Source organism: Vulpes vulpes, chromosome 7, assembly GCF_048418805.1.
Source record: "Vulpes vulpes isolate BD-2025 chromosome 7, VulVul3, whole genome shotgun sequence".
Lineage (NCBI taxonomy): Eukaryota > Metazoa > Chordata > Mammalia > Carnivora > Canidae > Vulpes > Vulpes vulpes.
This window is the reverse complement of record NC_132786.1, coordinates 122,604,445-122,676,533: the sequence shown is the minus strand read 5'-3', so window position 1 is coordinate 122,676,533 and position 72,089 is coordinate 122,604,445. Positions and strand designations below refer to the sequence as shown.

General features: G+C 34.6%; 1 non-coding gene across 1 annotated transcript; it reads left to right on the top strand.

Moving 5' to 3' along the window:
• The first annotated feature begins 29,526 nt into the window (after nt 1-29,526).
• LOC112929914 (U6 spliceosomal RNA) lies at nt 29,527-29,633 on the top strand. Its single transcript, XR_003237012.1, has one exon. It is a non-coding gene; the product is annotated as a U6 spliceosomal RNA (small nuclear RNA).
• Nucleotides 29,634-72,089: the final 42,456 nt, after the last annotated feature.

Genomic DNA, 72,089 nt, shown 5'->3' with positions numbered 1-72,089 from the left:
CATCCTGAGAAGGGACTGATTTTAAAGGCTAAGTGTGTCTGGAGATTTGTCAGGAATCAGCACCAAAGGAGATATATCTAATTGAGACCAAAGAAGAGTAAAACTTACCATTTCCAAGAATCGCACAAATACATTTTTAAATGTGTAAATTAATAAAATATGTTTAACAAGTTGTGACAAAGTTTTCTTTCAAAAGAATTCAGATAAAATTCAACAGCAAATCTCATAACAAAATCTACTGCCTTCATCAAATAATTGTTGTTTCTAATGCCCCTGGGTGATAGGTGGAAAAACATGTACGTTTGCTAGTGAGTTAGGACCCTGAGCTGCTTTCTAGGTTATTCACATTTTGTGATAAGCTGTACCTACCAGCTCTCCTGAATTGTTTGGGTTTTTTTGTTTGTTTGTTTGATTGTTTTCTAAGACCACCACCTAGCAAATATTCAGAGTCTCTACTTTTGTGAATGAGATCACAGTTACCTGTCTCAAACTGAGTCTTTCTTGCAGATCATCCATTTCTTTTCCTATGATTTTGTGCAAGTCATTCTTTTGAGTGTCAGTTTCCCACGATCTAAAGAAGGCCACCATTTCTTCTTCTGCAAAAGTCACAAATGTGTGAAGCACGAAAGGGCAACTGACTGTAAAAATATTATTTAAAAAGGTAAAAGTAGTATGAATATTAAACTATTATAATTATGAAAACACTAGTCCATGATTTTTATGTTATCTAGGCATTTTTAGCAATTATATCCTTCATTACCTTCACTAGCTTTTTACGCCACTAAGCTAAGAGAGCATAATCAGTACTTCATAGCTGCTATAGATGTGTGCCACCTAGACTTCTAGTGATATAAAACATCAGGAGGCAAAAGTGAGGGAGTTTGTAAGTTCTTCCAATCTGATTTCTTTTTATTTGTCATTGTGCATCGATTTAATTTTAGTGCCTATGCAAGCCAGCACTGGCTTCCCTGCTTCCTTTACTGGCAGTTCTAATACACTGCAAATTCTCATATATCCCCAGAAAGCTTATGCCATGCTATACTTGTTTATGTTTTTTGTTGTTGTTATTATTTTACTTTTCTCTTAAGGTTTAGTAATTTAAAAAAGAAGTCCGTGGGAGACCAAAAGCACAAAACACCCTTTCTTGGAGGATGTGAATAGGCAGCATGATGACTGATGCAGGGGTTTCCCTAGACCTCTCTGGCCCCATATGCATTATTGGGCCATGCAGAGAGGGCTGCGCCAGCATTTTCACCAAGTAAACAATCTTCTTGCTGAGCTGCTAACACTTACATAAACTACATCAGTGTCTGAACCAGGTACATAATCAATGGTGGGAGGATGGGGAAGACAAGCATTGTTTATTTTAGGCAAGTACAATGTACCAAGAAAATGCCACGTAGACGGTGCATAACTGTCCAGAAAAAGAATTGTCCAAATCCTGGTTGCATAGAGAATCTACAGAGATGATTGTTAAAAATAAAGGCCCAACCTCCCCTCTTCTCCCACTAAATCAAGAATTCAGAAAGACCAAGAGTTCTATACCACAACTGCATCTAATGCAGCTGCCCTATACCCAGGTAGCAGGAGATGACTGCCAAACCATATAGTCCAAACTCTTTACATTAGTGATGAGGATGTTGAAGTCCAGAAATTAACTGAGCTGCTCAGATCCTCCAAACAGACATCGCTAAAAGAAACCTAGTCTCCTAACCCAGATTTCTCCCTCTCTATGGACTATTTCCACATGATCAGGATGCTTATGGAAATACTATTTTTTACCAAGATACATACATTGATCTGTGCTTGGAAAAATCAAGACATCGACCTCAAGCTTCATTTCTGTGCTGATCCCAACACTTTATCCTTAATCAAGAAACATTTCCCTCTTAACTCTCTGGTCTTCACAAGTAAACAAACAAATCTTCCCTTCATAAAGGACCCAGGACATAGATGCTCCAAAAGACATGTGGCTGTAATTGTTTGAAGAGGCTGACTAATCTTCTCCCAAAATGACAAGTGTAAAACTGTTCAAAAATGTCATTAACAACAATTAACAGTCAATTTTCAACAATCAACCATTTTGGTCCTAGAAGTTACTCAAAGGAAAACAAGAAATTCAGGAGCATTTACTCATAGAATCTGATATAGTTTTGCATAGGAACAGTGAAAATATGTGGCATCCTCTTTTGCCAAGTTGCCATCCTCCCAACACAATTGGTGAGAAGGATTTTTACCAGTGAAGAGAAGAATGGGAAAACCAGCAAAATGTTGCCAGAAGGAGTGGGCTTGGTTTTAAGCAAGGAGTGTAAACCAGTGGAGACACTGTCAGTAAATTTAGCAAACTGCATGGAAACAAATTGGCAAAAGGTTCCGATCTGCTGGCCTGACCTTCCAATCCAAGATGGGGCATTCAGAGGTTCCCCCTCACCAAAAAAAAAATAATAATAGGAAGATTCTCAGAAGACAGAGCTAGAAAACAAATGACAAGCTCTCTATACTTTTCTAGCTAACTGAGAAGTGCATACCTGTGGAGGGGGACCACTTAGATAATACCACCTGAAAGTGAGAGCCAAAAAGCTTGCCAAATGGCTGAACTTACAATGTGTTTGCAAACATACACTGATTAGTTGGCAGACAGGGGGAGCCTTATAGGTTCTATGTGTTTGAGGAAGACACAGTGGTTGCAAACTGTGGAAAGGAAACAGTGAGAAGAGAGCAAATCCATAGTTTTAAGTCCATAAATATAATAAATTAAAAAAAGAAAGAGGACACGGAGAAAGCAAAAGAGAGGAGAATGACTTAAGAAAATTCAAAATTCAATTTAACTACAATACTGTATCTATAATTTCCACTTTCATAAAAAATTTAGGGCATGGAAAAAGAAGAGAAGGAGGAGGAAGGTGAGGTGGAGGATGGGCGGTGACCTATATTCAGAAACAGCAGTAAATATAAACTGTGATTGGGAGAAGATATTGGATTTAGTATATTTGTGTGTATGTATTTTTTATCTCTCTCTATATATACATATTATAAATATGTTCAGCTAATAATGGTGTGTGTCTGTATATATATATACAAATGATCCTCCTTTTTTACTGAAAAGAAGAAAACTCTAAAATCTTAAAGTGTCTATCTCAAGAGGTCAGAAAATAAGATCAAACCAAGCCTAAAGCAAAGGAAGGAAATAAGAAAAAAAAACTGAAACAGAAAACATAAATGGAGTAGAAAAATGAATGAAGCATAAAGCTGCTTCTTGAAAATATTAACAAAGTTGATACAACTTTGGTTGCACTGGCCAAATAAAAGAGAGAGAAGAGGTATATTACCAAAATCAGTATATAGCACTACAGATGTTATGGACATTAAAAGCTATAAACAAATATTATTAAAAGCTTTATACCAATAAATTACACAATTTTGTTGAAAGGGATATATTTCTAGAAAAATACATGATATCGTAACAAACTCAAAAAGAGATAAAAAATCTTAATAGACCTACAGCAAGTAAATAAATTATCAGCTAAAAACTCAATTCACAAATAAATTGAGATCTGGATGGCTCATTGACGAATTCTATCAAAATTCTAGGAGGAAATAATACCACTATTAGATGAATAATTTCAGAAAATCGAGGGGGAAAAAATACCATCCAAGTCATGTAACTGAGCCAATATTACTCTGATTCCAGTGCCAGATGCAAAGAACACACAAAACTCATCAAGCGGTATACATTAAAGGTGCATATTCACATATCAATTATACCTAAGGAATAAATAGATACATAAAAACATATATATGTACACACATGCATGTCATAGTTGCCTTTTGGCATGAAATGCCAAAAATAAATAAATGAAACAAAAGAAAAAAATTTAAAATATAGACCAATGATACGCATGAACTCATATGCAAAAATCAGTAAGATAGTATTAGGAAATCAATTATAAAAAATATATTAGGAAATCAAATTCAGCAAGTCATATTATAATTTACACACAATGACCAAATAATCTTTATCTCAAGAATGCAAAATTAGTTCAACATGTGAAATTCAATTAATGTAATGCACCATACTAACCATAACCATAAAAAGGATAACAACGACATGATTATCTCAGTAAACACACTAAAAGCATTCAACGTCCTCTAAAAACCTCATGATAAAAAATTCTCACCAAACTAGTAATAGAATAGTATCTTTTCAACCTGATAAAGGCCATCTCCAAAAATCCTTCAATAAATATCACATCTCAAAGGAAGGAATGAAAGATGAAAACAGGAGATGAAACAAATGGATTGAGAAGTAAACGGAACAACAGCCTTAAATCCGTTGCAACTCCAGCTACAAGTCTTCTTTTGCCTCTGTCTATCCCCTCTCTCATGAAATGAATGTTCTTACTCTGAAATAATTACCAAAAAAAAAAAAAATCACAATAATTCCATTTCTATTATCTATAAAAAGCAGAGATGAGGGGAGGATATTTAGGTGCTGACAGGGAAGTTCTTCTCAATTTATATTATATCTCAATACACCGTGTACATGTTATGCTTTAGAAAACGGACAAACGTGTATTTTTTGTTGTTTATCATTAATTCAATCATCTGTATGCCCTAAAGCCTTCACTGTATGACTACCATATTTTAGCTACTATGCTACTATGCTCAGTGCTGGTGACACAGAACTAAATGTAATAAGTCTCTGAGTTTCTTTGTTCACAAACACTTAGGAAAGTGAAGTAGAAGGAGAGAAACATACAGAATAATAATAATTTAAAAAATCACAGAGATTCATTGACAGCTCACCACTTTCCAGGAGTATACTCTGTACACTCAAATGCTTTAATTCATTTATTTTGAATTTTTCAACCCCGGTCATTTTCCTGTAAAATGTATTATTCATATCTTCCTAATTTCAGAATTGAAGAAACAAAGAGATTATGAGAAAAACATATTGTCACCCAGATGAATGGTGATAGACGCCAAAACACTTTTCAAGAGAAGAGGCTGATTTTCCAGACACAAATGGTACCCTGTAAGCATAATCCAAAGAGAGGGATTACAAGGTATTGCATTTACTAATACAAATTATATGGATCTCAATGTTGTGGGGATACCTAGGACCAAGCCACCATATACAAGGGGACACCGAGCGGGTGTATTCTCTAAGCACTTAGAGAAGGATGCCCTGGTCACCAGAAACAGAGTTCATATCAGTGTCTTTGTCTCATTCGTTATTCAGCAAACCTTATTCCATAGTTTCTGAATACAGGTGCTACTTAGGTACTGGGAATAGAGTGATGGAGAAGACATACACATTCCCTGATCTTACAGAGCTTGGAGTTTTCACCTATAACTATGATAACTGCTACAAAAGAAAGAAAAAGGTGTGTAAGCTAATACTGGAGTAACGGGCGATAGCCCAAGGGAATGGGATCAGGAAAATGTTTTCAGGATTTACTTAAAATCCTACTCGGTTTTAAGGATTAATAAGAATTACCTAAGGTAAGGAACTTCAGGGATTGATCAACAAGGAAATTCCAGGCCAACGGAGGGCAAAATACAATAAACATTTGAATAGAACCCAAATATAAATATTTGAATCTAATACTCTACAGTGGTAAAAGAAGCCATGTGGTGTGGCAGTTACTTTATAATCATTTGTTTGCAACACCATGCTTTGAAGAACGTACATTAGTATTTGTGATTCTAGAAATTTTAATTTCTTTAGTATTATCAGTAAAATAATTTGATGAAGCTTTCTCACATACAAAGAGGAAAAAAATAACTGGAAAAAGACAGAGATGCAGTCTTAATGGTGACAAATTAAAATTATAATTTGTTTTATCAAAATTAACCACCATTGGAGACTTAATTTTTATTAAGACTCACTTTTATTATTTACTGGAAAACAGCCAGCACCAGAGCCAGGACATACGGGTCCTCGGTCTCGGCTTTGTTATTTAACTCAACCTCTCCATACTTTGATTTTTTTGTTATTGTTGTTTTGATTTTAATCTATTTAATGAGCATCTGTTTCACTTGCCTCAAAAGGTTATTCTACGTGTAGTACAGTATTCTATTTTTTTTTAAGATTTTATTTATTCATGAGAGACACACAGAGTGAGGCAGAGATGTAGGCAGAGGGAGAAGCAGGCTCCCTGGGGGACTCGATCCCAGGACCCCAGGGTCACGCCCTGAGCCACCCAGATGTCGACAATCACCTCTCTCTGCATCCGTTTTCCTAGGTGGGATTTTCTTCATTCCAAGTCCAGATAACCCCAATGGCCTTTCATGTTTTTAAATCCTGTGTCCTTTTCATTCACACGAGGGCATTGCAACAGCCCTCTCAGTATCTCCTTTTATCAACTTTTTTCCTGTTTCTACACTCTCCAATGAACTCCCATTGCCTGTAGAGTCGGGCTGCCTATATGGACGTCCACCTCCCCACGTCCGACAACCACTGACAACCACTGTGCCTAATGACAGGAGGCCTCTGCGGGGCCAGGTTCCATCGCACCTCTGAGGACACTGGCAACTTGACGGCTCCTTGACGGCTCCCGCAAATTTCAAGTTCCCTTCTTTGTTCTCATCATCCGTATAAACCCTCCCCATTCTCCAGTTGGCATCCTGCCAACCTTCATGATATTTTTTGAAACTACTGCAATTCACATTAATCTGTACTTTCTCTAAAGGCCAAGAACAGTGATTACCTAATACACTTGATTAAGTTAATTTAAATAATGAGTTCTAGTCATTTCTTGTGCTGCACCCCCAGTAAATTTTAAGCTCCTTAAGGGCAGTAATGTCATGTTTTCTTCTAAATCATTTCCAACTGCAAGTCCTGACCATATATAAAATCAATAAATTTCGAGATAATTATTTTAGGCAAAAATGTTTTATGTTATAGTAAGCTACAATACATGACCTTCCTTCCAGAACAGGTCACACTATTTCTGTAAACCCACAGAAACAGAGGTGAATAATTAACAGAATCAAGGTCATTTCTTTCAATGGCTGAAAGTACTTCCCTAATCCACTATGCTAATGGTATTCAGAGAAAAATAAAATAATTTCCTGGGTTTGTGAATTAAAAAAAAAATACAATCTTTGATTAAGAGCAGCAAAATATGTAGTTTTTCTGCTCTTTTTTTTTTAAGGGTTTATTTATTTATTCATGAGACACAGGGAGAGAGAGACACAGGCAGAGGGAGAAGCAGGCTCCCCCAGGGAGCCTGATGCGGGACTCGATCCCAGGACCTTGGTGTCACACCCTGAGCTGAAGGCAGATGCTCAACCACTGAGCCACTCAGATGCCCCTACCTGTTCTCTTAGGTAGACCAGTCATAAACAAGAAAGGCAGAAAACTTTCCACATATTTGTCTTTTCATGACAAGCTCAAGTTTTTCAAGTCAGCAGCAGCAAAAATATATATATTTTTTCTTCTTCGTGGACAGCTGTATGCTACAACACTGTGACAGAAGGGTCCTAACTCAGAGCCTTCCATGGAAAATGAAATATTGCCGTTTTTGCTATGCTTCGATTTCAATTTAATGAAATACCCTATAAACTTACCTTTAGAATATTTTAATGTTGCTATCAAAAAGAATGTGAATCTGCAAGTCAATCACTAATTTATGTATTAGTAGTTACCAAATTTTGGTAAAATTAGAGTCTGGCAAATTAAAATTAATACAAACTTTAATATGCATATATTGAAATTCTAACTTAATAACATTTATTGTTAACATTCTATAACCCAAGCACTGTTAGTTGGCTATATCCTTATTATCTTATTTATGTTTCCAAAGAACATGGTAAGTAAGCATTATTACTCCTGTTTTAGATTACTAACTGAAGTTCAGATTTGATACTTGCCCCAAATCATGATATTAGACAGAAGCCAGATTCAAAGGTGGTCATCTGTCCCAAGAATATTACCCTCATTATGTTAGTTAACAACATAGAAATAATTATTTTTGTTAATGAAATATTATTTTAATATATCCTTTATAAAGTGATAACTTCCAATACCATATTAATCTTAACAACTTCATGCTTCTTATACATATTGAATCTGGAAATCAGTGAATCTTTGAAACTAGTGAAAGCTTAGAAAGCACCACTTCTCTGACACTCTTGACTTTCATTAAATTCTTGTCTCCAAAAATTACTAGTCACAAAACACTTAACCACATTCCACAGGTATATATTTTGGGTATTATTTCTTTTTATTTTATTCTATTTTAATAGAAATTTAACAGGTATTCCTATAGCTCACCAATATATAATTTGAAAATATCAGAAGTTTGCCCAAAGTATCTGAAGGATTTTTAGGATCACTGACATTTTTAAAAATCTGACTACAAAACATAAATGGGTTTCTTTATTTCATAAATTGAAAAACCCAGTGACTCATGTATAGACTAGCTAGGAGAGCAGATGTGATTTGTTTCAGGGAGGAACTAAAACCTCACTCTCCTATGATTAATGTTCAGTTGTCACTTTGGTGTTTTTGAGCTATTTTTTACGTTAAAATTGTTTTGATTTTAAAACTGAGTTCACAACCTTTGTGGAGCTGATTCCTCAAACTTTGTCAATTATAGATAAAGTCCAAATCACCAAATCCAATGCGTATTTGTACTTGCATGTTCCACAACAACACCTAGCACTCAATCACATCCTTGCTTCTTGAGAAAATCAGTAGCTCCACTGATGCTAAATGAGAAAACTTCAAATTCACCTATACCAAGGTTCACATCATGACTCACATAACAAAATTAAAACGCCTTGGATACAACTAGTTTATGATCCTGAATGCAAACATAAGTACGATGTGCAAAACTTAGATAAATCTCTTTTGAAGGAGTTAATGGTAGGAAGAAGTCAAACACTTGAATAAGTGTAGTAGGCTGAATGGTGCCACCCCTCAAAAAAGATAGGTCCTCTGGAACCTGTCACATGACCTTATTTGACAATAGGGATTTTGCAGATGTGACTAAATGAATGATCTCAAGATGAGATTATCCAGGATGACAGTGGGACCCTGTGGGAGTTCTAAGAGAGAAAGAGAGACAGACATAGAACAAGAGGACAGGCAAAGATGGAAGCAGAGATCAGTTATGCTACCATAAGCCGAAAAGATCTTGAAGTCAGCAGAAATGGAAGAGGCAAGGAAAGATTTTCTCCTGAGTCTTCAGAGGAAGCATGACCTTACCAGAAACCTTTCATTTTGGATTTGACGGCCTCTAAAAGTTTGAAAGAATAAATACCTGTTGTTTTATTCCCCCAAATTTGTGGCAAGTTGTTAGGGTAGACCTAAGAAATTAATACAGAAGTACCAGATTATCTGAATTATTATTTACAAATTTAAAGTATTTTATATCACTTTTGATATAATGCATTTATTTGGTAAACCAGGTAACTTCAAAGCATTCTTTATAAAAGAGTAAACCAGTTGTTTAATTCAATGATTAACAGCATAAAATGACCTTAACATTTGAAATTTCTGGGGTTTTTTTTCCTAATGTTTATTCATGAATATGAAGAGAATAAAATTTCATCTTTGGCAACTGGGATCTGGGTTATCTCAAGAGCTAGGATAATTAGGCCTGCAGGTGTAAAAGAAAATAGGTTTATACACATAATTACTGGTATATGTATGATTTATTTTATATATATGTCATTGTTGCTTTATGTTGGGGGGCAGCCTCACCTCAGATAAAATTCCACTGATGTGGGCGAGATGCTTACTCTTTATGTTTACTCTCCATGGGACATAATAATTCTTGCACTCAGTTAAATGCATATCAAATAAACTTAACTATTTAGTATCACTTAAAAAGGCAAAAAAAATATAAAATAAATAAATAGAGCAAAAAAGTAAATGTTATATGTAAATATGTATTCAGTGCCATCATACAGTATTTCTATGGAACAACTATTGCATTTAGAAAAGAGTTGCCTGCTCACAACTTAAAACCACCTAGACCTCGAAAACACATCTGCACTCTCATTATAGCATTACTCACAACAGCAAAAATATGGAAACAACCTATGTGTCCATTGATAAGTGAGAGTATAAAGAAATTGTGACTAGATAGATATGTCACCAACCTTAAAAGAAGAGGAGAACCTGGATGAACCTGGAGGACATTATGACAAGTGAAATTAACCAGACACAAAAAATGCATCATCTCACTTTTATGTAGAATCTGAAAAAGTCAAATAGTGAGACGCAGGAGGTAGAACAGTAGTTACCAGGGGGTGGGGAAAGGTGAGAGAAATAGGGAAGTACAAAGGGTACAAAGTTGCAGTTATGCAGAATGAGTAATTCTACAGATCTATTGTAGAGCATAATGACCACAGTTGATAATACTGACTGAGTACTAGGAATTTACTAAGACAGTGGGATTGCAGATGTACTCACCACACAAAAAATATAACTATGTGAGGAGATGATATGTTAATTAGCTTACTGTAGTAATCATTTCACTGTGTTTACGTGTATCAAATCATGTTTTGTGCCTTAAGTACATATAATTTTATTTAAAAATAAAATTAAAAAGAAACAAAAACACAAAAAGCAGAAATACAGCATCAGGCTCTCGTGTTTATTAGTACTAAAAAGGAAAGAGATTTTTTTTATTATTATTCTATTGATCTAATTTCATAGAAAAACTTCAAGTAAGATATATGCTCAAATAAATTATCCTTGGCCATCACCTGGATCTTTGCATTCTAATAACCCATAGACATTGTTCAAAGAAAGTCTCCAAAAGCAACTGAAATAAAATTCAATTGAAATATTTTATTCAAAAGAAAAAGCACTCGGGACGCCTGTGTGGCTCAGCTGTTGAGCGTCTGCCTTTGGCCCAGGGCATGATCCCCGGGTCCCGACATCCCCAGGCTCCCTGCATGGAGCCTGCTTCTCCCTCTGCCTGTGTCTCTGACTCTCTCCCCGTGTCTCTCATGAATAAATAAATAAACTCTTAAAAAAAAAAGAGTACTCTATTCACCTCAATCATGGAAGCTCTTATTAGAATATCTAAAAGTCTCACTCTTTTTCGTCTAATAGTAAGCAACACATGAAATGCTAACAAAGACAGAAATTTGTTTTATAACAAACTTTGAAGGCATTTTATTTCTCACGTGGTCCACATTATCCCACTGTAAACTGTAAGACAGTTCAGATACAAGATACAGGACAGCATACTAAAGCCACCTCGTAACAGACAAAATGAAGTAGTACTATTTTCAAAGTTTATTTCCTCATCTCTCATAGGATTCATTACCCCTCAATATTCATGCTTGTGTAAGAAACAAGTATTTTTAAGATAATAACCATAATAATACAAATTATATTCATAACAAGTGATAATTCTGCTTTACCTCCTCTGATCTCTTTAATCCTCATAACAACCACCAACAAGCCAATATTATCATTACTTCTTCAAAAATGAGGAAATTGAGGCACAAATTTAGTGACTTGCCTAATGACGCACAGTTGACAAAATTAAAAACCAGGATTTGAACCTTAATGTATATGACTCCAAGATTCGTATTTTTAATGATCTCATATTTCTGCTTGGGAAAGTAACATGCAATAAAAGAATAACTACCCATTCTAGTAAGTAATATATTTCACTTACTAATCTATTTCCCTATTGACTGACATGTGGAAATCCACAAACATCAAAAGCAATGAATATTTTTAAATAAAACTGTAAAAACCTAGTTTGGTCTCAATCAAGTGAAGGGAACTTAAGTGAAAATAGGTAAGGGACTTTTGGACTTGATGATCAATATATATATTAGACATCATTGTACAAATAATATGGATTATTAGTATTTTAAGGATTGTACGATACTATATTTGACAATTCTCAGAATAGGTTTTTGAAGGCTTTTAACTATGCAAACTAAATATCACATTATTTCTGTAATCACTCTTTTTTTGTGTACATATTGTTTTATTTACAGGTTTTTGGTTTTTGCAAAAATGGCATACAGATGGTTGATTTTGAAAGTTTTACCTCATGCAGTAAATGTATCTCTGTCCAGATGGACATTAGGCTTCAGTGCCAATATTGTACCTTTACCATATGGACAAGAAGATTTACAGCAGAAGACACTATGTTCAGTTTTGTATCTCAACACAAATAACATCTGACTAATTGTCAGCCAGCATTAATTCCATTGTCAGGGAATCAGGAAGCAATAGGCCATTTAAGTAAAATATCAAAACCACAATCTTTAAGATATCTAGCTATTACTTAGGAAACTATTTTCAAATATCTAATAAATTTCAAAACGACAAAGGTAATATATCAAATTTATGGAGGTATAATTTACTTAGAGAAAAGCCATCCTTTTTTTGACAAAGTTATATAGTCCTATAGCCACCACTATGATGATGTAGAATTTTTCCATGATCCAAAGCACTTTGCTCGTGCCGTCTATTAATATGACAAATTACACTGTTTGATTTTTAAATGCTATACTAACCTTGCTTTTATGGGATAAATTTCACCAGTCTTGAGTTATCACACTTTTTGTATAACACAATTTGTATTTTAATTTACTAAAATTTTGTTTATAATTTCTGCACATATGTTCACAAAAGATATTGTTACTATAGTTTTTCTTGCAGCGTTTTTCTCTGAGTTCAGGATCAGCCTAATCCTACCCTGATAGAATAAGCTGGGGAATGTCCTATACTTTTCAATTTAGGGGAATATTTGTGTAGAAACGAGATTTTTTTTTTAATTTACTAATGCTCATCAGTGAAGCCATATTTCCTGAACTTTTCTTTGTGGCAAAGTTTCTAACTATATACACAAGTTATTCAACAGAAAAAGGGCTATACAGGTTATCTATTTTTCTTGAGTTAACTTTAATAAATTGTTTCTTCCTAGAAATTTGGTTATTTCATCAAAGTTGTCAAATTTATTGGCATGAGAATTTTCATAACATTCCTTATTATATTTTAAATAATTGCGGAATTGATGCCACCTGTCTTATTCTTGATGTCACTATTTTGAGTTTTTGCTTTAAATTTTTCCCATTATCAGTCTGGCTAAAAATTAATCAATGATATTCATCTCAAAGAACCAAATTTTGGTTTTTAATTTTCTGTATTTTTTTCTGTTTCAACTTCATTGGTTTCTGCTCTTATTTTTTTTCTACAAATTTGTATTTAATATCATTTTCTTTCCCTACATCTTAAGGTATAAGTTGAGGCCTTTGATTTGGGGCCTTCCTAATTTTCTGAACAAGGAATTTTTCCCTAAGTACTGCCTAAGGAGTATCCTCAAATTTTGTTATGTTGTGATTTCATTTTAACTCAGTAATATTTTACAATTTTCCTTCTGACAATTTTTGACCTAAGGATTATTTAAAAGTATACTATTCATTTTAAATTCATTGAGAATTGTTTTATGATCTAGAATGTAGTCTATCCTTGTGTACTAGAGAATATGCATTTGGTTGCTGTTGGGTGTTATATTCTATAAACATCAATTGGGTAAAACTGCTTGATAGTGGTATTCAACTATTTTCTACTCATACGTTTTTATCTACTTATTTTATCAATGACTGAGAACAGATGTGAAAGTTCAAACAACTGAAGTTTATTCTGGGTTTCTCTATTTTTTTCTTGAACTTCTATCAGTTTTTCCATATTTCAAAGATTGCTTATTATGTGCAAAAATATTAATATCATTATGTATTCCTGATGAATTATCCACACTAGCATTGTGAAATTATCTCTATCCCTAGTAATATTCTTTGCTCTAAAATCTAATTTGTCCAATATTAATACAGTCATTAATAAAAATCTCTTTTGATTAGTGGCAGAATGGTGTATTTTTTTATTCCTTACTTTTAATACTTTTAGGTCTTCAAAATTTCTTCTTACAGGCAGCGCTTAGTTGGGTCTTTTTAATTTAATATTACAACCTCTGCCTTTTAATTAGAGTTTATAAACCATTCATATTTAACATGATTATTGATATGTGTATCCCATTTCAAATCAATACTGGATCTATATATTTAACTTAGAGCTAGTATACATTTGGTAAAAGCAAAAGGCAAGATTCCTGTCAAATAAATTTTTGTATTCATAACAAAAGAGGTTGTCAAATTTAGTGGAAAAAAAAGGAACACTTTAATTTATCTCAACATAGTAGGGAGTAGAAATTCCAGAAATATTGAGATTGCAGCCCTATGTATAAAGTCAAGACTACCATGAACAATTGCCTTTAAAATGAATGGAAGGGTTAAAAACAAAACAAAACCAAATCAAAAGAAAACCAAACTAAGAAATAAGAATTACCATTTATGTATATCATTTCACTGGAAAGAAAATGTCACTCTTATTTTAGATGGTTTTCTCTCCTTTTCTGTGACTTTCCTTCTGTTCATAATGCTCCCGCTGAAAATCTAGTTTTGAAGAAAGTCAAACTCTGTGGAAGCCAAGTTATCTGTTTTATACAACAACTCATCATACAGTCACTATTATCCAGCAACCCAGTGTCTTAAATTCACCAGAGTTCACATACAGTTTGAACAACCATATATTTCTAAAGTGTTCCCACACAAAATAACATCCATGCATACATATACAAGCAAGTATTTCCCCTAAAACTTGGGTAATCTTCATAATTCTTTTTCTTATCCTATATGATGCCAATTCTGGCCAACAAAGTAGTTTGCCAGTGTGCCAAACTAAGCTGATTTGCTCTTCTTTTTAAACATATCATCATGGCTTTAAACATTTACTACTTGCTCCTCTGCTGAGCCATCATTACTAACTGACAATCATCACAGTTTAGGAGTAAGTTAGTCACTCAACTACACGGGAATCTATAGAATGCATATCTCTGTCCATAGGCTTTAATGATTCATTTGTAAATAAAGTTTATGGACTTTTTTTCAGGTTAAAGTATATCGACTTTTGGGGTGCCTGGGTGGCTTAGTTGGTGAAGTGTCTGCCTTCAGCTCAGGTCATGATCCCAGGGTCCTGGAATGAAGGCAGGCATCAGGCTCCCTGCTCAGCAGGAGGAAGGAGGACCTGCTTCGCCCTTTCCCTCTGTCTGTCCTCCCTGCTTGTGTTCTCTCTCTCTCTCAAATAAATAAATAAATAGATCTTTAAAAAAATACAGTACGTGGACTTTTGATTCGAAGTTTGTTTTAGCTTCTTATAGAACACCTAAAATATCGCTACCTATTTCTAGACTCTTCTCTTCATTATGAGAAGTTGAGAGTAATTGAAAAACATTTGCAGAAGGAAGATGTGAAAGTATTTCTAAAACCACCAAATGGATTACACAAATACCTCCTGGAGACTTCATAAATAATTATGGGACAATCAAAATCTAGAGTATCAATAAATTGTTAATAGTTTAGAAATTCTGAGTCCAAATGCTTTCTAAATTGAATAGTTTACTCTATTTTAAAATGTCATAGTAAATCTACAACACAAACAGCAGCTAAATTAGAAATATATACAAACTAGCATTTAAAAATGAGAACCCCATGATTTATAAACATGTCAATTCTTCAATTCCCTTAAAACAGACGCTGAAAAAAAAAAAGATTTGTATATGATATTCCACTAGAGTTTGAGAAGCACCAACGTTTTATTTACCAAGAAATATCACAATTCCCTGGGCTTCAGATACAGGCTATCTAAAGGACTAAGACCTAATTAGAGGATTAAAGATTGTTTCACCTCCCCTCAAACCTTTCTACTCAATTGTTTTATAACCTGAAACTTTAAAAAATAAAGTGGGTATATTAAAAAAAAATTCCTATTGTTTAATCCAAAAATGACTGGAAAAGCAGAAGGAGAAATCTACAAGAAAAGCACAGTTGTGAACATACTTAATATATCTAAGATTACATTTAGAGATAGTGCTATAGGAAGCACACATAATAAATACTTAATATTAATTAACACTCTCCCTGGAATATAAGTGCAATGATAAATTTTTGAGTTATGGAGGAATTTAAATACTTTATTGGGAAATTTAAGTAACAACCAGGTTCACCCAGATAGTATGTGGCAAGTTGAGAATTAATTCAGTTTGCACAGCTTGAAATTCCAGTTTAGGGAAATATTTTGCCAGATTTCAAAAAGACTCTTGGTATCTAAAGCTTCACAAAACATTTTCAGATCTGTCCAGTTAAAATTAGCATAAAGGTTATTCCCAAGCTAACACATACCCATGTATATGCAAACACATGCTCATCTTTTCTGGCTCCTATATGTGGAGCCCAAGTGTTATCAAAGAACTTGTGTAATTTTAATATATTTCATTGCCCACTAGCTGTAAAAAAGAAGAAAGAAAAAGAAAGAAGAAAGAAGAAAGAAGAAAGAAAGAAAAGAAAGAAAGAAGAAAGAAAGAAAAAAGAAAGAAAGAAGAAAGAAAAAGAAAGAGAGAAAAAAGAAAAGAAAGAAAGAAAGAAAGAAAGAAAGAAAGAAAGAAAGAAAGAAAGAAAGAAAGAAAAGGAAGTATACCAAACCATTTTCTTCTATTTGAAGGGAGGAAGTTTGGAACTTTAAGCTAAAATTAGGTTTGGTAATCATTTGGAGATTTTGTTTGCTTTTTTCTGTCTCCCATGAATTATATATATATTTTTAAAGTTCATAAATAATGAAAATATTGAAAGTATTTTGTTGTCTGTCCTTTGCTGTTTTGCATGAGAAATGCTTTCATCTAAAAGCCAGGTAAAGCACAATTATAGGACTTCAATGTGAATATTTAAGTCAAATGATTCAGGCACTAGCTTCTTTCATCAGCCTGTTTATTTTTATGCAGAATAACTTTACCGAGAGCACCAGATGAATAAATACTATCAACTATCAAAACACTTATGCTTTGTGCTAAAAAATAATTGCAATACAACACACTTCTTTAAGAGTCACTGCTATCAAAAAAAAAAAAAAGTCACTGCTATCTCTAGATTTTAAAATTGCTATATTTCCTGAGAGGAGAAAAAAAGGGAATACAGGACAGAATACAAACCAAAGATGAATCCCCTGATCCTCAGTTTGTCACAGACAAAGAACTCTTACAGTTGTGTAGGCATATTATATCCATTCATTACCGCAAAATAAAATTGGTTCTTTAGAAAAAATGAATTGTATTCAAAGGCTTGACAATCCTATTTAACCCAATGAAAAACTATTTATTAAACCAGTCTGAGTCTTCCCAAAACTGAGATGAATAGTATGAAGTCTTGAATATTTCTTTGTGGTATGAAGAGAAAGAAAGCTGCTGGTCACAGTCAGAATGGAGCCCATTTCTTAGGCCAGCTATAAATGAGCTAAACTGATTACAGAGTAGTAAATATTCCACAAAAAAAACCGACTAGAGTTTAAGATGTAAAAGTGTGGAGAGATGTAGGACATCTGCCAATGGAGACAGAAGGCTTAAATCAGCAGAGCATTTGGTCCGATCAAATATTAATCTAGAGTATTAATCCATAATGCTTATAAAACAAAAGTTAATTCTAGAATTTTACAGTCCAGAAAGAAAGAAAATGTCATTCATATTCTGGGTAATATGGGTTTTCAGGGAACTAATTTAGCTTCTGAAAGGATACTCAAAAATATCTCCACTTATTTCTAGATTATTCTTAGTGTTCTGATTAGTTGAGGGTACAAGATAAACTTTGGATAAACAAAGGCACTAAGCATTTTGAAAGGTTCCCAATGTATTATCTCTTAGGTATTTCAGGAATGACCAGTATATAATTAAAATTTAGACTCAGCTCCTCCAAAACAAAGGGAATTAGTAAAATTTAAAATATAAAATAGAATCTAGAAAAAATAAGACAAACTGTTTAGAATCTATTGGGGCTTTACTTTACATTTGACTAAAATAGTATTCAGGAGAGTGGGAGGTCAATAGAGGGTTTATATGTTTAAATATTTGAGTCCTACAACGTGAAGTGTTTCAGGGTGCTGCCCAAGAAGAATTTGGTCCACTACAACGACCTCAAATGTCCTTTTATTCCTTATTCATACACACATGCAGGCACATATGACATATATCTTTCTCTCTGTCTCTCTGTCTCTCTCTCTCTCACACACACACACACACACACACACACACACACACACACTCTCTCTCTCACTCTGATGCTTCAGAATCTCTTTCCTTGGAATCCAGTTCTGAGCCTAAGGACCTTTTTCTATTACATTTACTACAAACATTTACCATGGTTCTTGAATGAGTTTGGCAAAAAGACTGTATAATTAGATACATTATTTCCTAACATCACGGATTAAGAATTTATCTTTATCTTATCCAAACAATCCCTTTTTTTCCCCTGGTCATTGCGTTCTGATATAAATTGAAGTTGCCTAGACTTACCCCAATCAACTTGACAGTTGTTGTTCAAGTCAAATTTCCCAAGATCATTAGTCTCTCTAACAAAAATGGAATGTATGTTTGGCAAATGAATGTCATATTAACTTTCTTAGAAGCCTTCATTTTTCAGTTTTTTCCATTGGTCTGTAGATTTTGGGCGCTAATTTTCAGATGGACACTCCAGTTCTTTTCTGGAAGCTCAGCCTCTGCTAATGGCCCTGGGAGTAGTAACTTTAAAAACACTGTTATTTTATTTTGCTTTAAGTCTTTTTACTGTTTTTGGGCAAAGGGTAATCTAAATAAGAATTTACCCAAGAAAGATTTGTGGTTCACAGTCATCATTTTAAATAATTAATTAACAATATATCAGAAGCAAAGGTGGATATAGCCAACTATGAGTTTTTACAACTTTGATGCAGTGACCTTCAATCCTGTCCAAAAGTTAACATGTAACTCAAATATTACTAAAATAAATACTAGGGGATCCCTGGGTGGCTCAGCGGTTTGGCGCCTGCCTTTGGCCCAGGACGCGATCCTGGAGTCCCAGGATCGAGTCCCGCGTCAGGCTCCCAGCATGGAGCCTGTTTGTCCCTCCTCCTGTATCTCTGCCTCTCTTTCTCTCTATGTCTATCATAAATAAATAAATAAATCTTTAATAAAATAAAATAAAATAAAATAAAATAAAATAATAAAATAAATTCTATTTTCCATAACATTCAAGAATAATTAGCATGAGATGAAGGACCATTTATCAGCATTTCTTCAGTTAATTTGTTTCTTTTACCCTTTTAAAACAATTAATATTAACATTTTCACTATTAAAAATTAAAGGTAGCAAATATTTTTCCTTCAAATATCATTTCTATCTTATCTGTATAGGGCATTGATAGACATCTCATATACATAGTCACTTATTATTGTTCATAATAAGTCATTCCAGGGTCACTGTCGTCTGCAGGGCTTTTAATTTCTTCCTTTAACTTGGAAGCACTGCCTGACTTACTCTTAATAAACACGCACTGTTTGATAAAAAAGAAAGACCATTTTTCTTTAAAAGTATAAAAGGAAATACTCCATCAACACTAAAAGATAATGTAACAGTTCAAGATAATACACTGCCTAACACAGGGCAGCGGCCTGTGTATAAATGGAAATGAATGTTAGAACACTGTAGTGTACTGTAGTATACTAATATTCATTTAGTACATAGCCCTAATATTCAGAGCCCAGTGTAAGTGATTTCAGACTTCTGACCTCCAGAACTCTGGAAAATAAATTTCTACTGCTTTAGGCCACTATATTGGTGGTAATTGTCAGAATGAACAGGAATTTAATATAAACAGTGAATTTCTATTTTTTATTTTTATTCATTCTTGAGTAAGCAGTTTGACTAGTAATCACTGTGGGGTTTTTTCTTACAGGTTTAAGTACATTTATCCTGCTGCATTATTGGCTTTCATATACTTGTTTACTGTGAGCAATTGGATGAAATATATATTATTCATTTCTATAACCTTAAAATTTAGCATGATCTCTGTCCAAAAACACTCTCATTAAATGTCAATTTGGAGAAAAAACGGGGAATATCTAAACTATGCATTAAAAACAAAGAAATAGAAAAGAGGAGTGAAGAGACAGGAATAAAAATGATTAAATTTTAAATAGATGAGCTGCTATTTTTAAAATACTAGGGAAAGGTGGTGGCACCTTCAGCTCAGAACAAAGCCTTGAATATATCTAGGACATTATTTGTTCAACTCTATTCAATTAAACACCATCTGTTCAATAAATACTTATTGTGAACACAACCTGTTTCTTACAATGTGGTAGATGAATAGTTTTCCACAAAAAAAACAAAAACAAAAACAAAAAAAAACCTCATGGAAGGTTGTTTGTTTAAGAACAATATTATGTATAATATACTCTCCTTGCACATCTGAACACACAGGGAAATAAAACACTGGCAGGAATTTTCATGAAGAAAAACTGAAAGCATCAAGGTTCTCATTCCCAGATCCAGTGATTACTTTGGTATTAGTTATTTCACCTTTTTCAGATGGTTAAAAAAGAAAAGAAGAGAAAGAAACAAAAGAGAATCTTACTTATTAAATATTTATGTGATGGCGAAGTAAGGGTGGAAGGAAGTACAAAGGAAAGGAAAAAAGGGAGGAAAAGAAAATAGAATTCACCCACATAAAGAGAAATTCTGGAATCAGACATTCTGAATAGATACTCTTTTCTGATATGAACTATAAAAATAGACCATATCCACCGAAGAAAGATTTAAATGTTTAAGTACAAAGTTTTAACTCAGTTACAGTAATCTCTTCCCCAGACCGACAAATGTCAAGGAGAGAGGCTGATGATGACACATTCCTTTCTCATTCCTTCTTCCAATAGCCTGCTCAGAAAGGTCACTGCATTTCTTTCCCAGGGTTCACCTTGGGAGGGAGCAACGTCTTCCCCGCAAGCTCACGCTAAGCACAGCTCACCCCTCAGAGCTTGGTGGTTTGTGGAGGTTTATACATTCAGAGACGAGGGCACCCACATGCTCTAGGAAAGCATCGTCAGCCCTCTGGCAGGTGAAGGACTTCTGTGGGTCAGCTGCGGCACCAACATGGAAGTTGTCTATGGGATGAAGTTGTTTTCTAAATAAAGAAAAGGTAAAAAAAAAAATAAATAAATAAATAAATAAATAAATAAATAAATAAAAGGTAATTTTCCAGATTCAGAATAGTGATCTTGATCTCTAAGAGGCCTTAAGGTGAGGAGAAGAAAAAAGGAGCAGAAAAAAGGAAAAGAATAGGGAATAGATAACCAGGGCAAGAAAACTACCCAACAAAGAGCGTGATGTGATCAAGAGAAAGGAAGTCATAGCTAACACAACAGCAAATTAAAAGAATGAAAAGGAATAGAATGAACAGCACAGAAAGAGAAACATACGCAACAAGCTAGGATTTTTAATTTTTTTAAAATTCCCTAACGATAGCCATCAGTGTTTTTAAATAGAGATAGGCAATGTTCTTTTTCCAGCTCTGCAGGCCTGTAGTTTTCAGAGCTTCACACAAAATTGATTCTAAACATTCAATTTAAAAGACAAACAAGAAAGCTTGCAGTCCCAATTCAAAGATAAACCAAAAAGGGCATCTCATCATTTTAAAAAATATAAAGTCCTCCAATTTGAGGGCAATAGGTAAATCTACTTAGGTCACTTTACCTCTCTTACGGCAAGGCTATTTGCTAAAATGCTAGATTTTCTGATCCTCTACCCAGGAAAATAGAGTACAGCGAGAAAGCATTGTAATGTTCAAAAAAAAAAAAAAAAAAAGGAAGAAAGAAAAGGCACAATGTTGCTTTTAATCCCTTGGATGCTTATAAGGAACTACACAAATTCATTTTGCAGACATGCTTTAATGTGTTTGCAATTGAAATTGAAAACTGCAGCAAGCTATTCCATTGAATGGAATTTGTTACACAATGGAGTTACTTTCAAACGTGCCATTGGGCAGCTTACAGCTACCGCCAGCCTTCAGCTTTGTAGATGGTGTTCATGGAATCCGAGACCAGTACATACTAGGATACCTAAGAATATAGCCACCGAGCAGCAATTATAGACAGAAGTTGTGCCTGAGAGTGAAAAGAAGGAACATAGGAATATAAACAGTGTCCTTGGTCCCAAGGCATTTAAAATGTAACTGCTTTACCGGCAATACAATATATCATCGTAGGCACTTTATTTAGGAGGTACTGAGAAAATTGAAAAGTAGAAAGGGTAATGATTCATTTGCTTAACATTTAAAAAGCCTCTGAAGCATGTTTTGATGACTAAGTGCTAAAGATCTAGACCAAACCCAACTCCTGACCTTGCAGTCCCAAACTTTGATTCACAAAGGGCCTAGTGCACTCATGTTTATTCCATTTGTTTGCTACGGTGGGGGTAGAGCTCTCAGGAGGAACACCAAGAAGAGTAGACGAAACTTATGGGAAGTGGACATATTCTCTAGCATGACTGTAGTGAGAACCTGATTTGTGAATACATATGTCAGAACTTCTCAAATTATACATTTTGATATGTGAAATTTTATGTCAATGATATCTCAATAAATCTGTTTCCTAGAAAAAATCCCAAGTAGATATGTATACATATATATTGGTACACATATATATGGTATATACAACACCATGTAAGTATTGGTTGATATTAAAGACTACTTTCAAGGAATTGGCTCACCCAGTTTTGTGGATATTGGCAAGTCTGAAATTGGTAGAGTGGGCTCGCAGGCCAGCAGGCTGGAAACTCAGGTAGTTTCTATTTTGCAGTACATATTTTTTTTAAGACTTTATTTATTCATGAGAGACACAGAGAGAGAGGCAGAGACACAGGCAGAGGGAGAAGCAGGCTCCCGCAGGAAGCCCAATGTGGGACTCCATCAGGGTCTCCAGGATCACACCCTGGGCCGAAGGCAGGCGCTCAACTGCTAAGCCACCCAGGTGCCCCTATGTTACGGTCTTGAAGCAGAATTCCTTCCCCAGGAACCTCAGGCTTTGCTCTCAAGGCCTTCAACTGATTGGTTGAGGCCCACCCACAGTTTGAAGGTCATGTGCTTTACTTAAAATAGTGATTCCAAATGTTGATCACATCTAAAAGAATACTTTCCAGGCAACATATATACCTCATTGTTTGAAAAACAACAAACAACTAGGCATGATAGCCTAAAGTTGACACATAAAATTAACCATCACAATAATCTTCTAAGACTGATCCAGAGTTTAATTTTTTTTAAGATTTTATCTATGTATTCATGAGAGACACAGAAAGAGAGGGGGGCAGAGACACAGGCAGAGGGAGAGACAGGCTCCCTGCAGGGAGCCCAGCATGGGACTCAATCCCGGGACTCCAGGACCATGCCCTGGGCTGAAGGCAGGCTCTAAACCACTGAACCCTCCAGGGATCCCCAGAGTTTAATTTTTTATGGAGCGGAGGTTCCTTCAGAAATTTTACTCAATGATGAAAATGAAATTATATGTTCTCAGTATGCATTTCTATTAAATTTACCGATTACAACACTAACTTAGAGAAAAAAAGATATGAGCAGGAGAGTATAAATGACATTTTCACCCCAAATTTTCCCAATCTTCCCTCACTTTTTTTTTTGTTCACTCTCTCTGTTGTAATTTTGCATAGAGAGTGATACAAATACTTTGATCTTTTGTAACAACTCTACTTCTGCCTGAAAGTATGGCTTTACAAGATTTATGAGCAAAGTACTTAGATATGAGATAATTTTCTAAGGGAAATCACCCAAAATAGCCAATATAAAATTTGTTTTTTAAGAAAAAATGTTATTAGTTTATTTGGGAAAGAGAGAGCAAGAAAGTGTACAAGTAGAGGGAGTGGCAGAAGGGGAGGGAGAAGCAAGCTCCCTCCCAGGACCCCAGGATCATGACCTGAGCCAAAGGCAGACACTTAACTGATGGAGCCACCCAGGCACCCAAAAAAGTTGCATAAAATTTCTTAATAAACTCACAGGATAGATGAAGTAGAAAAATTGGGATGTTGTATTTTGTGATTAATATTTTTATCTGAGCACTAAGGGACACAGCTTCCCTCCCAGGCAATTCTGCTGTACAACAACAAAGTCAGTTCACTCAGGAGGAGATGATTTCTCACATTCAGCCATCATTATCAATTTATAAATGATTATGAAAATTTCATGGCATATAAACCTGGTATTTATTTTAGTCATTTAGTCAGTCTTCAAAAAATAACTCTGAGATAGTTAAGTAGCCCTTGTATCATCAAATCCCTATTTATTCACATTCCTGATTGTACCATACACTGCATGGGCTTTACCCAAGGTAGAACGATGACATTCATGGGCCACTTCCTTACAGAGAAATAAAAATAATGTATGGGTGCTTTGGCATAAAAATTAGTATGTTATAATATATTAACTTTTTCTTCAGATTTTTTTCTGATCTCCAAATTAATTAAGCATTTGTATGGGTCTCTAATAAAGTTCAGTTTGACTTAGACCCATTGTGCCTAACAGACAAGTTGGTCCCGTCCTCTTCTTTCCAATGGACAACTTTCTCCATCTACTCTCCAAGGAAGAATGTATATCTTCTTAGCTATCAGAGAATAACAAAGTAGTAGCCTGTCCTAGAAATAAAGTAATAGTTCTGCTTTCACATAAGGGATAATATAACTTTTGAGTTATGTGTGTTAATTTAATAGAACAGACCATTTATGTGACTAGCAGAAATCCTTCTGCAGGTTAAAATATAAGAAAAAGAAAAAAAAATATATATATATATCTGTAGTCAAGATTTTACCACCAAACATTATATTTAATCATTTAATTTTGGAAAAGTAACTTGATACAAAAAATTGATAAATTTAAAACTTCCATCACCCTGTACATTTTAAACTGCGTCTCAATAAAGCTATAAAAATTAATAAATTTAAATATAACTAAAATAAGTCTACAGCAAGAGGAAAAAAAGACTATAAGTAAGAACAGTGTTGGGATAAATATAAATATTCAGATCATTGTTTATAATGAAAAAGTATCTTTTGTCCTAAATTTTCACTTAGAATATTTTAATTATTAACATGGTCACTGTCAAAAAAGTTAAATCCTAAGATCCAGCAAATATACTACTAAGTATTTTCCCAAAGAGAACAAAGATACTAATTCAAAGGGATACATGCAGCCCAGTGTTCACAGCAGCATCCTCTACAATAGCCAAATTATGTAAACAGACCAAACGTCCGTCTACTGATGAATGGATAAAGAAGAAGTGATACATATATATAACGGAATGGTACTCAGCCATAAAAAATGAAATCTTGCCATTTGCAATGACATGGATGGAATTAGAAACTATTATGTTAAATAAGGGAAATAAGTCAGAGAAAGACAAATACCATATTATTTCACTCATATGTAGAATTTAAGAAACAAAACCAACAGGCATAAAGAAAAAGAGAGAGAGGCAAACCAAGAAACAGATTCTTAAGTGTAGAGAACAAACTGCTGGTTACCAGAGGGGAGGTGGGAGAGGGGTAAAGTAGGGGATGGGGATGAAGGAGGGCACTTATTGAGGGGAGCACCGGGTGTTGTATGGAAGGGCGGGTTCCCTAAACTGTTCACCTGAACCTTCTATTACATTGTATGTTAACTGACTGGAACTTAAATAAAAACCTTTAAAAAAGGGAAAATAGTTCAGTACAATTTGGGAGCAACAGATAATAATATATATATGATATTGGGATCCCTGAGTGGCACAGCGGTTTGGCGCCTGCCTTTGGCCCAGGGTGCGATCCTGGAGACCCGGGATCGAATCCCACGTCGGGCTCCCGGTGCATGGAGCCTGCTTCTCCCTCTGCCTATGTCTCTGCCTCTCTCTCTCTCTCTCTCTCTCTCTCTGTGTGACTATCATAAATAAATAAAAAAAATTAAAAAATATATATATGATATTAATATGTAAGTAGTATGAGAAGATATACATATGGAGAACAATAGCTTTCAAATCATCTTAATCATTTTGGATTGTTCCTGGCAATAAAAAGCTTTATAGAAACTTGAAATTTATTAATTCATTAGAAATAAAGCCTCATTTTATTCTTGTTTAAAGAATAACTTTTAAAGTTACTTGCAATGTTAATTGCTCTTTGCTTCTTTGGAAGAATAACATAAAATCAGTGATGTGTTTGTTTTATTTTCTAAAGTCTAATGTGAGGAAATAAAATCTACGTAGCATGAAAAGGTCCTTTTTCTTCTTTTTCTATTAAGATGCTTTTATTTTTCAGTGTTGCTATTTGCCTATGAAAGGAAAATATTGGTTTATAGGAAAAATGGAATTTCAGTGTCTCAGTTCTTGCTATTATGCAAAGAATCAATATAGGAAGGCTAAATTAAAAAAAAAAAGCAGTGAAATCTTGGTATTTCAACTTTTGCTAAGATGACTATGGTAAAAGTCAAGACAGGAAGGTTAAATGAAATAATCCACATGGAAAAAAAAACATGTAGAAAAGAGTGCTTTCATAAATTTAAGAATTATTCCCCTAGAGGATTTAAACATTGATGAAATTTGATGAATTTAATTCAGGTAACTCAGATCAAATCTTTGCTTTTAAATACCTTGTACAAGGAGAAAACAGAAATTGAATAGCAAATATATTTGGTTACAATTTGGGAATTACTGAATAAAATGTGCTAAGATAATATACCTTTGAAAAAATGTGCAAAAATATAATAAGAAATAGAACTAAAAAGCATTTGAAGGGTAATACTGTCTTTGTAATACTGAAAATTTTAAGCCATTAACAACTAAACAGAAAGCTGCAAAAAACCACAATGTTCTGACATTTTCTCAAACTACACAATTACAGTATCTTGATTGTTACAGAATGATTTAGAATTCCTCTCTCTTTATGTAACCCTACTTTCTATCAACTTCCTTTTCCTCTAAATACTCTAAACTTCCATAGTTTAAGAGGGAACACTTGCTTTTAAATTTGTCAAATTAGTACTTTTGAAGCTCATTACTACATTTAAATAAGAGATGCAGAGTGACCTGGTGTATAGCAGTCTCTGTGCTGGATATCAAGCACAAGTCAGAATAACTGAATTTGAAATTATTTGTTCATACAGGATCTCTAGTCAAAAACCACAAATGCTTAAATACGTGATTTAGCCATTTCTACATTAACACAATATTTCAGTTCAGAATAAAATCCATTTTTTACAACCTTGACCCCACCTAAGTATTCTTAGCTCTGAAACCTCATCTAATTTTTAAAAAGGTTAGTATAATAAGAATATGTGGAAAAATATAAAGAAAAAAAAACTTTGTCAGACAGAGCAGACCCCTTTACAAAATAAAAGTTGAAGAAGAGGAGGAGGAAGAGAAAGAAGAAAATAAATGCTCTAACCACAGGAGCAATAAAGGTAGTGATACAGATTAAAACTCTGCCCATCTACGCAATTTCTGGATGGATTAGAACATACACACAGTGGAGCAGCGAAGGTGCTCTGTGACCAGATGATTTTGTTTGAAGTGATGTGGGAAGTCATATATCTAATTCAACCGGGCAACAGTTGGCACCACTCCCTGGAAAACGTTAGATGATGTATTTCATAACTATAAACTCAATTCTAAGTTTGAATATTTCAGAAAGTTTCAGAAAGCATACTATTGGATAGTTTCTGGAAATATTATGATAATTATTATTTTAGCAAAATAATGATAATGATCAGCACTTCTCCCAAGTAGGTACAGATACTTCCCACCACTTTGAGTTTTTTGAGACTCAAAGACCTTACCAATCAAGATTAACCCCTCTATGTCAAAATCCTCTACTAATTTTTTTGGAGAAGGTTATATAGGAAAAGAATCAATAGGTTTCTTTGAATTTTAATTGCTTTACTTTTATTTTCTTTCCTAAAAGAGTCTTTATGTAGCTGTAGTAAGTTGTCTGAGAGCTAATCTTTGGAAAATGCCTTTCTTGTATATCTACTTATTTTGGAAAGGAAATAAAACTCAATTTACATGTCTAGTTACACCTCTATGGTGGATCCTCTTGAACTCATTTCACTTACTCTTAGAAACCAGGAGGAAGGTGTGTGAGTAGGACTAGGACAGATAGAACATGGGCTGATACAAGATGAATGGATGAGGGGCTAGGGCATAATGTACCCCTTCAAATGGGCACTATTTGTAAGTATTTTCATGTTAACTAGTTGATTAGAGCTCTTTTCCCTATATTTACGTTGTCAATATTCTGATCACTAGGAAAAACAGGTTAGGTATGGAATGTAGGGCATTCTAGAAAATCAGCAAGCAAGAAGAGGGCATAGGGAATCATAGCAAACTAATGAAAGAGGGCAGCTACAAGAAAGGTATATGTACTTTCTTGGTATATGTATATGTATATGTAGTACTCATTATATGTACTTTTTAACCTGAAACATGTGACCTTACGCTGAGTGGTCAAAGCCATAGGTAAATACAATTCATCATCCCAGAGGGCTGGTCCTACCCCCAAATTTTGGAGATAAAGAAAAATAATTTAACCAAAGTATTCAAGTATTTAAATGTAAAAGCAAAAGTAATCTATAGATTTAATGCATTTTTTATCAAAATCCCCAGATCCCTCCTACATAAATAGAAAAAAAATAATTCTAATATTCCCGTGGAACTATAAAAGACCCTAAATAGCCAAAAACGGTCTTTAAAATAAAAACAAAGTGGGGCATATGGGTGGCTCAGTCAGTTAAGTGTCTGCCTTCGGCTCAGGTTATCTTCCCAGGATCCTGGGATCAAGCCCCATCTCAGGCTCCCTGCTCAGCAGGGAGTCTGATTCTCCATCTTCAACTGTCACTTCCCCTGCTTGTGCTTTCTAGCTCTCTCTTGTCTCTCTCTTTTCTGTCAAATAAATAAAATCTTTAAAAAAGGACAAAGCTAGAAGCATATTTCCTGATTTCAAAATATATTATAAAGCTACAGTAATTCCAACACTATGATGCTCATATGTCTACATAAATGTTCAGAACAATTTATTAATAGCCCCAAATTGGAAACAATCCAAATGCTCATCAGCAGGTGAATGTATAAACAAAATATGGTATATATCTATACAATAGAATACTACTCAGAATAAAATTAATGAACTACTAAAATTAATAATCCAATTAAAATGACAGTATCAGACTTGAATATACAATTCTTCAAAGAAGACACACAAATGGCCTACAAGTATATGAAAAGATGCTTCACGTCACTAATCATCACAAAAATATAAATCAAAACCATGATAATACCTCACACCTGTTGGGATGGCTATTATTAAAAATAAATAAATGTTGGCTAGGATGTGCAAAAATTGGAACCCTTGCATACTGTTGACAGAAATGATGGTGCAGCCAATATGAAAAATAGTATTTTTTCTATAGTAATTTTTCCTCAAAAATTAAAAATAGAACTACCACATGAAAAGAACCAATGCACTTCTGAGTATCCAAAGGAAGTAAAATCATAACCTTGAAGAGACATTACCCTTGTGTTCATTGAGGTGCTATTCATAATAGCTAAGATGTGAATTAAAAATTCACTTATATGAATTTAAAAAAGTGTGGCAGTGCTCGCTTCGGCAGCACATATACTAAAATTGGAACGATACAGAGAAGATTAGCATGGCCCCTGCACAAGGATGACACGCAAATTCGTGAAGCATTCCATATTTTTGAAAAAAAAAAAAAAGACTAAAAAAGTGTGGCATATGCATTCGGTAAAATATTATGTAGCCTTAGGAAAAGAAGGAAATCTTGCCATATTGCAACAATATGTATAAAGCTTGAAGACATTATGCTTGGTGAAAACATGGCAGTTGCAGAAGGGCAAATATTGCATGACTTCACTTACATCAGGTATCTAAAAAGTCGCAGAACCAAAGAATAGAATGTTGGCTGCCAATTGTGAGGAGAAGATAATGGGGAGTTGGTATCAATGTATATAAAATTTCAGTTAAACATATATATTTATATTTGACCTAATATGCACTATATATACACACATATATGTATATATATATGCAAGTCTCTACAGGCATCATTTAACTTGTCCACTGCTCTTTCACACATACGAGACAGAGAGAGAGAGAGAGAGAGAGAGAGAGAGAGAGAGAGAGAGAAGGAAGGAAGGAAGGAAGGAAGGAAGGGAAAAGATAGAAGAGAGGGATGGATGGAAGGGGAGGGAGGGAAAGAAGGAAGGAAAGAAAGAAGAGAGGATAAGGAAGGAAAGAAGGAGGAAGAAAAAAACAAATAGAAAAAGAAGATAAGCTTCATAAGTTTATAAGAAATAGCTACGTATCCAAACTGGCATTTCTGAGAACTAAATGACATACAGGTCCTTTCACAAGCCATCAATTTTTTAGCTACTCAGGTGCAGTGAGTTGCATTATTACCTGGCCGGCTTTTCTCAGTACTTTTACATGGTGCCAAAGGAACTGTTAGCTTTGTCTAAAAGTGCTCATTTGCTACCCAGTGATGACAATTACCTGTCTCCTCCTCTTTCAGAGACACTTGATCTCTAAACTGAAAATGTTGTCAGCCAAATTTATAGATATCCTTATTTGAGGCGAGGACACCATATCCAGAGAGTATGCTGAGCAGCGTGTATGCCAGCAAATCAAGCCCATGACATAGAAAGTAAATAACACAGGAAGGTGCCCAACAGGCAACAAAGTCAAATGAGGGCTGCCAAGTGATGGTTGGTTGATCAAAGGCAATGGGCCAGGCTCCAGGGATCAGGTTAAAATTAAATGATTCACCCACAGGGTTGGAAGAGCTCATTGGGACATCACCAAGAATTCCAGTGACCTAGAGGGATCCCCACAGACCGAAGCAGCTGCTGCTTCTGCTATAAGCCCGATGCCAGCAACACACAGGCTAGATTCACTTCTATGTCCTCAGCTTCTAATTAACACTATGTAATATTTGTATTTCTACTCCATGTTCCATCAAAACATGGACTAGATTGTTTCTTCCTTTCCTGAAGTGTCATCATAAATATGCTTTGAATTTCTAAATATGATGCTGCTCTCAGCAACCTAAATCTCTCTCCCATATGGAGAAGAGTTGAGCCCAATCCACCTTAGGCTACCTCTTTCACATAGTCAAGTAAAGGTACTCTAGAACCGTGTCCCCTCCTCCCGGCATGGAGACAAACACCTTTGCTCTCAGCTACCTACTCGTGACCTTCTGGAAGAGCAGGGGACATCAGGCCTAATCCTCTCTTTGGCTTCCCAAGTCTCAGTGCTCTGAGTGTTCAATCACTTCTTCCCCTTCTCTAAGACTGTATCTCTGGCCTAGACAAAAGCATGTGCTTGTACAGTAGTTAGTAGTTTTCACAGTGGTATCACCTCATTGTCTCATTCCTTTTTACATTTAAACCTGCTGCAAGTTAAAAAGTAGTTGTTATTCTTATTGGAGATATGAGGAAAGGAGACTCAAAACATTAACAGACTTCCTCAAGGGCAGAGTTAATAATAGAAAAGCAATTTTGTGGTCGGAAGGCTGATGTCTACATCATCAGATTTGCTCTTGCTTTATGTAAAATGTCCCCTTCTCTAGAATATAAGTTAAAGGGTTATGCCACCTAATTCAATACAAGACACATAATATATGATCAATAATTTTCTGTAGATTGTCTGAATTATCATCTTTAAAGTAGTATAATATAGCTGAAGAATTCATTCTCTATTATTAATATAAATATAAAATTTAAGTTCAAATCACTTAAGTGAGCTTGATTACAAGAAACCATAATATCAGTATCAGAGAAATGGAGAACATTTTGCCTTTCCTTTTCTTTTAATTGAAGATATCTCAATACCATGATCTTTAGATGTCTGAAGAAAGCAAACACCATGAATCGAATACCTTTATGTCTATTGATTCAGTAAGCTTTTATATAGGTTCATTTACTAGGTATACACAAAATAAAGCCTATATAAGGATGTATGTTTCTACAAAGATGAAAGATTTGATAAAGAGCAAGTCCTGCTCCCTGCCATTGAGAGGCATGGATTACCTTGAAATTTGCATGAACAGGGTAAACAGAACTGGCATTTATTATATATCTAATGCACGCAAGATACTATGTTGAACAGTTTATAGGCTTTACTTCACTTTACAGATCAAAAAATTTGAGCATACAAAGTTAAGCAATCAGCCCAAATTTCCCAGTGAGCAAGAGTCAAAATGGATTTAAATCAAAGTATACTTGAAGCAAAACAAAACAAGAGAACCTGGTCAAGCATAACTTACTGGTCCTTGGCTCAAGTTATTTACTTTTTCAATCTTCTCCTCAAATTAATTTCCTCCATAATGAATCCCAAATCCCATAAACATTCACCAAATAAACTAGCAAGTGTCATCAAACAAGAGGAACAAGAAATTGTCCCTTAATATGTATGAAAGAGAAATAAATACCTTTACTTGTACTATTGCATCGGCCAATCTGAAAGAGCACAACTCAATCTGAAATGCTACATGATAAAGGAGAAAAAGGGTATCTCTAGTTTATATAATAAGGGGAATATTATGGCAGGAAGTGGTTGAGATAAGAAAGAGAACAGTGCAAGAAAAAATATGCATAGAAATAAGGTAGAAAAGACAGCCAAGCACATCCTCCCAGGAGCTCCGTATCTCTTTATTACACTACAGCAACTTCGTCAGGACAATATCAATGCTTGTGTAGTTGCCACACAGAAACCACCAAAAATATAGCCATACCCCATTAATCTTAAAGAATATCTGCACCTATTGCTGACACAGTGAATACTGACTTAGCAGCCATAAATGCTAAAATAAAAGTTTGGGACTTGGAAAAAAAAAAAAGGATAATTCCATGTATCATTCTGACAAAAATTTCAGCTTGTATGTTTTACTTTTTCCCCTCTACAAAGAAATACAAATGATGTCTCCTAAAGAAAGCAAGTGATGATTTTTTTAAAAGTAATGCCATGGCTGGTAATATTTTGGTGGCATACATTTGGTCAATCAATAAAACTACCATAAAGTAATTCTGCTTTTTAAAAGAGTTTCCCTGACATATTCAGGGCTCATGAGCTCTCTTGTTCTCATGGTGCATCCATGTATGGCTATAGACAGAGAAATCCCTGTGAAAGAGATCCAGAAAACAGCTGAGCAACTCCTACATATCAGACAAATGACAAATTCTCCAATAGAAACAGGTGGGAAAGGCTGAGACAAAGTCTTACCATAAACCCCAACACAGGGCTAAACTATCAAGAAGGAACTCCCAACTCCTAACTTCTCCCTGAGGAGTAAAGGGTTTGGGTCCAACATCTAGCACCTCAACTTTCAAGACTATGACTGGAGGGAAAAGCTCCCAAACATCTAGCTCTGAAAGTCAACAGTTAAAGTCAAAGAGTGCTACAAAAGACAAAGAAGGTCATTATATAATTATAAAGGGGTCAGTTCATCAAGAGGACATAATTATAAATATTTACATATCCAAAATACAAGCACCTAAATATATAAAGCAAATGTTAACAGATCTGAAGGGAGAAATACATAGCAATGCAATAAAAACAGGAAACTTCCAGATGCCACTTTCAGCAAAAGATAGATTATCCAGACAGAAAATTAGTAAGGAAACATTAAACTTAAGTTACATATTGTATCAAATGACCCCTAACAGACATAAACAGAACATTCTATCCAACAGTAAGCAGAAGACACATTCTTCTTAAGTGCACATGGAACATTTCCCAGGATAGATCACGTATCAGTCCATAAAATAAGTCATAATAAATTTACGAAGATTGAAATTACATCAAACATTTTTTTCAGACCACAATAGTACGAAACTAGAAATCAATTATAAGAAGTAAACTGGACAATTCACAAATATGTGGAAATTAAACAGCAAGCTCCTGAACAACCAGTGGGTCAAAGAAGGAATCAAAGAAAAAGAAGAAAATCTCTTGAAAAAAAAAAAAGAAAAAAAGGAACACAACTTCCCAAAATCTATAGAATAGAGCACAAGCAGTTCTAAAAGGGAGGCTTATATTAACACCTACATCAAGAAAAAGAAAGATCTCAAATAAATAACCCAACTTTATCCCTCAAGTGACTAGAAAAAGAAGAAAAAGTAAAGCCCAAAGTTAGCAGAAGGAAGGAAATAACAAAGATCACAGCAGAAATAAATGAAATGAAATACAGACAAAAAGACAATTAAAAAAATCAATGAAACTGAAGGCTGTTGTTTTCTTTTAAAGATTAACAAAATACAGAAACCTCTAGCTAGACTTACCGAGAAACAAAGGAGGTCAAAAACAAAATTATAAATGAAAAAAGAGATATTATAACTGATACCACAGAAATACTAAGATCATAAGAAACTTTAATGAACAATTATACACCGTCCAATTGGACAACCTGCAAGAAATGTATAAATTCCTAGGCATATACAAACCACCAAGACATAGTCATGAAAAATAGAAAATCTGAACAAACTTAGTGCTAAAAGTATAAAGATGAATCACTAATCAAAAACTTCCCAACAAAGAAAAGTTCAAGACCAGATGGCTTCACTGCTGAATTCTACCAAATATTTAAAGAAGAACTAACACCAATCCATCGCAAACTCTTTCAAAAAGAGAATAGAAGAAATACTTCCAAACTCACTTAACTAGGCCAGCATTGCCCTTATACCAAATCCAGACAAGGACATCACAAGAAAAAAAAAAAAAATTACAGGACAATATCCCTGAAGAACACAGATTCAAAAGTCCTCAACAAATTATTACCAACCAAATTTAACAATGCATGCAAGGGTCATATACCATGATCAAGTGGGATTTATTCCTGGGATGGAATGGGGGTTCAACAACTGCAAATGAATAAATATGATAAACCACATGAACAAAATGAAGGACAAAATCATATCAACATCTCAAGAAATGCAGAAAAAGCATTTCACAAAATTCACCAAAGTGTCTTCATAAAAACTCTCAACAGAGTATAGAGGGAACACACCTTAACATAATAAAGGCCACATATAGCAAGTTCACAGATAACATCTCAACAGTGAAATGCTGAAAGTCCTCCTTTAAAATCAGGAACAAGACAGAAATGCCCACTCTCTCCACTTTTATTCAACATAATATTGGAAATCCCAGTGAGCAATAAGGTAAGAAATGGAAATAAAAGGCATCCAAATAAGAAAGAAAGAAGTAAAATCGTCTCTACTTAAATGACATGATATTACATGTAGAAAATCCTAAGGACTCCACCAAAACACTTTTAGAACTAAGAAATGAAATCAGTAAATTTGTTGGATACAAAATCAATGTACAAAAATCAGTTGTGTTTCTATACTCCAACAAGCCATCAGAAAGAGAAATTAAAAACACCCCATTTACAATAGCATCAAAAGAATAAGGCACTTAAGAAATAAATTTAATAAAAGAGGTGAAAGATCTGTACTGAAAACCATAAGACACTGATGAAAGAAAAGAGAAATCAGGGATCCCTGAGTGGCGCAGTGGTTTGGCGCCTGCCTTTGGCCCAGGGCGCGATCCTGGAGACCCGGGATCGAATCCCATGTCGGGCTCCCAGTGCATGGAGCCTGCTTCTCCCTCTGCCTGTGTCTCTGCCTCTCTCTCTCTCTGATCTCTCTCTCTCTCGGTGACTATCATAAATAAATAAAGAAAAAAATATTAAAAAAAAGAGAAATCATATAAATGGAAAGATATTCTATGCCCATGAACTGGAAAGATTAATATTCTAAAAATATAAAATAATATCCCTAATACTCAAAGTATTCAATGAATTGCTTTCAAAATTCTTGCATTTTTCACAGAAAGAGAAAAAAATCTGAATTTTTTATGGAAGCACAAAGGATCCTTAGTGGCCAAAACAATCTTGAAAAAAAAAAAAGAATAAAACTAGAAGCACCACACTTCCTGATTCCAAACTATATCACAAAGCTACCGTAATCAAAACAGTATGGTATGGATCAGTGGAAAAGACTAGAGAGCCCAAAAACAAACCCATGCATATATGGCCAATCAATTTATGACAAAAGAGACAAGAATATGAGGAAAGAGTAGTCTCCTCAATAGTGGTGGCAAAACTGGACAGCCACATATGCAAGGGAAGGGAACTAGACTGTATCTTACAGTTTTCACTCCCATAGGCAGCTGAGAAAGAATTCCAAATGATTTAATAATGCACTATTGAGCAAATACACCATGATTTCATAAGGCCTTAATTTTTAGCCTTAACTTACTGAAAACCTATCTTTGTTTTTTCAAAGATTATTTTATAAAAAGATTTGGTGGCAGTTCCCTATAGGAGACAGTCATGCAATAATTCATCGTAATACTATTCCACTAAAAAAAGTGATTCACTTAGTCTATGTTTTCTTGAGTCTGACCATGAACCAGAGATTTATTTTGTGTTTTTGAATTACATTCAGCTCTCAAAAAGAAATAGTCTTCCCAAAGGCAGGGAAACTTTGAGAGAGCAACATTCACCATCTTGGCTGCAAACATCACTCTCTATAAACAAATCTGACAAATAAACATGGTCTCTAAGCTACCTACTTCCCTGCCCATCTGTTGGTATGGCAGTGTGCCCTCACTCAAAGGGCACTGCCAATTTTATTTTGGAAAAAAAAAACACACAGTCACAATGAGGTGAAGTAAATTGCTTCTACAGAATTTGAATTGCTTAGACCTGCATGTTTGGTTTTGATTTTGGTTTTGTTTAGTTTCATGTTTGCTCCTGCATCTCCTAGGCCAGAGGAGAGGACATGCTAAATGAATCCTCAAATAATAGGGGGAAGGAAGACTCAGAATAAAATAACCTGTTATCTCCTCATTAAAACTGGCAATGTGTGAAATTACAAGCATCATTTTATCAATGAGAAGGTCAGTCTCAGCAGCATCATCCACATTTCCTAATTGATTCCCCTTATTAAAAAAGAAAGAAAAAAGCTTAAAAAAAAGAAGTAATGAGAGTGAGATGAAGAGAGTTCAAAGCCTTGCTTCACAGAACATTTTGCAATTAGAGATTAGGCAATTGAAGAACAGGCTAGTAGTTTGCCTACGCGATACAGACATCAACCACTGGGCACCTTCATTCAAATTAATCCCTTGAAAGACATCACCAGCCAATCTAGCATTAACAGAGCAATAAAAATGATCCTAACCACAAACCTTTTCATAACATTGTTTTGGCTTCATGCTTCTTTTTTTCCCAAGAAGCTCAAGTACCTGGTTGGTAAGCAAAGAACTACAATCCTTAATAGATCATTAAATTTGATTGACTTTGCTTTTTATTTTCTTTACTTTCAGTGTATTTTTTGCCTTCTCCCAAAAATAACAACAACAAAAAACTGCCCAAAGTCAAATATACCCTTTCTATAGTATTTTGGTTATCCTTATGCTAGGATTACAGAAGATGGGCATTACTTTGTATAGTCTCAATAATGAGAAACAGAACTAATAATTTCCCCTGTGTTCTCAGGGACGTAGGAGATCATGGGTTAACAGACCAGCCTTTACTGCCCTTATATTAAAATGATGTTGCCCATAGTGAAATTCCTAGTAGCTTTTGCATCTATAATCTATAAAAACACATATCTTAATTCTCTTAAAATGTATGGATCTTAATCAAGGTTTTTTGTTACTTAGAGATTCTGAGACAGAATTTTACCACTTAGTTTCTTTGCCTAATACAACATATAATATCTCATCATATATGTAATATACTTTATATAGAGTTACATTTTTAATAAATAAATAGAGACATTTTTAATAAATAACTCTAAATGCTAAGGTCTTTTTATCAACATAGTTTTTATAATTTGGCAAATTTATAAAGAATCATTTTCACATTCCCCATCAAAGCATTCATCCATCCACCTATCCATCCCTCCATCCATCCATCCATGCATTCATTCCACATTCATTAAACCCTTGTGTCAGGGACTTTAACGTGCATCTCCTCTGTAAGCAGCACTCATTTGTATAGAGAAGAGAATGACACAGTGAAAGACTAATGACCCAAGAGAGTTTAGAAAGATTTTTTTTTAAAGGAGCTAGATGTCTGAAAAGGTGAAGACAGTATAAATGTGCTCCAGAACTCAAGGGCACAAACTCAAGGACAAAATTGAGGAAATTCTCAATTTGCATCCTTTTATAATGGTTTTCCTCCTATTCTAAAAAGAGAACAAGAAATGAAGACAGCACCAACATTCACTGGTATATAGATTTGCCTAGGAAGAGTTAAAAGAAGCACTTGTGTAATGGATTTTTTTTTATTTTTTATTTTTCTCAATGAAGTATGATGTAAGGTCATCAAGCAAAAACAATATGGGGCAAGAGGTGGGAATTTTGGAGAATAAAGAAAAAAGATAAGAAAATGTTTGTGATGAGAGGAAAAGTGAATTTACTATAGAAAAATAATGGGATCTGCAAGGATCATTAGGGGATATAGGAGATCAGGACATATACACTGGGACTGCTACCTGTAGAAACAAAGAAAGTTAGACCCATTTTGTGGGAAAAGAATAGCTTCAAGGGCAAGGGACTGGATTTTGGGATAGAGGGCAGTGTTGGATTAATCTTTCTTCCTGTTCCTTTGACTTTCCACTCTATTGACCTGGATGGATCACTGCCTGTCCTATCTGATAGGGGAAGAGAAATGGTAGTCCTTGCCCCTTGCTAGGTGTTACTTAAGTGGTAGCATCATGACGATAACCAGAGCTCGGGTCCGTGTGAGAGAGGATAATGAGCAGGAGCATGAGTTGACTCCGACCATCCCCCCTTCGACTCCTCTCTCTTCTCTTTCCAGTACCTCACTGCCAAGGATTAGATTTTTCCACTGTGGAGCGTAGCACTTAGAAAAAGCACAATTCTCACAAATGGAGGTAAGAGGGAAGACTTCTGAGAATGAAAATGGAAAAGAAGTCCATCTTCTCATTCACAGAGGTTTTCCTTCCTTTTCATCCACAATACCCATTTATAGTCAGTGGACTAGTCACAAAGTAGACTCTAGGATTTCACCCCTCTCTAGAACATTGGAAGTACCTGTATTCCTTGCGATAAATACCCAAACATTTGTGGGTCATGACAATCATGAAAGAGACAACAAACTGAACAACTGACCAACACGCCCTCACCACCTTTCCCTCAGCTTGTACTAACCTTACACAGGCTTCTTCCTGACTCCAGGCCCTAACCTCCTCTATTCTTAGAGGAATTACTTTAGAAAACTTTTAATTCTAAGTTCTTTCTCTTCCCCTTTGATATATAAATCTGTCCTTTTTTAACTCCTTTGTCAGTTTTACAACCCAAGAATGTTTCCTTTAAAGACTTAGGAATGCTTCTTTGAAATACAATTATCAAGGATAACAGTGCCTCTATTTCTCATTTTCTGTGGGAGGGTAAGAGCTTAACTTCAGAGGCTATCATGGTCCAAGTTCCAAAACTGTCTCCTGTCATTAAGATACCAGAATATTTACTTTTTCTTTGGGTAAAAATAATTAACAAACACAATGGCCTGAAATCCTTCCCTTCATCCCTGCTCTTACAATCTCTTCTACATTTCATTTTAGTGGAAGTGAGTTCACAGGGTGTTTGATCTCCTCCCTTATTGTCATAGCACTGAATAAAGTGTTCCTTGCCTACTTCACATAGCCCAGGGCAATTATGGCTTTGACATAACCTATGGCAAAATAAGCAGGACTGATGAGCCAGATAGACTTTAAATAAGCATAAAAGTAAATTTAATGGAATACAGAAAGACATGGGATAAATGAAATAAAAATAACCAGTAACAGAAATGACCAAGTAGTGTCACTGAGTATGAAAAATACAAAAACTGAAATAAATTATTAGGTAAAGAAGTTAAATAGTACAATAGCCTTAGAATAGATTAGAGAGCAGAGAAATCAAGAAACTCACCCTGAACCATATCAGGAAGACACAAAGAATGGAGAATATAAAATAAATCTTGAGATATAGAGATGTAAGTGTTAACGTCTCAATGATAAGAACACAATATAATTAGAAATTCATAACCAAATAACAGCTTAAAATGACATAGGTCTCAATATTAGCAAAACAAAATATTAATAATCCAAGGATAAATATGAAACCAAGAGAAAATGTATGAAACACTTATATACACAATAAATTACATAGAAAATTTATGCAAATATTTAATGCAGTGCTTAGATGAGTAATAGAGCTTTGAATACATTATTCACAGAAATTAAAAAACAGAAAAAGAGTTTCAATACTTTGCATACATTATTTATCAAAAAATAAATAGGAAGGAAATGAATTACATATTCAACCCAACAACCAGAAAAATGGAACAGAGGAACATCAAAGAAATAAGTAAAAATAAAATAATAAAGTACAAGGCAGTAAATAAATTGGAGAAAAAAAAACAATCAAGAAAACAAAAGATGGTACTTTGAAATAATGGATAAGTTAAATAAATTTCTGGAAAGTTTCATAAGGAAAAAAAAGAAGATATAAAGGAATGGAATGAAAAAAGGACAGTTATTTTATTTATTTATTTTTTTTAGGACAGTTATTTTAAAAATAGAATTACTAAATTTAAAGACAGTTATTTTAAAAATAGAAGTTACAATTATTTTAAAAATAAAATTACTCAATTTCTTAAAAACTACAAAATGCCAAAAGTGTATAAGAATGAACTAAAAATTTTGAAAAATATATATATTGAAGAAATGGAAATGGTAGTCATAATCTACTCTGCATAAACAAATGCCACGCCCAGATGATATTTTAGGGGATTTCTGGTAGTCCTTCAACATACATTTAATTCCATTTTTATGAGATGGTACAAATAATAAAAATAAGTAAAAAGGAAAGGTAAGAGAGATCTGTTTACTTCAGAATATCAGGCCAGGGTTACCTTACCAAAAACAAGAAAACCGAAAACCACCTATAGGCCTAATTAATAGGTAAATATGCATGAGAAATGATAAATAGAACCTCAGCTAATTGTGTGCAATAATGTATTAAAAATTCTGCACGGTGACCAAGTAGAACATAACCACCATCTCTTTCCTGCATCACTGCAGTATCATCCAAGCTGGTCTCCTAGCTCCCACCCTCACCGCCATATAGTCTTTTCTCTAATCCAGCAGTGCTACCTTCACTGCAGGTCTATGGTTCTGTCAATTCTCTCCTTAAAACTCTATCCACTTCCCAATTTATTCAGAGTAAAAAGCCAAAGGACTTCTGTGCCGGTTGATTTCATGTGTCAGCTTCAGTCTATCACAGAGAAACAGGTATTTGGCTGAATATTATTTCCGAGTGTGAGAGTATTTCTGGATGAAATTAGCATTTGAATTAGTTAATTTAGGAAACAGGTTTACCCTCCTCAATCCACTGAGAACCTGAATAGAACAAAGGCAGAAGAGAAAGGATCTGGCCCTTCCTCCTTGATTGTGCTGGGTCACACGTATTTCCCCCTTGATGCTCCTGACTCCAGCATTTGGGCCTTCAGACCCAGACTGGACCAGTCTGCTCCCTTGGTTCTCAGACCTTAGGACTGGGACTAAATTATACCACTGGTTTTCCAGGTTCTCCAGCTTGCAAATGGCAAATTGTATGACTCTGCAGTCTCAACATGTAAGCCAAATTCTTTATTCCTTATAATCTCTTCATACATATGTGTGTGTGTGTGTGTGTGTGCGTGTGTGTGTATCACGGTTCTGCAGACAAACAGAACCAGTACATTACATAAATGCACCTAAATATTATACAGTCTGTCCCATCACCCTCCCCCAAATCTCATGCTTACCTTCATCCCCTACATCACTTAGAGTCTGTTTCAACCACACTGGACCTTCTTGTTCAAATATCTCAAGTCTGCTCCTGCCTGTGACCTTGGTCACCTGTTCCTTCTGTGTCAAACAGTCTTTCTCAAGTTACTCCACTGGCTTATCCTTCAATTTCTTCAAGTTTCTTCTTAAATACAACAATATCAGAAGCCCTTTATTTGACAAATGTTATAGAGAAGTGTAAATACCCACATGCCTTGGCATTGTCCATTCTGTTTTTCTATTTTTTTCCAACAACAACACTCACCATCTACCCCAATGACAGCAGTTTCTCTGTTTTGTTCACTGAGGCATCGCAGTATCAATAGAAAAAATGAACAAAGATAAAAGTGAGAAATACATGGAAATCCAAATGGCTAGGGCCCACATCAAAAGGAGGTTAAGACCACAGACCCTGGAACCAAAAAGCCTGGTTTGAATCCTATCTCAACTATTCATTAGCTGTGTGATGTAGAACCTCTCTGTGCCTGTTCCCAATATATGTAATTGAGATAAAATAGTGTCTAGATCACACATAAGTTATTATGGGTTGTAACAGGGGCTAACTGAATTAATATAACTTATAATTAAGAGTTCTAAAGAGTACTTGAACATAGTAATTGCTGCATAAATGTCATGAAAATATACTTAATTATAAACAATCGGAGAAATTCTAATTCAAATGAAAATTAAAAAAAGAAAATATCCATAAAAAAAGAAAATATCAGAAATTGGAGAGATAGGTGATAAAAAATGTAGATTCAGATATGAAAAAATGAAAACTAGAATGTATATTCTAAGGAAATGAAATTCCTTAGAATTTCATTAGAGAGTGTAAATAAACTGACAGTGACTAAATATTTAACTCTCCAGTATCAAACACTAGGCCTTATTTTTCCCAACATAGCATGGGACTTGAAACTTCAAAGAACCTCAAATGAGTGTTTGTTTGATTAGAGTCATATTTCATTTCCTAATGAAGGATGTCAAATCCCTGTGACATCACTCAGAAAAGTTAGGTACCTAGTGTACCCCATGATTTAACAAATTACTGATGGGTTTAAATGCCCCAAAAAACACCCTGACATGTATAGGGATGGTCATTGTAGCCCTGCTTGTGATAACAGGAAGTTGTACACAAGAATGATGGGTATCAATAGCTACAAAATTATACATAATATGATAAGGTGTATCATGGGACACTAAGCAGAAGGCAGAAATATAGAAAACAATACTCAGAAAAAAAAACAATTTTTCAAAGATATGAACAGATCTATAGACATATCCTAATACTAAATACATACAAGCCAATAGCTATAAAGAGGAATAAGCTTTTGGGATAGGGTAAGTACATAATTCAAGTAAAGAGATCTTCCTTAATGGCCAAGAAACTGGACATTGACAGGCTGATGGAAGAAACATTTTAAAATATCAAGGACACCATGGCCCTCCTTAAACCACGCTCTGTCAGTTTTTCCTACCACCCTCCATGTTAAAGCCAGTCCTGAACATTATAAATATCTCTAGAGGTATAAAAATATTTTATCAGATGAACATGATCCAAAGGCAGGAATAGCAAAAGGGAAGAAACTCACAAATGTGACATTCAGAGATTTTATATTTCTTATGTTATTCATTATCCCTGTCTACTGATTTCTAATTTGAACCCTAATGCTTAGGGCTCAGAATTAATGAGCACCTACAGGAAAAAAAAATGCAAACTAGGGTACTTTAGATAGTAGTTGGATAAAGAAAAGTGGTATTCAAGAACAGTGGGGATTATATTTATTGAAATTACATGCTACTATGTAAGAAAAAGAAAACCAAACTTTAGTATAGAATTTGAAATTCTTCCATTTAACAAACATTCATTTGAGCTTCTTCGAAGTTTCAAGAACCATGCTATGTCGGAAAAAATAAGGCCTAGCGTTTGATACTTAAAGAGTTAAATTTTTAGTCACTGTCGGTTTATTTACACTCTCTAAATTAATGCCATGGATATAAATTAATACATTTTATTCTAGTATGTCACCTTTGAATAGAGTCATATTTCATTTCCTTAACTCTTGGATTTTACAGTATTAAAATCTGAAGTTACTGCAAACAAATACATAGAAATAAATAAATAAATAAATAAATAAATAAATAATAAATAAATAATGTATGTCATGATCACTTCAATATTTGATAGTTAACCAATATCCTTATTATTTTTGGACGTTTTTTCCCCTAACGTTTATAGTATATTATTGCACAAATCCTTTTTATTCCACTGAAATACAGAGATGAAATTGTAAGAGGTTAAATACTATCTGGAAAAAAATGCTAGATTATATGACTGAAAAGTATGAATTATAAGTCATTTTACAAAGAATGTTACTAGTGTCCTTTTAGCAATGCATAGTCATCTGAACTTAGCTCTACCAGATTTCTGGGCTACTGGAGCTGACATAAAGGATGCGGCGGCAGAGAAAGGACCAGAGCCTAACAGGTAGGGAAATGAGAGTCCAGTTTCTGGTTTGGTAAACTGTTGGTACTCAGACTGACTTACCTTACGACAAGATACACTGGTCCAGAAAACTTATTTGAAGAGGCTCCTATGTTCTAGGTTCTATACCTAAAAGGAGAAACAAACAAAGCTACCTCGCCTTGGAAGAAACAGTCAAGTAAGAAGTAAAAAGTAAGTAAGTAAATAAATGAATAAAGTGAACTTACATAAAAGATGAATCAGTGTTAATTACCAGGAAGAAAAATAAAGTAGGCTTAGGGACGCAGATTGACAGGTACACTTTTTAGAAATGGAGTCTGGGAAAGCTTTGCTGAGGAGGCAGCACTTGAGCAAAGTCCTAAATGAAATGAAGAAGAAGGAAATGCAAGTGAATAGGGAAACTGTTCACAGGAAGAAAACAGCATTTCAAAGGAAGAAATAACAAGTAAGAAGCCCTGTTGCAAAAATGACCTCAGTGATTTGGGAAATGGCAGGAAGGCCCCAGGGGCTTGAGGTCAATGGTCAATGAAGCGGCACCAAGAGAATCTGCTGTTGCTAAGATTTTATATTTCATTGGCTGTTTGAGGGTCAGGAGGAAACAAGAGAGACCCATGCAGAGGCTGACCCCTGGCAGTGGCTGCTTCTAAGAGTTGCAGGAGTGGGCACTGTGGAGCACAGTCAGATTTGGGTTGTTCTGAAGTAGAGCACCTAGCAAGGGCTGCCGTTGGGATGCTACTACCAAAAGAGGGGATGGCAGATGGCATCAGGATTTGGGGCTGCGGCTTTTGGTGGCTGGTGGTATAATTTTCGGAAATGAACAACAACTGATGTGAGGGGAGGGGAAAAATAAAGAACTTAGTTGAGGACAGTTTGAAATGTTCATTTGGGAAAGCAGTGCTCTAAGCCCCTGAGCTCAGAAAATGAACCAGGGAAAAGGAGGGAGGGGTGGAGATAAGCACTCACCGGTGAGAAGATTCTGGATGGGATGAGTGTTAAATTTTCAAAGCAACTCCTGACTTGAAAAACTGGCTCCAACAGAGGATCACTGGGTTTGTGAAACTTTCTGTGAAATATAATGGTGGATGCCTGTCACTAACCATTTGTCAAAACTCTATACAATGTACAAGAGTGAGCAAACCTCAATGTAAAGTATGGAGTCTGGACTGTAATGATGCATCAGTGTAAGTTCATCAGTTGTAACAAATGCACCGCTCTGGTCCCAGATGCTGATGGCACAAGAGGCCATGAGTGAGTACGGGCGAAGGGAATATATGGAAACCCTTGCTACTTGCCACTCATTTTTGCTGTGAACCTAAAAGTACTCCAGAAAATAAAGTCTACTACTTAAAAGTAGAAAGAAGAAAAGAAAGAAGAAAGAAAAAGAAAGAAAGAAGAAAGAAAGAAAGAAAGAAAGAAAGAAAGAAAGAAAGAAAAAGAGAGAAAGAGAGAAAGAAAGAAAGAAAAAGAAGAAAAAGAAAGAAGAAAGAAAGAAAGAAAGAAAGAAAGACAAAAAGAGGAAAGAAAGAAAAGCGTTTATTTGCAATCTAAGTGGCAATGATGAGTAGATGACTGATTATATTTATTTGAATCTCAGGAGCAAAGGTACAATTAGAGATGTATGTTTAAGAGTCAGATTTTCTTTTCACAATTGAAGGTACTGAAATGAAGACGTAAAAGCTCATAATAGTTCAGAGATATATTTATCTAATTAGAACTGACATGTTTATGTATAAGTATGTATCTGTACAATAATCTAACAGAAAAAAAAATCTGAGACACTCTAAAGAACTAGAGATAGTGGAAATCAGGACTGGAGAAAAGCTTTTCATAAACTCCCTGCTACAGACACAACAAATATATTAAGTGATAAAGGTGTTATGAAACTATAATAAAAATGATTATCTTATAAGGAATATGGTCCAAAACAGAACTCAAAAATCATTTCTAAATTAGTTCAAAGCATGGATTTTAATTATATAAGTTTAAAGTGCCTACATTTTTAAGATTAAATACTAATATTTCAGATATTACACTTAAAAGAGGAAATATTTATTTATTTTTTTTTTAAAGAGAAAACAAGTGGTTGGCGGGAGGGACAGAGGCAGTGGGAGAGGGAAAGAGAGAATCCTCAGCACGCTCCATGACCAGGGTGGAACCCGATGCAGGGCTGCATGTACCGACGCTGAGATTATAACCTGAGCCCCTATCAAGAGTCAGATACTTAAGCAACTGAGCCACCCAGCACCCCTAAAAGAGGAAATATTTAAATGATGCTGGACAAAATAGCTGTATTTTATGAAAATACAAATAAATGGAATATTCTTTCAGGCTAATACTAGTAAACTTGATACCAGGAAACATTAAGGTAAGGGTTTGGAACAATTTTTAATGTACCATAAAAATATATTAGTGACTTCTTTAGTGATAATTAGAAAGTAATAAGAAAAAAATGCAAGGGGACCTGGGTGGCTCAGTGGTTAAGCATCTGCCTTTGGCTCAGGACATGATCCCAGGGTCCTGGGATTGAGTCCCAAATCGGGCTCCCTGGGAACCTGCTTCTCCCTCTGCCTCTGCCTCTGTCTCTGCCTCTCTCTCTCTGTCTCTCATGAATGAATGAATGAATGAATGAATAAATAAATAAATAAATAAACAAATAAATAAATATTTTTTAAAAAGGAAAGAAAAAAAGAATTGGTCAATATTAGCTAAATTGTGTTCAAATAATCAGTAAGTGAACAAGAATTAGTGCTTAAAAAGATTCTAGCGTATTCCAAAACACATATGGATAATCCTGTAAAAAATTAAGACTTTATTACCTTAATGTCTTAAATAATAAGACATTTCAGAATTCTTTGCACTCTTACTTGGCAATTTCTAAAATTTACCTTTCCACAAAGATGTAATTAAGCTAGACTTTCAGGAGTAAAGTGATAGTCTCAGAAAAAATAAATTGTTTTCCCGATTTAACTGCACTTTAGCTAAGAATCACTCATATATTTGATAGTTTAGACACCTCCAATATGTTACAGATATATTGAAGTTACTTCTAATTCAATTTGCCAACACAGGGTCAAAAGATATTTTGCTTACAACAACAACTAAAGAAACTGAAATATTTGGATTTAACATGAAACCAAAATACAGGTAATCGTCTTGAAAACTTGAATAAATAACTAATATTCAAGTATATTTAGGTGTCTGAGACTATTTGCCCCTTTTTAATTTGTGTTTTTAATTATCATAACTAAAAATCACCTTTTTTGGTACATAGTTCTATGAATTTTAACACACATCCAGATACATATAACTAGCAATACAGTTAGAAACAGTTTCATAACTCTTTTCCCATGTAAACTCCCACATGCTGCCCCTTTAATCATATCTTTAGATAGGGTAAGGGGTAGGGAAGGATATAACTACTCGTATGTTCCCATTCCTTATAATTTTGTTTTTCAAGAGTGAAACTCTTCCTTTATTTTTTTCAGACTGCATTTTGAGACTTAGTTCGTCATTTTCTGAAAAGCAAAATAAAAAATGTGTTCATAAGGTTCATCCATTCCATGGAAGGATTTTCTTGGAGTGTTTGTCACTTAGTCCTTTCTTTCCTGCTTCTTCTTTTAAAAAATATGTATCTTATCCTTTTTGATTACTTAGTTTTGATGGGATTTGTTTTGAACGTTAGACAATTATTTTAAAGGTATATTTTTCTGGGAAAGATATAAGACTAGGGCCCAGACTTATCACCAAGTATCCTATTTTTATTTTATTCAGCATTTACTTCTAACCTAGTAAAGTTAGGCAATCATAGGCTTTTCAGTCAGGAAGCATTTTCTTCTCACTGTCCAGTATGGAAAGGGACTGCTACTTGCAAATACGGTTTATTTGTTATTATTCCATATTTATAGCCACTGTCTGTATTCCTCAAAGCTAAATATAGTCTAGAGAGATGACCCCGACAGCAATTCTTGCACACCACCGCTACTTTGGTAAACATAAGATTTAGGTCTCCCACCTCAGCTGACGACGATCCCTTTCATGAAGGGTACTCAGTTGGCTCATTCAGAGAAGCCACAGTGGGGTCTGGTCTCTGCTTCCTACCACAGGAACCCCTGGTGCTCTCCCAGCTAATAGCCCTTCCGCTTATTATGTGTTGATTTAGGTAATCTAATCTGATCACAGATTTATATCTGGCTGTTCTTTTATACTGTAGATAATTTTTGAAAAAAGGATAGAACGTGGGTTACCTTCATGTCCCAACCTTCAAACTGAAAATATCAGGTGCAGCATTTTTCCCTAACAGCTCCTCTCAGCTTCCAAGGTTTTCCACAAGAGACCTGGACCATCTAAGTGGTGTAATCTGGCCAGATCTGAAAGCTCAGTTCCTGGTTAAAACACAATCCTTTTATACTTGAGACTCATCGAGGTTTTTAAGGAGAATATATATAACATGCACTTGCATTTAATGGAACTTTGCAAACACCATGCTCTCGTGTTTTGTTTCCTTTTTAATCAAATCTGCAACCAGAGAAAATCAGTACGTGCAGAGATTTTCCCTCATCTTACTGTGCAGTGCCAACCGTAACTTTCCAAGATAAACTTTTCAAAGGCACGTAGATAGAGATCCAGATAACAATGTATTCTCTAAAGCCTAATATGGAGTATTTTACTGCAATTAGTTCTTCTGCTTATTCACAGTATGCAGTTGAATGCCAGATTATTCAGAGCTTTTTAATTAAAAAGTGACTGTAAGTGATATATAATAACCACACAGTTGACACACAGTAATTGCATCATTATCACTGGTTCTCTCAAGATTTTTATAATAAATGCTGAAATGTCCCAAGAAGCCTATTGTAACAATATATACCATAAGAACTAACTTGAATTAATAGAGATCACCAGAGCAATTGCTTCCTTTTCACAGAAATTATGTGATCTTTTAATGTGTGTAGAAATCCAGTTACTAAATTGTCTTTCTGTGCAACTCAATAAAGACTTAAAATAATCATCTATTAAGAGACTTCAGCAAAGATGTGCTAGAAATTTGAAGTCGTTTTCAAAATTGTAAATTTCAATGATTTTTATAAGCAGTGGCCTCAAATGCCCCTTTATGAGAGTTTCTAAAAAAAAAAAAAATTCTCCTAGTCCTACTCCCTTCAACACAAACAGATGTACGCATGCACATGCAAACTCATTCGCATATGGGTGCAGACACATCCACACACACGCACATATACATCACACACACGGGTACGTTAGGACTCTTTAATGTATGCACTCTACACAACTAAATAAAAACTCAGTTCCTAATTGCAAAACAAACTTCCACCATGCAAAATACTAGGATTTGACAAATATGACTGTTTTCTATTTTGTGTCCTTGAAAAAAATGTATCTAGATGTCTAGTGATGCCAGATAAGAATTTTAATTTTAAATTTTAAGAATTTAAGAATTTTCTCAAAGCTTCCATATGTCATTAGGATAGATGAGTGTTTTAATAGACTAAATGCTTTGATTCTCCCCCTCCCCCTTCACCTCCCATTTATGTATTGAAACCTTAACTAAATGGTATTTGAGGTGAGGTTTTGGAAAGTAATTAGGTTTAGATGAAGTCATAAGAATGGGGTCCCCATGATGGGATTAATATCCTTATAAAAAGAGGAAGAGATACCAGAGCCTTTTCTTGTTCAGCCACATGGAGGACACACAGAGAAGGTGTCTATCAGCAGGCCAGAAGATCTGAGCAGGAACCAGATCTGCTGGCACTTTTATCTTGGGCTTTGAAGACTCTGGCATCTCCTGATGTGGATTTTAAATGTTTCAATCCTTCATTCATATTAAGGATTTTTAAGAATTTACCATCCAACAGTGGATCACATTCTTACCAACTATTACATGAATCAGGTCTTTTATATTTTAACAATAAAGCATCCTCCATGCTCTCTGTCACAGTCCACCACGAAGTGGTTTCCTCTCATGCGGCCAACCTCCTCTCGTTTCCTCCTCTCCATATATCTTTCTAAGCTCAACTCCCCCTATGTCTTGAGACACATTTGCTTTCAACACTACTACATTTCTCCATCTTTACTCATCACTCTATTCTTACCTTTATTCTCTCACTATAGCTAATCATTAAGAGAGAGTCCATGCCCCACTGATTGTAAAGTTTTCTCTAACCTACCAACTGCTCATGTGTTCTCTTTCTTCAGTTCCTCCAAGTTTCATCTTAACAATTCATCCACACATTTCATATACTTTTCTGTACAACTATCTTTACGTATATGCGTCATCTATCGCCCAAGTACATTATTATTTTAATAGACAGTAGAGGCAGACTTATCTTTCTAGTATTAAAATGTTCAGTGCAATTTTTCTATTAAATACATTTTACTAATTCAATGTGAAACTATTTTCTTTGTTTATTGCTCAGTTGATGATAATGAGTCTTTAATGATGGCATTTCGGTTAAACCCCTAAAAAAAAAAAAAAAGCCAGGAATTACTTCCCTATGTCTTCCTCTTCAATGATATATCTATGCAAAAGATTAATCTCAAAAACAATTTAAAATTTCCATAATAATAGATATTATTTCTATTATTAGAAATATGTAAGGAATGTAACAGATATTGAGAGCAGCTTTCTTTTGACATTGCTTTTAGTCTGGATATTTAAGATTTAGAAATATATTTTTAACATTTTAAGAGTACTTAAGCAGGCAATGTTAGCCACTGGTTAAGAGGAAAGGATCAGAATCAAAGAGTCAGAGATCACTAACTTAATTGCTGTCTGACAATAGCAAATCACTAAATCTCTCTATAGTACACTTGTGGTAGTCAGCTCATGCTGCTGTAACAATATACCACAGAATGGGTAGCTTAAAAAAAAAAAAAAAAGAATGGGTAGCTTAAACGAAAACATTTGCTTTTCATAGTTCTGGAGTCTTCAAAGCCCAAGATAAAAGTGCCAGCAGATCTGGTTCCTGCTCAGATCTTCTGGCCTGCTGATAGACACCTTCTCTGTGTGTCCTCCATATGGCTGAACAAGAAAAGGCTCTGGTATCTCTTCCTCTTTTTATAAGGATATTAATCCCATCATGGGGGCCCCATTCTTATGACTTCATCTAAACCTAATTACTTTCCAAAACCTCACCTCAAATACCATTTAGTTAAGGTTTCAGTACATAAATAAGAGGTGAAGGGGGAGGGGGAGAACCAAAGCATTTAGTCTATTAAAATACTCATCTATCCTAATGACATATGGAAGCTTTGAGAAAATTCTTAAACAGAATCTGAGATTCCGTGGCATAAAACCCTCCCCAGGTCTTTGTCTTATGTCCTCCAATTCTTCCCTCTGACCCCTTGACTTCAGCAACACGGGCCTCTTTTTAGTTACCTTGAAACTGCTTTACTCTTGTTCTGTCTCGCAGGAAGTGTCTAGCCCAGGTCTTCACACTGCCAGGTCCTTCAGACTTCTCAGGTTTCGCTCAGATTCCATTTGCTCAGGGAGACATTCGGTGGTCAACCTTACTAACAGACACTCCAGATACTCCTTGTTTATCATCTCATATCACTTACTATTTGGTATTTCCCTGTTCATGCGTGCACTTACTGTGGACTACCTTCTGTAATAAACGTTAAGCTCCATAACTGGAGAGGTTTTTCCTGTCTTGTCCACTGCTGACTCCCCTGTATCTAAATTGCATTATGGCACAGAGCAAATGCTTATAGAATAACTAATTATTGATTTCTTTTTTTTTTCCTTAGAAAGAGAGAGAGCGAGAGAAAGAGAGAACATGAATGGGGTGGAGGGGAGGGAAAGACAGAAGGGGAGAGAAAATCCTAAACAGATTCCATGCCCAGCACGGAGCCCAATGTAGGGCTCAATCTCAACTCTGAGATCATGACCTGAGCCGAAATCAAGTAGGATGCTTAACTGACTGAGCCACCCATGCACCCCAAATTAATGATTTTAAATGTCAGAACTTAGTATCCCACATAGAGACAGTCAATAAATGGTCTCTGCTTAATAATGTGCACAGATAATTATTTCAACTTTAACAAAATAATCAAAATAGCTGCAATTTAATCCTGAAGCTGAGAAAACATAAAAATTCTGAAATATAAAGCTTTCATATAAGTCTATGCGAATTATGTATATTGTATATTTTTCAAACAATTCACCTTCTCATGTTAATTTCATGCATTCCACCCATATCTCTATTCCATTTTAGCAATCACTTCCTCTCCTGACAGATTCACAGTACTGTGGCAATAAATGCTGAAATGAGTATCTACTTTAAAAAGATTCTACATCCCGTCCCTCCTTATGTCTCACTGTTTCCACACATCACTATTTGATTTCACTCAGGTTATTCTTCCCAATGCCTAATAATGCTTGCAAATTTCCACTCCCATGCCACTACACACATTACTCGTCTCCACAAACCTCTACTCACTCCATCCCACTGAGGAATTCTTTATTCATATTCTTTAAATTTTATCATCTTCTATCATACACAATCCTTAAAACAAATCGTTCCTTGATGAAGAATCAACTATACACTCACTATGTGGTTTGGCCCCACACAAACATTTCTACATCATTTACTACATCGAACAAATAACATTTATCTTTGTTTATGAATCCTATTTAATTAGAACAAGGCACTTTTATTTTTTTTAAAGATTTTATTCATTTATTCACAACGACCACAGAGAGAGAGAGAGAGAGAGAGAGAGAGAGAGGCAGAGGGAGAAGCAGACTCCATGCAGAAAGCCCGATGCAGGACTCAATCCCAGGACTCCAGGATCACACCCTGGGCCGAAGGCAGGCTCTAAACCGCTGAGCCACCCAGGGATCCCCACAAGGCACTTTTAAATATAAATATGTTACAAACTGATTCGCTACTCACAGCTAGTAGGCATACCCAGCACTGACATTTATAAGACTAAGATCAGAATTTCAGAAATTAGCAATTGTATAAGAACATGATGATTATCTGTTCTAAGGCCAGATGTGATTTTTTGCACATTTAAAAAGCATTTCAGAGAAGGGCATTTTATAATTTTAAAAGAGATAATCAACCAGATGTATATGACAACTACAAATTATATATGAGCCTAGCAACAGATCCCCCAAATACCTGAATCAAAAATGAGATAATTAAATAAAGAAATAGACAACTCAACAATTAGAGTTGGAGATTTCAAAAACCCCCTTTCAATAATGGGGGCAGAAGATGAAGTAAACTGAACAACACTATGAACCAACTAATACCACAGAAAGAACACTTCACCCCCAAACAGCAGAAAACCAATCTTCTCAAGTTCACATGGAACATTCTTTACAACAGACCATAAATTAGCCATAAAACAAGCATCAGTACTTTAAAAAAAAAAAATAAGTATTACAAAGTATGGTCTCCAACCGCACTAAAATGAATTTAAAAAAATTTTTTGGAAATTAACAAGTATGTAGAAATTAAACAATGTCAGCACACTTCTAAATAGATAATTGGTCAAAAAAAAACACAAGGAAATTGGAGATGAATAAAAATAGAGTAAAATATACTAAAACATGCAGGATGCAAAAAAACAAAACAAAACAAAACAAAAAGAAAACAGTGCTCACAGGTAAATGTGTACCTGCAAATATTTTTATTAAACAAGATGAAAGATTTAAATTCAGTAACCTAACCTTTCACTTTAAGGCACTGGATAAAAAGAGCAAAATAAACCCAAAACAATAAGAAGGAAAAATTTAATAAGGACTCAATTAAAAATAAATGAAATAAAGAATAGGAAAAATAACAGGAATTCAACAAAACCAAACTGATTTTATGAAGGAACCAATAACATTAAGAAACTTTTAATACAGTAACCAAGAAAAAAGAGAGATGAGTAAAAAGGCTATAATCAGGAATGAAAGACATCCAATGACAATCTTACAAAAATAAAAATAATTGTAAGAGAATATATCGCAACACAGTAGATAACTGATATGAAATGGATAAATTCTTGCAAAGACATAAACTACAAAAATGGATTCAAGAAATAGAAAAAAATATATATATAAGACTAAAGAGAATTAGTAATCAGAATATTTCCATGATGAAAATTCCAGTCCCAAAAGATAAATTTTACAAACATTTAAAGAAAAATCTATATCAAGTTTTCACAAACTCTCCTAAAAGGTCAAAGATCAGTGAATATTCCCCAAATCATGCTACAAGAACAGTAATATGCTAATACCAAAACCAGATAAGTATCACAAGAAAATTACACATAATATCGCTTACAAACATAAATGCAAACATCCTTAAAAATACCAGTAAAACAAGTACAACAGTATATAAAAAAAAGATTATACGATTAGGCTAAGCATTTATCCCAGGAATGTAAGATTGGTTTAACATAAGGAAATCAATCACCATAGAGCAGTGTATCAAAAGAATAAAGGCAAAAGCAGAGGAACACCTCAGCAGATACAGAAATAATATTTGACAAAATCCAACCAAACACATCTTGTGATGAAAAGGCTCAACAAATTCAGAAAAGAAGGGAGACTGCCTAACTTTATGAAATGCAGTAAGAAAATCTGCAACTAACATATTTAATGAAGAAAGACTTACTGTTTTTGCCTAAGATCAAGAACAAGACAAAGGACATCTTTTCCCACCACTTTATTCAACACTCCACTGGAGAGTCTAGATAGGGAAATCAGGCAAGAAATTTGTTTAGAAAGGCAACCGTATTAGAAAGGAAGCAGTAAAGATCTCTCTATTCGCCGGTAGCATGATATAAGTAGAAAATCCTGAAGATCTAGTACAAATCTATTAGACTAAATGAGGAGTTTAGCAAGGTTACAAGATGTCAGATTAATATGTAAAAGTCAATTATATTTCTATAATGTAAATGAATAATCTGAGAAATAAATTAAGAAAATAATTCTAGGGACACCTCAGGGGCTCAGTGGTTGAGTGTCTGCCTTTGGCTCGGGGTGTGATCCTGGGGTCTCGGGATCAAGTCCCGCATTGGGGTCCCCGCAGGGAGCCTGCTTCTCCTTCTGCCTATGTCTCTGCCTCTCTCTCTGGGTCTTTCATGAATAAGTAAATAAAATCCTAAAAAAGAAGATGAAGAAAAGAATTCTATTTACAATAGCATCAAAGACAACACATGTAGAAATTCAACAAAACATAAAGCTTTTTTAAAAAAACGTTTACTCTGTAAATTACGTTGCAGAAAAACAATGAAAGTTCTTAATAAACAGACATTCCATGTTTGTGGTTTGGAAGACAATATAGTGAAGATGGCAATACTCTTCAAAATCATTCTCAGATTTAACACAATCATTTTCAAACTCTCAACTTTTTTCCCCTCACATACTGACAATCTGCTATTAAAATCCCAAGTAATGGAAATTCTAACAACATAAAAGCCAAACAATCCTGACAAGGAAAAAAATTGGGAAAGTCGTATTTCCCGATTTCAAAAATTAATAAAAAGCTATAATAATCAAGATAGTGAGGTACTGGCAAAAGGACATTCATATTTTCACTAAGTTAAAGTATCGAGAATATCAATTTGAAAGCAGAATGTTGAATATTTAGACACAGAAATAAAAATAATAAAGTAAAAGTGCCTTCTAAGTGCAAAATGGTGTTCTACAAGTAAATACACAGCAATCCTCAGAAAATATATTACAGAACTGTTTTTAAAAATATTTCATTAGTTAATTTATTTGCAGTCTTTTGATCATTATTCAAGGTGTATTAGGATACTTATAATTAATAATAAGATACAAGTTTCATTTAATTATTGATAAATATTTTCATACCTCCTGATAATGTAAATTTGTTATATTTGAATCCTAATATTCCTTATAAGAACAACCCTTTTAGAGCCAATGCAGGAGATGTATCTCAAGGGATATAGGCTGCAGCAAGGGAACAAGGAAAGTAACCAGGAAAGAACAATCAGAGTTAAAATAACCTAGTCCAAGTGGTGATGTCTGGATTGGTAGCAGCAGCATCACCTGGAAATTTATTTTAAATGCTTATTCTTGGGATACAACCCAGACAAGAAACTTTAGTGTGTATTGTAAGACAGACGTTCTCCTCCAGGTGATTCCAATGCACATAAAAGTGATCTATGGAAATAGTATGAGGCCAATTCCCTTATGGCAAGCCGTTCATTTCATTAATATTTTAATGGCTTTGATTAATTGTCAATAGCAAAGCATGAGAAAAAAATATGATATAAAGAGTCTGAGGTCAACAGAACTGAAATGACTAGCCATATGCATGAAGCTAAAAGCAGAATCAGTTTATCTAAGATTGCCAAAAAGGGTTTAAAAATGGGGGTGGATTAAGGATTATGGAAAGCTACATGTGAAACATTAATCTTATAATCTTGCTTGAAATAATTTTTCCATACATAGCTTGAAAATATTCATAGTAACCCCTATTGTTCCTCCTAGTAAAGAACCCTTTGGTAGAGACTTCAAATGGACATGGTCATTTTGAGGCACCATATCATCTACCAGTTCCCACAAATACCTAATGTGACAGTAAGATGGTCACAGATTCTTTGCCCCTTTCTCTTACCAAGAGAAGAGGTCTACTTATAATCTTAAATCTGTGAAGACACTGTATGTAATTCACCAATAGAAAAGAGCAAGTGTGACTTTCTATGCCCAGAACCCAAGACAAGGGCCACTTCTACTTCCAGGTTCAGGAAACAATCACTTTGGGAGCCCTGAAGCTCCAAAAGTGTCCAATTATGCTGAGACAGCCCTAAATGAGAGGCTATGATATCGAGATATTCTGTTTAACAATCCTGGGTGTCTCCGGATTTCCAATAATTCCCAGATAAGGAGCCAGATATGTTCATGAAGCCACTCAGAACATTCCAGACCCTCTTATCAGGCGGCTGAATCTTACCAAGTATCCTCAGTCTGTATCGTACAGGAGAAGCATTATCCAGTGGAGCCAGACTCCAAATTCCTGACCCACAAAGGTATAAGGTATGAAAGCACAAAGGTCATTTTAAGTCCTAAGTTTTAGAATAAGTTTTTATACACCAGTAGATAGACAGAACATATGAGTAGCCTCATCTGAAGGCAGGATTCATCTTTCTAGCACACTGAAATTTCAACAGATGCCAACAACTTTAAGAGTGAAGGCTTGCAAGGGCTCTAGAGAATGATGTGAGGAGGTCCAGCACCATGCCTGAGGTCCTGGCCTCCTTGTCAGATTTTCTGCTCCTTGTGCCATGGCAGATGTCCTAACAACACTCAGGATAAACAACACGACACATGTAGGAAGAGCTTCATTAATCATGATTCAAGTATTACAATTCATATCCTAATTCAAGTAGAGCTAGGGAGCATACTGTGAAAAGTCTAGAAATCATGGTATCTTGTTCTTTTTTTGCTTGTTTTTTTTTTTTCTTTGTTTGGTTTTATTTTTGTTGTTGTTTTGCCAAAGAAGAATCAGAAATGAGTTTAGGTGACTGGGCCAAAGACAAAGCGAGTATTAATATATGACTCACTACTTATTTTTACATAGTATATTTACCTATGTTAAGGCCAACAAGGTCTTAAATTTTGCTAAAATATTTTTTTCTTACCTAGAGGCTAATCACTCATCATCCTATGTTGTGTGCTTTCATATGAAACTTTTCATAAGCTGTCTATGGGAAAGATGCAGCACCTAGATGTACAAACAGAAGGAAGGGAATAACATCTGATATCCAACCCAAACACTGGGCTCTAATTAGCAGAAGATATTTCTGTACCAGCTATTCAATTCAGTAATTATGTAGGCAGAGAAAGATAAGCAGTACTATGGAGGGTTTTCAACAAAGGCCACTGGAGATACACTAGGGCCATCTTTTTTTGTGCATGACGATTTCTATGCTTACTTTACTTCTACATGGCAGCCACAAGCCCCCATGTCTTCATATACACAGACCAGTTAAAGCCCTCCAATTAGTAAAGACTCCCTTAGATTCTTCGGCAACAAGAATCTCAAACTTTTTAATTTTTTTTTAAATTGAAGCATACTTGACAAATTATGCTATGTATTTTATAGTACTTTGAGGTGCAGAGCATACTATACTACTCAATGGTCAGCAAGTGGAGGCAAGTTAACTCTCACCATACGACATTATTACACTATTACTGACTGTACTCCCTTTTCTACAGTCTTCATCTCCGTGACTTATTTTATAACTGGAAGTTACTACCTCTTAACCCCCTCACCTGTTTTGCCCATCCCCCACCCAGTGACTTGGCTGGCAACCACCAGTTTGTTCTCTGTATTTAAGATCCATTACTTCGTTCATTTTGTTTGTTTCTTAGACTTCACATATAGGTAAAATCATACAGTACCTGTCTTTCTCTGTCTGATTTATCTCACTTAGCATAATACTCTCTACCTCCAACCACGTTGTCAAAAATGGCAAGATTTAATTCTTTTTTATGGCTGAGTAATATTCCGTTGTGTACATATACTGAATCTTATTTATACATTCATTTATTATTGGATTTTTGAGTTACTTCCATATTTTAGCTATTATAAATAATGCCACAATAAACACAGGGTGCATCCAGTGATTCCACTACTGGGCATATACCCAAAGACAGTGGAAACACTAAATCAACTTTTCTTTTTTTTTTAAAGCTTCACAGGTTTTAGACTGGACTCAAGTGGCATCATTGAAAACCAGGCCCCTAGCAACTGTCAACACTGAGAGGCAGGCTGGCAGCTTTGAATGACACGCTGACAAAGGCAGCCAGCTGCCGGGAGAATAAATACATTCTCTGAGCATCTGCTTAATTCTTTGATAATGTTTTCCATTTTGTAAAATCAATTATTTACAGGGCAATAGTTCATCTAAGTAAAATGTATAAATATGAAATGCATTTTCCTCACAATACTGACACTGTTCACTCTAACAACATAACCAGGTATTATAAAAAATATAGCAAAAATAAGTTTTTATTTATTATTTATATGCCTTGATCTAAGATCTTGAATGGAATACTTATAACAAATAAATTCAGATTTCTATCAGAACAAAGTCTTAAATACTAGCTGAAAAAAAAGTCATATGGTTAGTCAAGGAGTCAAGAGTACAGTTTGAAACATCAACATTCAAACTCTGATGGTAACTCACTATACGTAGACTTCTGTTTTATATTCATGACAACTGTCTAAACATAGCCTCTAATAGATAGAAGTGTCAATGTCTCTTCTAAGAGTCAGATACAAATTGTTTTCCTTTAATGACCAGGGTAGCAGAGCTAGCCACTTTACCTTAACACTTCAGGATTCAAGTGCCACCATTTACCCCTTAGGCACCAAACACAATGAGCCTCTTGATCTCTTCATGCATTTCTCGACTGGGAGTCTAAAAATCAATGACTTTATTCATTGTTTTATCAATTACCTTCTTCTGCAATGAACTGATGCCCAGATACCTCCTCCTTTTGACATTAGATTGTCCTTGGACACAAATCCAAAGTGTCACTACCTATGTATCACTTAATCCCTCTCTTAAGTAAACTGTTTCCCTGAAATCAAATCCAATTGTCACGTCTGGAATGCAAATTCAACATTAATGAGAATCAAATAAGATTAAGAATGATCAAATGGAAAGATCTTGGTAGGTACCAATTCCTACTCTAGCTGCTTTACATCTATCTTCTCATGAATCTCTACAAGGCACCTTCAGTGTATTGCTGTTCACATGTTTTACCTAAAAGGAAAGTGAGCCTCACTAAAATTAAATGATATATTAAATGATGGAGTATGGCTACTCTTCATCAAAGGAGCAAACCTCTACTTCTTTAGTGATCAACTCCTGGGAACTTTGAATAAAATATGAAGGATGAATTTGGAAAAATAACTGAAGCAATAGTACTCACCTACTAAAAAATGAAATGTAAATCAACATAACTTAATAAACCAGACATTTTAATAACCACAATCTAATGTTTGTAATCTTATTCCTATTCATAACTGACACCCCACTCATGGAGCTAAATATCAAAAATTACCATGGGATGTTATTAAGGGTAATCTTTGAATACAAGGAACATTATACTTCAAGACAGAAGTACAAAAAATCATCTACTTTGCTCAGGTAGAAGAAAAAGAGAAAAACCTATACCTTATCTGAGCATGGGATTAATTAATTGGCTTCTAACTAACATGAGATTAATTAATTGGCTTCTAACTAATATTAAATAAGTTGTGATATGTGGAAACAAAAATTACTAAAGTAGTGCAATACTGTTATGAATATAACATTCAAATTTTATTTAGAAACAGAATTTTCATTCAGTTACGTGCATAAGTATGAAAGCCAGTGTACACTGACTCCTGAAAGCTAGTTTTTACTTTTCAGAAATTTTGAAAGTTTCTTCTTAACTACAACTATCATTAAAAATTAAATTATGTAACCTTATAAGCAAATAAATCATGGAAAATATGAAGGTAATTCATTCTAAAATGTCATAACTTCCTAATTATTTTACCAGGCATTACTAGCATATAAGTTCTTGAGATTTACATCTCTTATATCTGTATGGCGGAAATAGTGCATAATCGTGTGCTGCTATAATCATCTGTCCAACTTTGTATAGTGATATCACATTTTTAGCTTCAAATTGGCCATAAGGGGGCTATTTCAATTACCAAAATCAGCAAATACTAAGAATCAAGACTATGATTCCCGGAGAGTCAATTGTTAAACACTTACCTGTGCACTACTGTATAGAGCTATATGGTTATTTTCACTAATGCACAATGATCTCAGCACAGCTGATAAGTGAGTCAGGGCAGATGTAGATAAAAATATGAACTTTATTAATGATGAAGCTGTTTTCAGAAGCTGCTTTTAGATCTGTAGCTAAATGAGTTTTCTAGTCCTATGCTACATAATTAGATAAATTTACTCCTGGTCCCCCAGCTGACATCTGCAAACTAACCTTGAGCAAGCCGACTTGAATCCAGTCACTCTGTAGGCAGACAAATCCACAAATCAGGAAAAGAGAAAGGAAAGGCTGAGACAAGCATGCTCTGCAACTTCTCTCAAAGTTACAATATTGTTTAGTTTATGCTTGAAGCTTGTTAAAGAAAAATACAAGATAACAATGACTAAATAAGACAGATCCCACATCTAGCAGATTTCCAGATGTAAGTGTTCCATGAATGTTATAGCTCTGTTTACATACAACATATGATTCTTAGTAATAGCAGGACCACCACTTCATTTATTCTTAAGCAGCAATAAAGACAAAAGAAAGAAAAAGAGCCTGTCTTCCATTTTTAAATGACTTCCGTGATGCTTGGGTGGCTCAGCGGTTGAATATCTGCTTTTGGCTCAGGTCATGATCCCTGGGTCCAGGAATCAAGTCCCACACTGGGCTCCTCACATGGAGCCTGCTTCTCCCTCTGCCTGTGTCTCTGCCTTTCTGTGTCTCTCATGTATAAATAAATAAAATCTTTAAAAAAATAAAAAAACAATAATAAAATAAAATGACTTCCTAAAACACTACTCAACTCTTCCCATCTCATCAGTGAAAACTTAGATAATCACAACTACTGCAATGCAAAGTGGTAAATTTAGTCTTCTAGTTGGATGCATCGATGCTTAAGATATGTTTCATGTTCTATTACTAAAAATAAGAGGGGGGTGTATGGAAAATCTTATCCATAATCACCAATTTCATAATTAAATGAGTGAGAAGAGAGACCAGAAACATCAATACAGCTGACTTACCTGGAACATTGGCATAGTAAATCATTGTCTACCAAACCCTTTGCTTTTTTACTTATTGAGTCCATTACAACGAAGTTAGTAGAAATTTTACTCATAGAAGTGTATATAATAAGATTGGAAAGCAATTGCAAGGGAAAACGAAAAAAAAAATTAAAGGACTGTACAAAAACCAACTAATTCTAATAATTTTGCATTTGGTTAGCCATTGGGCTTAGACACAGGGGAGAGGGATATTATGTATCCCTACAAAGTATTCCATATTTACATAAAGATCAAATAGCCTCAGTATTGTCAACAATTTGGAAGACAACCCTACAATAAAAGAAAACTAAAATATAATATATGCAAAAGAAACAAAATGTTAACTTGATCATACTAATACCCAATTGTCTCCAAACTAGGTGAAAAAAGCATGGCTTACATGTCTTTATGAATCTGCTCTACTAAAAGAGTAAAATAATCTGTAAATCTACAGATTACTTTTAACTAAATCTGATTTTCTAAAGTAATTGAGGTTATTTAAAGTGTGTCTTCTTAGTAGTTTGGTAATTATTAGAACATGCATTTGTGTAGCAAACACTTTCTTTATAGATAGCATGAGTGTAAGCATCATTCTAATACTTGTCTAAATTTCTTCAAATTCTGGAACACTGATGTTTGAATTAATGAGATTTTACTCTAAATTCTAATTTTTGCAAGGACACAGAAAGTTTCATTATCAGTAATGTACTTTTCAATCCTGATGAAATGCCTGAAATAAGTACTGTATCATTATAATGTAATTCCAACTAGAGAAGAATATTGAATGTGCCTTAATATCTCTTCCTAATGTGACTTTGCAGTACTTTTGTAAGCACCAATGCAGAGACACTTAACATTATGTGATTAAGTTAGCATGTTTTAAACATTTCTGATTTCTTTTTGGAACTAGCAATAAATCAGCATGTTTCTAGATGCTGCTGAGAAGGAGTAATCTCTATCTACAGAACAGAAGTCTTAGCATTTGCCTAATATTATGCCCTTGCTATAAGATTTCCCTTCCATTCAATTTCAACATAGGAATCATTTTTAATCAGAGAAAATAAGCATGATAATCAAATGCAAAGCAGCATAGGCTCATAGTGAATGTTTGTTTTAATGAGAACTTAACTTCTGCTTATGTCAGATAATTTAGCTCTTAAAGCTGTAACTGACTATTAAGCCAAGGGAAAAGTCTAAGCAAATCTGTATTAAATTCCTCCAGGAAACTAGAAAAATTCCTCATCATTAAAGAGGTCACAGTTTCTCTGGAGCCACAAGTACACCCATATCACATGCCTCATCAATTCTCAGTCTGTGTATAGTCTTTCAATTAATATCTAGGATCATATTAGAAACACTAACAAAAAATCACTTGATCCAGCTAGGCTCATTTGTTGAGCCTGCAAGGTTAAAATAGTCTAATTAAAGGTGGTGGTGAATTTTAAATGACTTTGCATCCATTCTCCTATCCTCCAGACATTGTTCAAAAGACCTGAATGTTAACACTATCTTCAGGCTCACTTCTAATGACATACACCTCACACAGAATGAGAAGGTTCATGCAAAACACAGAACTGAGCAAACCACCTAATGCCATGAGAAATGATTAATTTGTTTTCTTGAGCTAAGGAACAGATAAACATTTGGTTACCCTTATGAACTGACAGTCACTAGGATGGGTTTCCCCTTTAAATGATCTTTTGTTAATTTTTAAAAAAGTTTTGTGTATTTGACAGAGAGAGAGAGAGAGAGAGAGAGCATCCCTAAGCAGGAGGAGCAGCAGGCAAAGGAGAGGGAGAAGTAGGCTCCCCACTGAACAGGGAGCCCTAGGCAGGGCTCAATATCAGGACCTCGAGATAATGATCTGAGCCAAAGGCAGACGCTTAACTGACTGAGCCACTTAGGCACCCTTAAATGGTTTTTACAACCCTGAACAGAACCACACCTCAGTTTAGAGGTGTGGTTATAATAAAGAATAGAATAAAATTGGTTTTTAATATAAAATTTCTATAAGCTGCTGTTAATTAGATTTAGAATCAAAATCAGATATCAAAGAAGAGAATATGGCATGAAGTTAGGGATCAGTTTTGAATCCTGCTGAAATTAAAACTGTCAGATAATAGGGGCACCTGGGTGGCACAGTCAGTTAAGTGCCCAACTTTTGGTTTTGGCTCAGGTCATGATCTCAGGGTTGTGAAACAGAACCCTTGTCAGGCTCTGGGCTCAACATGGAGTGTGCTTGGGATTCTCTCCCTCTCCCACTGTCCCTCCCCCTTGTACTCTCTCGCTTTCAAATCAATAATTAAACCTTTAAAAAATTGTCAGATAATAGATACACTTCCTTTTGATTTGGTTTAAAGAGAGATCCTCCAGTTTGGACTGGATCCCTGAGTGTTGGGGCAAACACTGGGGTGATACTGAACTGCTATAGGACTGCAGTGGAAAAATAATAGAGGCAAAATAATACCAAAAGCTAGGCACAGACTTCATGCTTCCATTTAAAATGAATAGTGTAGAAAATATCATTGCTCCTAGTGTAACATCAAAAAAAAAAAAAAAAAAACCTGGATAATCTACAAAATCATAACTTCCCCTGAAAATCTCTGAGAACTAGGATTAGATGTCAATTTGCTTAAATTTTAAGGAAATACAGGCACCCTCAAGGAAAAATAGTACAGTAATAAGAGATTCATGCTGAGCCAAGAAAAGGAGGAAGACCAGGCTGCTATGCTAGCAGTTTAGAATTCAAGTATATGTATAGATTTAAGAAAGTCATTTAATATATGCATTTTTAATGCAACTATATAGGCTTTTCTCCACAGAACATCATTGAATGTTTGGTAGAATGAACGTGGGCTGGGTAGGTAGCAAATAAAGCCTTCATCAGTGGTACTAGGTACTCATATTAGGCAAAACATCATCAAGTCTTGCTAAAAGCCCATCTTGGATTATTACTTCAAGGATATAAAAGCTTTAAGCTGCCATAAAAAGGAAAACAAATCTGTTACCCTAAGACAAATGTCAAGACCTACTGCTTCTAGGAGAAGGGGGAGTAACTAAAGAGAAAGGGGCATGAAATTACCATTGTCTAGACCACAAGATCACTCCTACTGGTAAGGGAGAGAAAGAGACCTGGGGACTCAGGGACTACTGTGTCTGAGTCTGAAGCAGGTTGGGAGAGAATGTCTCTGCCTGTATACAGGCTAGCAAGTTTTGACATAATAACTTTCTGCTCAGGGAAGAATAAAGGCATGGAGACGTGGAGACTGGCTCTCTCTGAGAAAATAGTGAGGAAAAGCCTAAAGCAGAGGATGGAATAAAACAAGAAAAACCCTTCAGCAATCCAGTCTTCATCTTATGCACTAGTTAACACTAAATAAATGATAAAGCCAGTGGTGCACCAAAGTAACCATAATAACAGCAATACTCAAATTTAGGTCAACTTCTAACTGCATTAATTCAATTCCCCCATAAAAAGTAGTATAAGACAACAAACTAAATAATAATAATGGTAATAATAATAATAATAAATTTTTTAAAAAATTTAAAAAGACAACATACTTAGGCTCAGATACACAACTACCTCAGCCTCTATATTATAACATAGGATGTAAAACAACCCCCCCACACAGAGACACACACACTCTCAAGAAATAAGAAAAATCACCTAGCATCAAGAGACAAGGCACTTAACAGACGAAGACTTAGATATAGCCCATTTGTTAGAATTACTGGAACTACTAGATATTTAAAATAATTAGAATCAACATAAAGATATTGATAGAAAAAATGTGTACGAACAGTTGGGAAGCAGAAATGAGAAACTGAAACTCTAAGAATAAAACCAAAATGCTAGAAAAAAGAACCCATAGTAACAGATATGGAGAATGTCTCTGAAGGATTCACTGTTATGCTTGGCACAAAGAATCAACCTGCACACTTGAGGAAAGGTGAATAGAAGCTAAACGCAAACAGGAAAAAACCAAAAACCAAACCAAAACAAAACAAAAAAACACCTAAAACCCCAAAATAAAAACAAAGGGCATCTGAGAGCTGTGGGAGATATCAAATAGTTTAATATATGTGTAATTGTTCTCAGTAAGAGAAAAGAGAAAAAACAAAGGGCAGAAGAAGTATTAAAGAAGATAATTATTGAGAACTTTCCAAAAATTATAGAATAAGTTAAACTACAGAGACAAGAATATCAAAAACCCCAGTCGGGATAAATGAACTACTCCCCCAAAATTAAAAGCCCCAGATACATAATACCTAGATTTTAAATATCAAAGACAAAGACAAAACCCTGGAGGCAATCAGAGAAAAAGACACATTGCATACAGCAGAACATTGACAAAAATTATATCAGACATTTTGTCAGAGTACAATGAATTGGCATAACTAAAATGCTTTTAAAAAAATCTATAAATCCTGAATTCTAAACTCAGTGAAAGTATCATTAAAAAATGAAGAAGTCGTAATGGTAGCTCAGGAACAAATGAAAACTAATATAATTCATTAATAGCAGTCTTATACCTGAAGAAATGTTAAAGTTCTTCAGGCATAAGAAATAGTATTAGAGTCAGAGATATCAACCCAAGGAAATGTAGATCTCCACGAATATGTTAAAAAAGGAAAACATACTACCCTACCCACTTTTTTCTTATTATAATGTCACTAAATGATTACTTTCTGTCACAAAGTTAGGAGAACTGCAAGATGGGTCTAAGGAACTCAAAATTAAAATATATTACAACAAGGGCACAAGAGATGGGAGGAAGGGATGGTATTGCTCACTGGTATGGAGTTCTTGTACATGAAGTAGTGCAATCAAGACAGACCATAACTAATCAATGCCGTAAACACCGACACTCACTAAAAAAGGAAAAAGGGAAAAAAATAAGCCACAGTGGAGATCAAATGTATTCATAATAATCAAAAATAGGCAGAAAAAGCAGAGAAGGTAACAGAAAACAGATAGAACATATAGAAAACTAATAGTGCAATACCAAAGGTCGGCACTTCCCAATCTTTTTTTTTTTTTTTAATAATTTTAAACATTTTTTTAATCTTTATTTATTTATGATAGTCACAGAGAGAGAGAGAGGCAGAGACACAGGCAGAGGGAGAAGCAGGCTCCATGCACCGGGAGCCCGATGTGGGATTCGATCCCGGGTCTCCAGGATCGCGCCCTGGGCCAAAGGCAGGCGCCAAACCGCTGCGCCACCCAGGGATCCCAAGGCACTTCCCAATCTTAAGAGTGATGAAGAGGATGCACAAAAAATAATAATAAAATTATCAATATTACAGAAAGCATCAAAGGAGAAATTAATAAAAAATAAGCAAAATAAAACATATTATTTAACTTTCAAATCATATTCAACTCATTACTATGTTCAATCAGTATTACCTCCAAAATATGTTTTAGGTAATCTAAGCATCTAAGTGAAATCTTGACAAGTGTTTCAATTCACGTACCACAAGCCATGGATGTTTTAGACTCTCGTACGAAAAGAGACAGAGGTAATTAAAGAAAACTTTCTCTTGCAGAAGTTATAAGGTGTCTTAATATAGTATTAATTTATTTTAAACAACTAAAGGTTTGACTTTATACTTGAAAAAGTCTAAAATTAAAAAAAAACAACTTTTTAATTTTATGAAGACTTTTTTGCTGATATGAAAGTGGTAACAGGAAATAATGGATTGGGATTAAACCCAGACTTCTTTGAGAATATAGGCAATTATTTGGACTACATGCTATTTTCTCAACTATAAAAACAAGTCTGGAGAGGATGACTGATCGTGGGGGTAACGACAGCACTGACAATGTGTCATGCAAATCTCAGGTATAACAGTACACCTGGGATTAGAGAGAATAGAGCAATTACCTTTTAGTCCACAGTTTGACCTTAAAGCAAGTGTTTAATGTCTGGAAGCTGCAATTCCCACACTTTAAGATGATCCTTACACGTCCAACATACATAATTCCAAAATATTATGAACAGTAATTCTAAGAATCAGTCCAATTTGAGTAATATAGGTTATTTTCATAATTTCTGTGAGTACAAACATTATCATTACAAATGAAAAAAGGCTGAAAGTCTGATCTTTTCATGTACAGTGAAACAATGATCTGGAATTACAGTGTAAGAAAATGAGGATAGATCGACGAAGGAATGCCGCAAAGACAATGATGAGAATCATGTATGGTAATATCATTTTTTTTTGGCAATATCATTATTAGGTATTTTGTGTTAGCCACTTGCATGGAGATAAATACCCCCAGAAGTCCGTGGTAGTTTCAAAGCCGAGTTAGACCCTGCCTAAAGGGGGAAATAAAAAGAGCAGAGAAATAAGATTTTCAGAAAAAAAATGTCACAGTGTAGGGACTACTTTGGTAGAACAATATAAATAGGTGGGCTAATGAATAAATAGCTTCTTGGGGGTTGTTGTTAAACTATAAAAGAAATAATCAAATGTGAAATGGTTACTGTGTCTAATCCTTGGTCTCATATCAATTCTTTTAATTAGCTCCAATCAAGTATTTAATAAGCAACACGGAATTCAGAAAAATATATAAACTGGAGGAAACCACAAATATTAGAAAGCTTTGGCATGTGAGAATGTTCTTGAAATATGAATTCATATCATTTGTAATGAAATATAAATTGGAGGAGCCTCTGAAAAATGTGATCGTATAAAAGCCATGCCAATTACACACAGGTCTCCCTCACTCCCCAAAAGATTTTCTATGGAAGAGTATGTAGAAATGTAAAGACATTTTGGTGTAAAAAATCAATGCTATATCATTTGAATCAAGAAAATACAGTCCTTTATAAATGTATGAAAATACTCTGATTAGAAAAGAAGTAAAATGTAAAGACAATTCACTATCAAACATTAAACCCAACTCCCTCCACACCTCCCTCAAAAAAACATCAATGATAGTAACAAAATGATTTAAGGAAAAGGAGGGGAAAATCCTACACAATCCATTACCTGGAGACCTAGCTATCTGATTAATTAAGAAATTTACTAACTTAGAAATTAGTTAGAATTAGTTATAAATACTAACTTAGATTAATATTTAGGGTTTTTTTTTTTTTAACAATGACTATAAAAAAATCTCAGACCGTTTTTCATCTTAATAAAATTTAAAAACAGGGAGAGCTTTATTCCTTTTTTTTTTCTTTTACTCAAAAACCCTCAGATAACGTAGACTCTGAGTTTAGTCACTTTGGTAAGTTTCTCTATTTCCAGAGCCAACTTTTAGAAGAAAAAGAATTCTGTTGAGTGAATTAATTAAATTTGGGATAGAGCATCTTCCCCGTATCACTCAAACTCTCAAAATAATTGTACTTTCTACCTAAGATATCATACAGCCAATTTCTCAAGTCATTTGCCCCTCAGGTAGAAGTCAGAAATCTACATCGCCAGAGATTTAATTTTAGGTTTTCAGCAGATGTCATAGCCTAAGGATATAAAGTAAAAGTGACAAAACTAAAATTTCATCCTCCAGTTCTTCAATTTATCCGTATTTAATTAAACTTTTCACTGTATTCCATTAAAAAAGTCAAATTATAATTTTGTGAAGAGTTTTTTAAAATTGTTTTTAGATATAGAATATTTCTTGGTCTTTTCTATCCATGACACACTAGATTAAATATGCTATACCTGTAAAGAATCACATATCCTTTTAAAAATAAATTTTTAAAGAACTTTATTGTCAAGACAGTCTTACACAGTCTGCATGCCATGCGAGGAGAGGAAATTAAAAAATCAAGAAAAGATAATTTTATTATTAAAAATGTTAAACAGAAAATAAACTTAGGTTTTAGCAGCAAAACAAAGGTGAATTTTTAAAAACTAAAGACACATCCCTTTTTAAATTCTTATTCAGGCCAAAAGCGTAAACAATTATTTCTCTAGTGTTAAGAGTATTTTATTACAATTCATTATACACAAGTGAATAGCAATAAACAATATCAAAACTCTAATATAGTTAGAACCTTAATTATAGTACAAGTGCAGTAATCATTATTCATGAATAGATATCAAGAAGACATTTATTATACGGAGTAACTCTGAAATAATATTTCTAATAGGTATGTTATCACAAATCAACTACAGAGACAAACCAGGCCTATTCTGCTGCTTGTATTACTTCTAAACTCTCTGAAAGACAATTTTCTTTAGATCAGTAAGAACAGGATGAACATTAGAGGGAAGGAAGTTTCTATTGAACCAAATTCTGTATTCATAAATATTGTTGGCATGTTCCTTCTAGATGCTGACCTCAAGTAATAACAGAACAGCATGCGCCCTCATGGACTGTAACTAGGGTTGCAGCAGACCAACGTGGTGCAGTTTTAGGAGCTCCATCAGGAATTTGCTTATCAATCTGTTACACTGACTATGCCTGTTAATCAACAGACTGAAGATGCAGGTGGATATTTACGTCTGAAGATCAGATTACATCCCCAACAAGATGTACCATCTTGAGTCACCATCATGGATGACATTTGAAGCCATTACGTGGATGAAATAAAGCAATCAATGTGGATAGAAACAGTGGTCTGGATGTCAAGTACATGGCGCTCCCAGGTAAGAAATCAGGTAGAGAGTGAGATCAGTAAAGGACAGCCAGCGACACAGATAGCCAGGTCCCTCTGTTTAAAAATTTATGCTTTCTCCACAGAAATGCCCGTGTATCTTTGCCAAAGATCAGTTCACGAAGGTCCGGATCTCCATGTAGCTGCAACTCTATTTTCCGACTCTCTATTGTTCCATTAATCCTCATTTCCATTTTGTGGAAACCACACTTCCTTGATTACTACAGCTTTTAATAAGCTTTGCTATCAGAAGTATAATTATATTCTTTTTGAAAATTGGTTTGGCTATCCCAGAACATTTGCATTTCCATGTGAATTTAGAATCAGTTTGCCAATTTCTACAAAATAGCACATTTTTGGAATTTTAATTGGGATTCATTTGAATCTATAGATTAATCTGAGGAAAATTAACATTTTAATGATAAAAATATTCCAATTAATGAACACAGTGTATCTCTTTATTTAGGTACTCTTTAATATTTTCTTAATAATGCCTAGTGAGCTTCACCATGAAAGTATTATAGATCATTTCTAAAAAGCATCATAAAGTATTGAATATTTTTGATGCCATTGTGAATGTTTTATTATTTCAATTTTTAATTTTTCATTGGTTGTATTAATTTTTATTTAATTTCGAGGCATTTTGCAACTTTTAATGTTATTAGATTTTTAACAGATTCCATAAGGTTTCCTACTTAGATGCTGTCTACAAGTAATGAGAATTTTACTAGTTTCTGCTCAATATATATGGCCTTCTGATTCATTCATTTTGGATTTATTGGGAGTCCTTACTGAGTTCCTTTTTATATCTCAATGATTTCTCCGTTTATTTATTTTTTTCTTTCTCATCCTTTGGATTTAATTCGCTCTTTTTTTTTTTTTTTTCTATTTCCACAATACAGAATCTGAAGTCTTTAGTGTTAAAAATTTCCCTTTAAGTACTGATTTTTATATATCCCACATATTTTACTATATATTTTTATGTTCTTTTATTTCATATTTTCCCTAGTTCTATGATCCTTTTTTTTTTTCTTTTTAATTTTTGGGTTATTTAGAAGTGTACTGGTTAGTTTCCTAATATTTGGGGATTGTCTGCATTTTTTTTTTAGTAATTTATGGGTAAATTCCACTTTAGTCAAAGACTATGCTTTGTATGAAATTAATCCTTTAAAATACACTGAAATTTGTATAGACACTCAAGTCTTTTACAGATCTGTTATTGTCTGTCTACTTATTCTATCAATCATTGAGAGAAGACTGATACAATTTCCAACTATTAATGAGGATTTACTTATTTCTCTTTGCAGGTTTGTTTTTGCTTTGTGTATATGTAGCTCCAATATACATCATATAATATACTTAATAATGATTATGTCCTCCATCCCTGGTAGC